Below are 72,089 nucleotides of genomic sequence, written 5' to 3'. Positions count from 1 at the left end.
ACGTCATCCAAGAAATGTGAGCTTAAATAAATTAGTCATTAAGTGTAAGACGAGTAGCCAGTATGAGCAGTGTTTTGCTCTCTACCCAATTATTGGGAGTTGGATGGAGCAAAATTTCATGCACTATAATAGTGTGCGTTGAAATATCACGTGAAGTGAAAAGATTAGCGCTTAGTAGCTGCAAAATCTATTAACACTAAGTGAAAAAATTAGCGCTTAGTAGCTGCAAAATCTATTAACACTAAGTGAAAAGACTAGCGCTTAGTGGCTGCAAAATCTATTAGCATTGCCAACTTGTCTAAGTCTGGACACTTACTGTTTCCACACTTGAGTGTGAGACATGAGGAGGGGCTTCTTTGTATAATTCCTTAGCTAGGCCAACGTTTTTTTTAATAACGTTTACCACTAAGCGCAAACGTTGCAGCATAGTAATGAAAAGGTCAAGGCTGACAAGGTTGTTATGACTCTAAGAATTTGACGCATCACTTGTGAGAGCATTGTGTTGAATTAGACTCTTTAGCCTAATTCGCGCTTAAGTTACTTTGGAGCTGTCATAGTTGATAGCTTATTCTCTCCTTCTTGTGGATAGTAGAATTAATTGCAAGTAACTATGAAGCGAGAAATAGATATGGCAAGATGAGTATCGTCATCTTTCAACTAGATGTATTAAAGTGTATGGAGAATAAAATTGACTTGAAGGTGCAGGGGATTAGCACTTACTAGTTAAATTTGCGACTTAGGCGCAGTTGATATCTCCATGACATCTTTTTATGATCTAATGAAAATGAATTAGTCCTGAGTCATTACCTAGTTGGGCCTAAACCTTTTAAACTTATCTTTGAGAACTCACACATTAAGATGATTGGAATTAGTTTATGACATTGGTCATGAACCAGTGGCTTATTATACTTAATCACATTAATGAGATGATGACACGATGGTTTGAGTAGGCCTTCTCGGGCCCACTCGCTTATGACATCCTGCTCTCATGTGAATGTGTAACTTTGTTCGCAATGGGTGCGCACAAGTAAGTAGGAAAGCCGTAGAAGGTCATTTGTTTTGGCGCATTTAGTCCACTATAATATTTGTGACTAGATATGTGTAAGGGTATGATAGCTAAGCCTCAATCTCGACACATTTATAGATTACGATACGCATCTGAGTCAAGACTATTTGATCTCCCATAAGTCAAAAGTTTTGAGATGATTTTTGACATTGCACATATGAGGTTGAGATCAATTAGATAACAGCTTTCATGCTTTTAGTTTTGACCAAGGTGGCGAGTATCTATTTGAGTTATTTTTTAGAAAACTCTGTGAAGAGAGATGGGTGCTTAGAAAATTGATTATTCCTAGTACTCAACAACACAATTGTGTAGTAGAGATAAGGAATTAAATATTGTTAATGATAGGTGGATAATGGCGCAAAATGTTTCCCAATTGGAAATTGCACTAGTTTGTTGCCTATATCCCTAACTAAGTGCCCTCCATATCATATTTTACACTCCAATTTTGAGTAATAGGTTAGTGGAGAGCCATCTATGGGCGATCTGTAACCGTTAAGCAGCTTATCTTTATGTTACTTCTCATAAGATTGTGAAGTTAAGACCTAGGGTTCTATAGCGCATTATTGTATGCTGTCTTGTAAACACAAAGGGTCGTATGGCGCATTATTGTATGCGGTCATGCAAATCCTCCGGGTCATATGCATATAGGTAAGCAGCTTTGTGGTAGTGTAACTAAGTCACATAAAGTTTTATTAGTAAAGGTGACGTGAATAGAGTTTTCGGAACTCTATAAGATGGAGAATTCCAAGCATAGCGCTCTATGTAGCCTAGTTGAGAATGGAAAGAAATTTCCAATATCCTAGGGACAGTGGGAGCGATGTGCCTACTAATGGATTACTCCATTAGAGAAGAATACTCTACATTCTTAGTTGCGTGGTAGCAAATATGAAAATTTTCCACGTCATCACTGGGTGATTGAGAGGAAAACATTCATGATTGCTCCGCAAGATGATAAAGAGCCTAGGATAATGCCTAAGGCTCTAGTCCCCTTTTTTTAAAAAAGTGAATCAATGTTGCGCAGTTTAAGACAAAGTCTTTGAGGATTAACCATTTTTTATAATTTGGTTAACTTTCCATTATGACGCAAAACTGTTATAAAGGTATGCGTAATTTGGATAGTCATTGTTGAGGCATAAGGCTCGCTAGATACCGAAAAGTCGCACCATTGAGGAAAGTGTAGACCATGAGAAGACTTCCTCCTGGGGAGTGAGGTTATTTTGACTTAGGCTATAATTGACATAAGTCCGGAACATTGATTTGTGGACATTGTGACCTGATTTCTCATTAGAGAATTGGATAAGTAGATCCGTAGGGATTTACCTTCTGCTTTTATGGTGAAAAGTTAGGAGTGCAAAAAGGTTGCTAATTCCAATAAATTTTTTACAGCCTAAAGCAGTTATCCAAACAGTGGTTCTTAGATTTCGTCAAGCCATGATAGGGCAACAATGATTGATGAAGACCACTGAGGCATGATCAATGGTCCAAAAGAAGTTTTTCCTTACTTAGTCATTATGAGCCAGGAATTTATAAGGTTGTCCCCACCTAGGGTGGGCAGTCCTCTATTTTAGATATGATGGACATGGGTGATGTAATTTATATGCTCGGATGTACGATCCTTAGGGATTGTTTTAGGAAAATTCTCGGTTTGTCTTCGATGACTTACATAGAGAATATCCTAGAATGATTTTAGATGCAAAATTGCAAATCCATTGACTGACCTATCAGTAAAAGCCAGAGCCTTAGCTATTGAGTGAATCCTCGGATTGTCTTTGGGAGGACCTATATTCCTTGATTTTCTTTGTTGTGGGAGCCTAAAGAACGCTATGTGGGCGTATTCGGCATGATAAGTGTTATCTTTGGTAAATGGTTAACTGAGTTGTTTAGACATTGACCTTGCTCATTAGACTGTGGATAAAATGCTTTATTAGAAGCATATTAATTTGCTCCTTGTAAAAATTCAATGCGCTAGTTGGGCGCATCTGCGCTAGTTGGGCGCATTAAGAATGAACGCAAATTGGTCACCAAAAAATATCTTTAGAGAGGTTATTGCGCAAGAGGTAGTGATCTTAAATTACTTCATGTGAGGTGCACATGGTGGATTCCATTGTACATACTTATCGCAAGAGGTGCTGATAAGGCTTATGTTTGGAATCTATAATTGCGCAAGCTGTGTTTTTTTTAAATGGATCACTTATTTTGAGATGATGGGATGTTGACACTATTATGGTTTGTGTCGTAATGATTAGCAGATGATGATGTCAGCAGGCAAGATTGGCTCACTTACACGAGCAATCGCCCTTGGCGCTTGGGAGCGAGCAAGGATGAGACTGGTGGTTTATTTTTATTCGGAGCCAAGAGAGGCTTAAATCATCCACTATGTATGTCGCCTTGGTTATAACCAAGATGAGGTCGTGTTAAGGACCAAACATGGATGTTAGTACCCACTTTCCATGTTGTGCCTGTTATGATTAGCCAGATGCGAGATCTCATTTGGCGCCTAGAAGGCGAGCAAATAGAGAATTCGGGTTAGGCGCTAGAAAGCAACTAGACTAATATCTGTACGGTGTATCGAGTATGACGTCACTCTTTATGGAAGAGTTACTCCACCGTAACATGTATTCATACTATATGTGCTTAGCGACCGAGTAATGAGGTGAGAGAATGGATCCCTGCTTCCTCACCGTGTGAGTCTTACGAGTCATTATTGATATGAGTTTCATTTATGTACCCTTTTGTGACTTTTGACTATGTCATAAGGTAAAGGGTTGATGTTCTGCTACTTTGGTATGTTGCTTGCGGTCATGCATGATTCGGCCTTAAGGGACATCACTGGGAAAGCGGTCAATCCTAAACTAAATGGCATGAGTGCAAAGGGAAGATCATCTAGTATTACACCACTGTTGTATATTCACTGCCGGCAACTCACATCGCTCTGTATGAGAGGCGAATTGAGTGTGAATATATTGCAAGAATTGAGAGGGTCAAACATGCTCTTTTTGAGGGATTAGAGATGTTTTTTGGACCGGTGTAATTAGGGTCTGGGGTATATGAGACACTATTTCTTTTCTTTTTGGGTTGATGTCTCTATGCTGGCTCATTTTGAGTTTCTAGTATAGAGCTCCCACATGCAGGTGTTCTCAGCAGTCGCACGGTGCATTGGCTAGTATGAGATTGTTCGTTTTTTGGGGAGATTGAGATAGAGATGTGGCAGTGTCATGCCAACTCATGTGCGAGTGGGAGATGTTAGTAATGGGCGCCCATGTGGCATGACCATTAAATTTGAATTTGAATCCTTATCCAAATAGGTTTTGAATTTGAAATCAAACCTATTTAGGATAACCACTCAAGATACAGATATTATCAGTTTTAACTGATATGGATAGATATAATAATATATTATATATCTGATATATGGTTATGGGTAATCAAGTGAGAAACAACGTATAGTCTGTTTCTACCCATATACTGACTCTTTCCCAAAAACACAACGATCAAGTCTTTGACACTGTGGTTTGTGTGGGTGATATTCAATCTGTGATATCACTCCACTGCTGGGTTGGTTCATCAAGAAGTTTCCTGGAAGCACGTGATTTATCCAAGAAGGTTCTATCATCAAGAAGGTATGATCTGATTATTTTATCCACTGCATATTCTGTGTTTTTAGTTTACAATTAGTAATCATTTCTGCTAGGAATCGATTTATGTCTCTTACTAGTTCTTCAAGAAATTGGTAGTAAACAAAAAACAAAACAAAAAGAAATTGGTTTATGCAGCAAAAAGAAACTACCATAGAGCAACCCATGTTTGAAACAGAATGCAATAAGAATTGATATCTCTTATTGGATTAGATTCTGGCCTCATCCAAACACCACAATGCAAATTACCTCTTTCTTCATTCTCATTGTTTCTTGGTCCATAATTGAAGTGTGGTTGTGACTTGGTGCGACAGCATTGTGGCAAGTACTATCCAGCCCAAGCCTTGTGGCGCTGGTTTGAGTCACGGCCTTGGTGACTTGATGTAAGACTCTGTCTACCTATTACCTCTCTGACACTGCTGCAAGCAGGAGCTTGTGCACTAAATCAGCAGCCCCATCACATGCAGCCTAAAGAAGCTGTTGGTATTGCAAGGATTAACTCTTTTGACACGTACTATCTTCTCATTTTATTTGTAGAAATAGATTACATTATGGAAGTCTAAACTTTCAATTTTGATTAAGTGAAGTCTGAAACTGAAAATAAATGGGGAAACAAAATGAAGCACTAAATTAACAAATTTTCAATGTTAGAAACACATTTTTCTTTAAAATATCTTATTGTGAACTTGAAATCAAGACTCATAGAGAACCTTTTTTTTGGTGGTGGTTTGGTTGTCTTCAATCGATGAAACTTGTCATTGGTAAACAAAAACACCAGTTTGGTGAGTTTTGTTTTATTTTTCTCTGCGGTATATTTGTATTTTACCCTTCTATAGGTTGTATTCCTTTTTTCTTTCCTTTTTGTCTTCTTGAAATTCATTTTATCGGTCAAAGCAATATGCATTACTGCTTATGAGCTACTGATTAATGGCTTGAACATAGTTATCAATTTCGTAACAGTTTTTTTTTAATTATTTTTTTTTAAGTGAGGAGGAACCCCTGATCCCACTTTCGGTGAGAACAGGAATAAATCCTGGGTATGCATGACCATCCGTTAGCTTCACATATACAGCGAAGGAGGGACCCAAACCTAAAACCACTTGGTTTTATATTTGGGGGCTTACCAGTTGAGCTAGTCCTCACGGCTGCTAATTCCATACCAGTTGGTGTATTGTTTTGTCATTGAAATTTATTGTTTTTAGGTATTGATGCATTTTGGCATATCATTTCAGATTTGTCTCTATAAATAAAACATTACTGTCAATAAAATATACTCATAAAAATAATACACTGGAATCAATTTTTTTTTTAATTTTACAAAAACAGATTTGTCTCTATAACTAAGCATTCTCAGAACATGCATGACGTAAAATAGATTTGTGAGCCTTCCAATTCTAGTTGTGTGGATCAGCTGGAAACTGTGAGTGGTGCATCCTCCTGTGCCAAAGGAGCCTCTTTGGCTATCAAATGGGAATGTATTCAACTTTCATAGCATTTTCTAGTTGCCTTTTACATAAAATTTGAAATGGAATTCACTTAGTAGCTAGTTGTAGCCAGATTGATTAGCTATATGTGTGTAAATGCATCACACTCTTATATTACTCTCCACTTTGGAAAAGGCATGTGAGAATTAACTACGGATTATTTTGAGCTTTTTGCATGCATGCTCTTGAAACTTACTTTCGACACTAACTTTAGTATCATTTGCCACAACGTGGGTTTGGCCCCTGGGGAGGCTATTAAATTAGGACATACAATGAGAAAGGCCCATAATTTTTATATCTTTATGTGTTTCACTTTACATGGTTAATAAAAAATATTAGATGTAAATAATATGAGTAGTTGAAAGGCCCATTTAGCAATTCTTTAAACACGAGCATTGATTGCCTTGCATAAAAAATTAAAAGGCATTGCTTACTTCTTTTTTTCAACCAAAAATTTTAATTACTAACCAGTGCAAAGAAACAAACTCATTAAAATCCTTTCCATACTATAAAAAAAAAAAAGTCATTTTTTTTAATTTCTTATTCAAGATGGCCAATAGTTCCAATTTACCATTCTTTCCATCTCTCCTATTTCTTTTCAGTCTCTCTATGTTATGTCATAACCATTATTTGTTCTTTTAATTTTGCTATTTTCTGTAATTTATGTGTAAACAAAAAAATTAAATAAAGTGAAAAATAAAATAATTTTATTTTGTATGAATTTCACAATGGATGAGTAAATTTCACATTATTCTAAGAAAATTTCAAAGTTGAGTAGTGTTATTATTAGACACTGGCTCCACCCGTGATAATAATAAGGGTAAATTACACTCACTTCCCCTAAGGTTTCTGACAATTATAGGGACTTCCCATGTAGTTTCAATTACTTTCAAAACTATTATAAGATTCCCTCAATCTGTTACAATTCGTACAAACGACATTAGTTGAATGTAAAAATGACCATATTATCCTTTGATTTAAATGAGAAAAGATGAAAATATTCATAAACCAACTCATTCATTATCAACAAGGGTAAATTACACTTATCTCCCCTAAGGTTTTGCATATATATTTTCAAAGACCCATATAGTTCTAAATAGGAGTTTTATTTAATATTGCATGAAATTTAAGGATTTTATTAAATAATGCTAAAATCTATATGGATCTTTGATAATATATGTAAAACCTCAGAGGAGGTGAGTGAAATTTATCATTTGAATAAATGAGGTAACTAATGAGCAATTTCGTCATTTTTAATATTATATCCTATGACATCAGTATGATATCAGCAATTTCTGTTAAATAGCCTAATAGTGGAGGAATCTTGATAATAGTTTCAAAGGTAAGAAATGTTATTGTAATTATTGAAACCAAAGTAATTGTCAGAAATTTCAAGAGAGGTAAGTGTAATAATAATAATAATAATAATAATAATAATAAAATATATATAATTTTCTTTATTTATATCACACATTTAGATAAATAAAAAGGGGGAGAGAGAGAGAGAGAAAGAGAGATATTTGTAGCTAAAATTCATCTTTTTGCAATGATTTTTTAAAGTTTCCTCTTTTTGCAATCAATTTTGGATTTATTTTTTAATTGGTGGATTAGAGTACATATACTTTATTCCTTTTTTAAATTAAAAAATAGAGACAAATATGTATATTTATGCACTTTTAAGTTAAAAAAGAGATATTTGACCAAGCTAAAAAAATAAGGACAAATATTTGTGCATTACATGTGCACTATCTGTGTTATTTTGTCAACTTAAAAAAAATACAAATAATAAATGCATTACTTAAATATATTATCTTTAAAATTTCAACACAAAAGTGATGTATTTTATAATTAGATCAATAAATTATTAATTTTGAGCAACACTTGGACTTGCTTAAGGAGAACTAAATAATTTCTCCCAAAATTGATTTTGTCACAACTACATAATAATTAATGCGTTGTGGAAGTATTAATTCTAATTTTAGCAGTATCATTTACCTGATAAATTAATGTTGAGCCTTTTCTTCTTTTTTTTTTTGGTTTTGGAGGGGAGGGGGGGGGGGGCGAGGCGTTAACAAATCTTATTCTTGATAATGGGATTCCATTCCATCTTTTGATCATGTTTTTGATTTTCGAAAGCACAAAACCTCATGATCATACTTGTGTTTCCGAAGTGAAGTTAATTTTTTTCCTTTTATTTGATGGAAAAATTACCAATGTAATAAGAAAATTATTACAGATTCATGATAAAGTTTATGAATTTAATTATTAATGTGTGAGAGGGCAGATTTGCACCGGACAGTACAGCCGAGCTACGGTAGCGCAGGTATGGCAAACCTCTCGGTGCCAAGCTATCTCCTCGATCGGCATGGCCCTTCGGCCTGTCTTACACGGCCGAGGTAGGTTTGCTGACCAGGCATGGTCCAAGGCCTGACCGAGCTATGACTGTTAGGCGTTCGGCGGTAGGCGTGCGTTAGCACGGCGCGACCGAGCAGATGACAGTCTGGAAAGAGTCTAGGCCGGGAAGAGGTCGGCGTGCGCCCGACCGGATAACTCTGAAGCTCGGTCGTGTTCTTTGTGGTTGTGATTTTCTCCTAAGGAATAGGCCAGTCTTGGTATGCCGGTCAGGTGTGCCACTTGAGCCAATGGCGTGAGGGAGAGGATATCTGCTCCAGGCACGCGTCAATACCGTTTGGCAGTTTTGCATGTACTGGATGGGGGATTTGGCCTTTACACGTGTAAGGTGGTGGGAGGCGAGCACGGCCACCTGTCCAGGGAAGGACAGCAAAGGTAGTGCGCGCACAATCCTGAGGTTGCATGGCCAGCCTAGAAAAGGGAGGGGAAGATGAACGTTAGAGGTAAGTAATTGATACCATCTGAAACACACACTCTCTCTCTAACGGCCTTCTTCTTCTTCCTCAAGTGATCTGACTTGATCGTCGGAGGGTCTATCCGGCACACCACCGCCGGGCAGCTCACCGTTCTCTGTGTTGCCAGGTTAGATGCCGTCAAGTGAAGCTTGGACTCCAAGGAGTACGGAAAGCAAAGGATATTTCACCCCCGTACAATTGACGCCGTCTGTGGGAACTTCTTTGATACTCAAACCTTGTTTTTCAAGCTTCTTCAACCATCTCCATGGCCAACAACGACGAAACTCCACTGTCCGTTGTCGATGGCGTCACACCAGAGTCTGTCCGACGAAGAGAAGGCCCCCCGAATGTTCTAGCCATGGCGGTCCTAGAAACTTCTTCGCGAGGTGTGCGAGACAAACGCGGAAGGAGTACTGATCGCTCGAAGAGTCCAGAGGGCCGTCGGCGGCGGGGGGAGTCTCGTGCACGGCACCTGGAGCACAAACTCAAAGACCAAGACGCCCTCATTTGCAGGATGGCAACGGAGATGGAGATGCTGAAACGTCAGATTAAGGGGAAGGGTGTTGCTGGAGAGGGCAACCTCAGTGAGCGCACCCCGTCCCCCCGTTCTAGCAGTCGCCGCCAGGAGAGGACCCACTCTCTCTCCATCACTAGGAACTATGGAGTTGGAGATTCCGACTGAAGGGAGGCAGATCCCTCACTCGAGACAGCACATACCGTCCCTCACGCCATTCTTCGACGTTGCGATACTCTTTCTCCACCCGTTCCAGAGACCTGAGAGATGTATTGAAGGAGAGGGCTTGCCGTCGAGAGGCTCAGAGAGTGCCGGCGTGGCAGAGATTGAGCGCCCCAATTCACTGTAGCGAAGAAGTGGCGATGCCAGCGCCCAGAGTGATGGCCCATGCGCCAGTGGACAAAGAGCTGACGAGACTTACAGCCACGCCGTTGTCTCCGGAGATCGAGAGTACACTACTCCCTGCTGGATTCCACCAGCCTAAGTTCACCTTATACGATGGCAAAACGGATCCGTATATGTACGTGAGTCATTACCGGCATAATGGCTGGCCACCGGCACAATGATGCCTTGATGTGCCTTATATTCCCAGCAAGCTTGGGAGAACTGAGCCTAAAGTGGTTCGAAAGGCTTCCAGAAGGGAGTATAGAGGGATGGCAGCAACTAGCGGAAGCCTTCGTCACCAGATTCAAAACCAACACTCGAACGCCGAAGGAGGTCAATCATCTTCTGGGTGTCAAGATGGAGTCAGGGGGATCATTGAAGGCATACAACGCGAAGTACTAGGAAACTTACAACGAAATCCTCGACTGCCCTACCAATCTGGCGATCACTCAATACAAGCGGGGTCTCCCAGTCAGGCATAGGCTGCGGGATTCGCTCATAATGCACCAACCTACAACCATGGAGTCCTTGATGCAGCGGATCAATGAGCACATTCGTGTGGAGGATGATGTCGCCTTCGCGACCGAGAAGGTTAATCCGATCGCAGCAGATAGAAGGGTAGCAGGGAAAGTTCACTCGGTCGGGCAGGAGGATAACCGCCCAAGCGACCGGCCAAAAGATCAACGACGTGGCCCAAACCGCGATGACAGAAACAAGGGTCGCAGAAATGACCGAGTTGACGCTCCCCGTGATACAACGGAGGATGCTAAGAGAAAATTGAAGGCGCGGACTGGAATCACCACGGTCTTTAAAATCCCTATCTACCGCATCTTGAGTGAGATCAGAGGCGAGCCTTTTGTCCGCTGGCCGGCCAAGTTGGGGAATGCACAGAGAGGCTTCAACTCAAGGTATCGCTGCACCTTCCATAAGGAACGGGGACACCGAATGAAGGACTGCTTACCGCTCAAACAATATTTGGAAGAGCTAGTGGCCGCAGGACATCTTGACCAATACATAGATGGGGGTATGAAAGCTGCGCCATTGGGGCAAACAGAGCCAAACGGCCTAGCTGCCCTAAAGGCAGCACCCTAAGGCGTAATCAACGTCATCCATGGCATCGTTGAACCAGCAAGGGTCTGTGAGCTTAGAGGGATGATTAAGAAAGCCGAGCACATGAGGGAAGTGCTCTCCGTTCGGCCCGCTGTGAAGAAAGGAAAGACCGAGAAGAAGGACATTCTTACCTTTTCGAGTAGGGACTTGGAGCAGATCCAGATGCCTTACAATGACGCCCTAGTGGTAACTCTTCGCATTAAAGACTTTGACATCAAGAGGATCTTGATCGACCAGGGGAGTTCGGTCGAAATTATGTACTATGACGCGTTCAAACAAATGAAGTTGAAGGACAAGGACTTGCGACGTCCTCTTTGGTTGGCTTCAATCCTCAGCGAGAGTGGCCGGTAGGGAAGATCATACTGCCGGTCAAAGCGGGTTCAGTCACAAAGCAAGTAGAGTTCTGGGTGCTCAAAGTCCCATCCACCTACAACTTAATTTTAGGCGAGGGCTGGTTGCACGCCATGCAAGCAGTAGCGTCGACTTACCATCAGGTCTTGCGCTTCCCGGTGCCAAACGGACAAATAGAGGAAGTTTGGGGAGACCAGGTGATGGTGAAACAATGCTTCGTTGCGGTAAATGGCCGTCGAGCAGCTAAAGGATTTGTCCAAATGATTGAGGAACCCGAGGGAAAGGAGGTCCTTGAAGACGTAGGAAGAAAGGCTGAGGAAAAATCGGTCGAGGATTTGGTAGAAGTGCGCATCGACGAGAATGACCCAACTAAGTTCTTTCTCTTGAGATCATCTTTGTCTAGCGCCGAGCGGTTGGATTATGTCAACTTCTTGGTTTCCAACATGGAGGCTTTTGCGTGGACGCCTTACGATATGCCTGGCGTCGACCCTAACTTCATTTGCCATCAGTTGAACGTCTTCCCAAATGTGCGGCCGGTCATTCAGAGGACTCGCCGCTCGGCTCTGCACCATGCCGAGGTAGTGGCAGAGGAGGTCAAAAATCTGTTGGAAGCAGGAGCGATAGAAGAAGTGCAATACCCTCGTTGGACATCCAACACGGTGGTAGTCCCGAAAAAGAATGGCAAGTGGCGAGTCTGCGTTGACTACAAGACAGTTAACCGTGCATGCCCAAAGGATAGCTTCCCCCTCCCTCGAATTGACCAGCTGGTGGACTTGACTGCTAGCCATCAGAGGTTTAGCTTCCTGGATGCATATTGCGGCTACCACTAGATAGCCATGTGTGAATCGGACCGAGAGATCACGTCGTTCACTACTCCTAGAGGCCTGTATTGTTATAAAGTCATGCCGTTCGGACTGAAGAACGCCGGGGCAACTTTTCAGAGGATGGTGACAAAGATGTTCGCTCCTCTTTTGGGCCGAACAATGGAGGCCTACATCGACAATATGGTGGTAAAGAGTAAGGAGAAGTCTCAACACCTCATCGATCTAGCAGAAATGTTTGCCATACTTAAGCGCCACAAACTTCGTTTGAATGCCTCCAAGTGCACCTTTGGAGTCGGCACCGGAAAGTTTCTGGGGTTTTTGGTCACAAACTGAGGGATTGAAGCCGACCCATCACAGATCAAGGCTATACAAGAGAGCTGGAGCGCCCAAACACCACGAAGGACGTGCAACATCTTGCCGGGATGGCAGCCGCGCTGAACAGATTTATCAGCCGGTCTTCAGATCGTTGCAGGCCCTTCTTTAAAACTTTGAAGGCCAAGTTCTTTTGGGATGGTGAATGTGACCGTGCACTGGCAGACTTAAAAATATACCTTTCCTCAGCCCTTATCTTAGTCATACCTCAGCCGGGCGAAGAGTTGTATCTCTACTTGGCAGTCTCTCAACATGCTGTGAGCTCCGTCCTAGTTCACGCTGAAGGCATCCAGCACTTGCCCATCTTTTATGTAAGCAAGACTTTGCTCCTGGCCGAGACGAGATATCTTCCACTGGAAAAATTAGCGCTGGCCCTGATGATGACATCAAGAAAGCTGGCGCACTATTTTTATGCCCATACAATAGTTGTGTTAACTGAGTTCCCACTTAAGGTGCTTTTTGAAAAGGTAGACTTCACCGGAAGAATTTTGAAATGAGCCGTGGAATTGGGGCAGTACGATATCAAGTTCCGCCCGCGCACTGCAATCAAGGCTCAAGCTCTTGCAGACTTTGTGGCGGAATTCGCCCCTGGAACGCATCCAATTTGCCCGGTTGATTTGGCTAGTGCAGATTTGGCGCAGCCCATGGTTCTGGCAATAGAGACGAGTGTTGGCTCAAAAGTGGGAGAAGGCCGAAGAGCGACCAAACTAGAGGAGCCGGGTGACTTCTTGGAAGACGTGCTCAATCAAGATAAGGAAAGAGACTAGAATGAACCGATTAGAGACTTGGAATTGAGAAGCTCCCAGAATCTCTCTGATTGCTGGAAGCTGTTTATTGGCGAGATGTGGAAGCTCTTCGTCGATGGGGCATCCAACAAGCATGGGGTCGGGCTGGGTATCGTACTGACTTCACCGGATGAGCTGATTATCGAGCAGGCAATTACGCTCAGCTTCTCAGCATCCAACAACGAAGCGGAGTATGAAGCCCTCCTTGCCGGACTAAGAAGCGCATTGAGAATGAAGGAGTCAGCCCTGATGGTATTCAGCGATTCCAAGCTAGTGGTCAATCAGGTCTCAGGGGAATATAAGGCAAGGGACGAAAGAATGGCCAAGTATCAGGCGCTGGTACACGCAGAGATCACGAAGTTCGCCGCAATAAGGATGTAACAAATCAACTGCGAGGAAAACAACGCGGCTGAAGAATTGGCCGGACTTGCTTCTACTCAGACAGCTTTTTCTAACCCCTTGATGATAGAATTTTTACCTCGGCCAAGCATTGAGGAACCGGAAGTGACCGAGGTACTCTGCACCGACTTGGGTCCTTCTTGGATGGACCCCATCATCGTCTTCCTGAAAGATAGAATTCTACCAGAAGAGAAGAGGGCGGCCAACAAGATCCGGGCCAAGTCAGAGCGGTTTTGGCTCTCCTCGTCCAGAGCCTTGTATAAGAAGTCTTTTACCAGGCCGTATCTGAAGTGCGTTCACCCCGCTAAGGTGGAAACCTTCCTCTATAAGATCCATGAAGGCATCTGCGGCAGCCATACTGGGGGCAGGTCACTAGCTTACCGAGCAATTTCCCAAGGTTATTGGTGGCCGTGCATGCAGGCAGACGCGCAAAAATATGTTCGCCGATGTGAAAAGTGCCAGAAATTTGCTCACTAGATCCACCAGCCAGCAAGAGAATTGCTTCCCCTTACAAGTCCTTGGCCATTCGCACTCTGGGGATTGGATATAGTGGGGCCACTCCCAGCAGTCCCAGGCAATCGCAAATTCTTCATCGCCGCCACTGACTACTTCACAAAGTGGGTTGAGGCTGAGCCACTGGCAACCATAAAGGAAAAGGATGTGAAGAAGTTTGTCTAGCAAAATGTTATCACTCGCTTTGGTATACCCAAGGCCCTCATCTCGGATAATAGCACTCAATTCGATGGGAAACTCTTTCGCGGATTTTGCGAAGAGTTGAAGATCGAATTCTACAATTCAACGTCGGCCTATCCTCAGTCAAATGGTCAAGCAGAGTCCTCAAACAAGACCATCTTGGACGGGCTGAAGAAACAACTTGAGAAAGCCAAGGGGAAGTGGGCTGAAGAACTCCCTAATGTGCTCTGGGCATACCACACTACGCCAAGGCGGTCAACTGGGGAGACACCATTCATCTTGGCTTACGGCATGGAAGCCGTTATCCCGCTGGAAATCGGTATGCTAACCATCCGGTCTAAGAGCTTCCAGCCAGATTTGAACGAGGAAGCAGTGGCATTGGAGCTTGACTTAGCCGAGGAAAGAAGAGAACGGGCTCTGATCCATATAGCGGCCTATCAGCAAGAACTCTCCAAGAAATACAACAAGGCTGTGCACCCCAGGCTGTTCAAAATTGGGGACTGGGTCTTAAGAAAGGTGATGGGCAATACGGTGGCCCCTAGCGAAGGAAAGCTCGGCGCAAATTGGGAGGGCCCATACAAGGTGACTGGCCTAGCAGGCAAAGGGGCATACCATCTAGAGGACTTAGACGGTAAAGCTATCCCCAGACCATGGAATGCGGCCAACCTTAAGATTTTCCACTTTTAAAATGTAATTGTTTTGTTGCTTAGCTTTCTAGACCTTAAGCCTTTCGGCACTTGATGTAAGAGATAACACTGCTTTTTGTAATGAAAAATAGCCCTATCGTTCTTTTGAATTATATCTTTTTGTATGAATGACATATCAAGGCTACCAGGCCACTATGGATGCCAGGGGCAGGGAGACTAACCTACGCCGGAAGAACTAATTTCCACTCGCCGGTATAGAAACAGACCGCACAAACAGTTGGGTGTGTTTGGTAACGTTTATGTTTTCAGTTTATATTTACAAAAATTTTATAAACTGGTTTTTGTTTATTTTTAGAAAAACATAAACTACAAACGCGTTTGGTAATTGACAAAATATTTTAAAAAATTAAAAAATATAAAAAAGAGTGAGAAATGACAAGTGGTGGCAAGTGGCGGCGGAAGACGGTGGTGGAAAGTGGTGACGGTGGGTAGCTGGTGGTGGCGGGTGGGTGGTGGTGGTGGGTAGTGGCGGGTGATGGTAGCAGGTGGTAGCGAGTGGGTGGTGGTGGTGGTGGTGGTGGGTGGTGGGTGGTGGTGGCAGGTGGGTGAGGGGTGGTTGTGATGGGTGGGTGGGTGGGTGGGTGACGGTGGCGGGTGGTGGGTGGTAGTGAGTGGGTGGTGGTGGCAGGTGGGTGGCAGATAGCGGGTGATGGTGACAGGTAGGTGGCGGGTGGTTGTGGTGGATGGGTGGGTGACGGTGGCGGGTGGTGGGTGGTAGCGAGTGGGTGGTGGTGGTAGTGGTGGTGGTGGCAGGTGGGTAGCGGATGGCGGGTGGTGGTAGGTGGTGGTGGCGGGGTGGTAGCGGGTGGTGGTGTGTGGGTGGGTGGGTGACGGTGGCGGGTGGTGGGTGGTGGTGGTAGTGGCAGATGACGGGTGGTGGTGGGTGGTGGTAACAGGTAGGTGGCGGCGGTGGTGGTGGTGGTGGTGGATGGGTGGGTGACGGTGATGGGTGGTGGGTGGTAGCGAGTGGGTGGTGGTGGTGGCGGTGGTGGTGGCAGGTGGTGGGTGGTGGTGGCAGGTGGGTGGCGAATGGCGGCGGGTAGGTGGTGAGTGGTGATGGTGGGTGGGTGACGGTGGCGAGTAGGTGATGGTGGCGGGTGGTGGGTGGTGGTGGCAGGTGGGTGGTGGGTGGTTGTGATGGGTGGGTGGGTGGGTGACGGTGGCGGGTGGTAGGTGGTTGCGAGTGGGTGATGGTGGTGGTGGGTGGTGGTGGCAGGTGGGTGGTGGGTGATGGTGGTGGTGGTGGCAGCGGCGAGGGGTGGGTGGTGGTGGCGGTGAGTGGGTGGCAGGTGGGTGGTGGCTGGTGGGTGGTGGTGGCGGGTGGTGGCTGGTGGTGGCAGGTGGGTGGTGAGTGGTGGTGGCAGGTAGGTGGTGAGTGGTAGTAGTAGGTGGTGGTGGCGGTGGGGGGTGGGGGTGGGTGGTGGTGGCGGAAGACGGTGGTGGAAAATGGTGGCGGGTGGTAGCTTGTGTTAGGTGGTAAAAAAAAAAAAACTCAAAACTCAAAACGAAACACATTTTTTGTGTTTTCATTTTTTGGCCAAATTTATAAACTGAGACCACTGATTTATAAATAAAAAATTTTACCAAACAAGTTTTTATTTGAGTTTTTAAAATTTTTGTAAATATAAACAGAAAACTGAAAACGTAAGTGTTACCAAACGGCACCGTGTATTGTCCAGTGAAATAATTGGTGTGTTGTCCAATTTGCATAATGCCCGAGCTGATTTTTGCTCGCCTAATTGGGATGTTGGCGTCATGACCAACTTAAATGAAATATTGGTGTTCTGACCAATTCACAGGCCGAGCAGATTTTGCCTGGCCTAATCAAAATGTTGGTGTTTTGTCCAGCCGAAAAGAGCCGAGCTGACTTTGCTCGGCCCAACGAAATGTTGGTGTCTTGTCCAACTTACAAGACCAAAGTTGACTTTGCTCGAAAAAATGAAATGTTGACGTTTTGCTCGGCCACTTGGACATATTGGTGTTCTACCGATCTCCGAAGGCCGAGATGATTTTCGCTCGGAGAAAGGGCCATGATGCCTAGCGTTTTATCAAAATGAAAGGGGCCGAGCAACTCGAGCAAGCCGAGCAGGATTTTTCTCGGCCAAAGTGAAATTTTGGCGATATATCCAACCTCCTGTTGGGCCGAGCTGAATTTTCCTCGGTCACTTCGAAATATTAGTGTTTTATCGCACTTACAAGGCCCGAGCTGACTTTAGCTCGGCCAAGTGAAATGCGACGCTCATCAAAAAATTGAAGAAATACTGATTTTAGCTTGGCATATGGCGCGGCTTAGCCGACCTACCAGTTATGATTCGTGACCATTTGAATGAAGAAATTTTGCATGTTGCAGCCGAGTAGAAATTGATGATCAACGAGCAACAAGTTCAAATTTTCATTGATAAGTTAAATTGCATTACAAGGTGGGGCTGAGCCCGGTTACATTCAAAAAAAAAACAAAAAACAAAAAAAAAAAAGAGCAGAAAGGAAGAGGGGGAAAACATCAATCTAGTTCGATGTCAACGGTTTGCACGGTAGGATCAACTGTCTGCTCGGTCAAGCCCTCCACGGCCTCATCGTCAGCGCTTTCCACCGCAACAACCTCCCGCTCGTCCACTTCATCTTTGGCCCGGTCAGAAGCCTTAGGGGAAGTTTGATCGGCAGGTTGCGCGGCGGCAGCCTCTTCCTCGGCTGCTTTCTTAGCCTCTTCCTCAGCGGCCTTCTTCGCCTCTTCGATGAGCCTCTTTTGTGCGGTGCTGGCGTAGGCTTGCATGTAAGGCGGTATGAAGGCAGCGGGCAGATTTTGAAACATCTCCGCGTCCTGACCAAGGCCAACTTTCTCCACGACAACTTTCCAACCGCATTGGAAAAAGATGTCCTTGGTCGCCTGAACCTGCCGTTCGTAAGTCTTCTTGCCCTGCGCATACCCCCGATCTTCCGCGGCGTCAACCGCCTTATCCTTCTCCTCCTTATGGGCATCGCGGAGTTTGCGTAGCTTGGCGAGGTACCGAGCTTTCATCGACTTCACGGCCCGTTGTATATCTTCTTCAGCCCGGCCCAACTTCTGGCTTAGCGTATCGCGCTCGGCCTCGGTCGCCTCTTGCACGGCCTTCAACTTGGCTATTTCGGCCGTTTTGGCCTTGTTTTCAGCAATGGCATCCCGCAGGCTCTGCCGCACTGCGATCATTCGATCGTGCACTAAATAGTTCTTTTGTGCGGCCTGAAAACAAATGAAAGATTGTGAGCGTTTAGAAAACCAAGCAAAAACCGGTCAACAACTTGCAGAAAAAAGAGTGGAAAACTTACCAAAACGATCAATTTTGCCGCTGAGCGAAGCACCTTCAGGTCAAACAGCTCGTCGTGCTTCTTCATGTCGGCGGGAAGGATTAGCCCCTTGGTCATGTTGAAATCGAGGGAGTAATCCTTGTCCGCGTACACTGAATCGACCCAGAGACAGCCCGGCCTTTGTACTTGATCTCGGGCGTCCAGACCGGGGGGGTCGTTGGGGTTTTGGATGGCCTGCTGAGTAGTTGTTCGGTCTGGTCACCCAACTCAGTGGATGCGTGCTCAGTTGAATCTTCGTCGACCAGTTGTTGCTTAGTTTGGTTTTTTCTCGGTCGCTTCTTTGACCGGCCTGTTGGATGTTCGCTTGCAAGAGCCAGCACAGCCCCCTCCCTTTGCTCAACTGGAGTGGAGGAAGTCCCCCCAGATACCTCTGGTGGCTGGGAGTCGTCCGGTTCTCTGGTGATCATTGATTTGATTGCCCGAATTTTTGCCATTTCTTGTTCGGCGGTGAGGGAAGCAAGTTTGATCGCTGGGAGATTTGGATCTGGTTCTGGAGAGGGCGCACGAAGAAAGTCAGTCACCCTGCTCTTGCGCGGTGCTGTGTAGTGGTAGGTCGGTTCGAAGCCGAGGAGTTTTGGAGACTCCCTTTCCTCGGCTGGATGACGAAGCAGAACTCTAATGGCCTCTTGATTAGCTCGGGAGTAGTCATCGGCCAAGAGCTTGTAATCTGAAAAAGAAGGACAAGTGTTAGATCGGCGAGAACAAAATCAGTGCAAAAAGAAAATAGTGCAGTTTGCCGAGCTACTCACCAGCACTGCCAAAATCTTTCCTAATATACCAGCCCGGTATGGGCACCTCGGTGTCCTCATAACGACCGGACACCCACAAGAAGTCATCGTCGTTTGTCTCCTTATCTGGGTTACCCTCTATGAATTTTGCTCAGCCCTTCTTGACCTTCAGGTACCAGCAAAACCCACCATTATTTTTGCTAAGGCTGTATTGATGTAATATCTCGGCGAGACCGAGATTGAGACCGAGCTTCCTATTCAGCTCGGCCACACCGTTTATTATCTTGTACGTGTCGTTTGAGACTTGGGTCGGACAAAGCCTTGTCTGCCTCAAAAATTCGCAGATCAAGGGTTAGACTGGGAAGCGAAGCCCTCCTTCCACGATGGATACGACCGTGAGGGGGCACCGATCTAGGTCACCCCATGGGGTATCTCCCTTCTTGGCCAGCTCTAAATGGACATCGTTTAGAATGTTGTACTCCCTACGAAACTCGGCTAGTGCACCGGGCGAGCTCACCATGAACCGGTATTTCCCCATCTACCTTGGTTTTACTTATTTGGTGGTTTAATTTGTATCTCGACGGAAAATTCTGGTGTATTTGCTCGGACTTTGAGCTCCACTAGTGGAAATGCTGTAGGGGCCTGGTTGGTCCTAGTTCTACATTGTTAAAAAATAAGCCCAAGGGTTAGCGCGGCATAAATTGCACGGCTCCTATTGGTTCTCCTAGCTTGGTCAAAATCCCCCGTTATATGTGGCCGGTCTACCCCCTATCTCGGCTCGTTTATCCGGCCAATATGGCCCTCCTAGTTCAGTTATGACTCCTTATATCCAGCTCGATCGCGGCCTCAATAGGAAGCCGCAAACTGATCTTTGCTCGGCTGAAGTCTTATTTATGGATCCAAGTTACCTATTTAGCTCGGTCCTTCCCAGATTCAAGTTGTTCATTCTAGATTCAAAGTTGGTATGTTTTACTCGAAGAAACAAGGGGCATGGGAGCCCCATCTTCTTTTCCGATTCCAGTTCCAGTTCTTCCTAGGGTATGAAACTATTGCCCTAAACAAAGTGCATGATGAACAAGAAGAACACAGGCTTGAAAATATGAAGAACACGAAGAACAAGGGGGAAGGAGCTTACCGACGACGGAGTCCAAGAAGGGATCAGTCGATCACGAGCTCGATTGCAACTCTTGAGGGAGCAAAAATGAATGTAGAAGAGGCAAAGGGGCAACAACGGTAGCTATGGAAGAAGTTGGGAGGTCTTGAAAGCTAGGGTTTGGGGGCTCGTGGTTGGAGATGAACTGTGGGGATGTTTAACCCCTCGTTTATGTGTATAAAAGTGGTGAAAAAGCCAATGGGCAGCAGTCATTTGAATTTCGCACACGAAAAGACAGCTGTAGGGCTGCACGTCACCAATGGCGTGAGGCCACGTGGCACCGCGAGGGCGACTCTGTCAGTACGGCTGTACGACCCTTGACAATACTACTGAAGCAATGATCGACCAAATGGGATAGCTCGGTAACGGATTCGAAACCAATCACGCTCGGCTTGGTACTGGCGCAACTCAGGGATCGTTAGCTCGGTCATGGTGGTAACCCCAATCACGATTAGCTCGAATGGGATTAAGGGGCAATTGAGAGGGCAGATTTGCACCGGACAGTACGGCTGAGCTACGGTAGCGCAGGTGTGGCAAACCTCTCGGTCGGCACGGCCCTCCGGCCTATCTTACACGGCCGAGGTAGGTTTGCCGACCAGGCATGGTCCAAGGCCTGGCCGAGCTGTGACTGTTAGGCGTTCGGCGGTAGGCATGCATTAGCACGGCACGACCGAGCAGATGACAGTCCAGAAAGAGTCTAGGTCGGGAAGAGGTCGACGTGCGCCTGACCAGATAGCTTGGAAGCTCGGTCGTGTTCTTTGTGGTTGCGATTTTCTCCCAAGAAATAGGCTGGTCTTGGTATGCCGGTCAGGTGTGCCACTTGAGCCAATGGCTTGAGGGGGAGGATATCTGCTCCAGGCACGCGTCAATATCATTTGGCAGTTTTGCATGTACTGGATGGGGGATTTGGCCTTTACATGTGTAAGGTGGTGGGAGGCGAGCACGGCCACCTGTCCAGGGAAGGACAACAGAGGTAGTGCACACACAATCCTGAAGCTGTATGGCCAGCCTAGAAAAGGGAAGGGAAGAAGAACGTTAGAGGTAAGCAATTGATGCCATCTGAAACACACTCTCTCTCTCTAACGACCTTCTTCTTCTTCCTCAAGTGATCTGACTTGATCGTCAGAGGGTCTATCCAGCACACCACCGCCGGGCAGCTCACCGTTCTCTGTGTTGCCAGGTTAGACGCTGTCACGTGAAGCTTGGACTCCAAGGAGTACGGAAAGCAAAGGATATTTCGCCCCCGTACAATGTGTATAAAATTTACCTCTTATTTATAATTTTTTTTTAATAAAAAACCTATGCTAAAATGAAATTTTCCCTTCTTTGATTGAGTTTAGAAAATGAGAAGATAACAAATAGATCATTGTTATTCATAAATATAAACATGTAAAAATAATTTCATTTCCTTTCATTTTATTTTGTAATCTTCGTTTAAATATTGCCCTAGAGATATAATATTTGTATACTACCGTCAAATTGTAGTCCTCGAAAAATTAAAGTCTGCAACATGTAGAGCTCTATTTTTTATTTATTTATTTTTTCTGATACTCCCCATTTCAGGAGAGAAAAATATTAGACATAATCTTTGGCAGTTTTTATCTTTTATTTTTTAAAAAATGATATAATTGACTACTCGATTGAATAGTCACTACAACATATATGAGTTTTAAAAATTAATTTTCCCCCCTAAAGCTACAAATTTTGTTGGAAAAAATATTTGAAAATCAATTTCTGTTGTCATGAAAATAATCGTTAAAAAGTTGTCCCAAAAAGTTAAAAAAAAAAAAAAAATTAGCACCAAAATTTTTAAAATGTTGCTAATAAAAATGCACTTTTAGGGACAAAATACTTTGATCCAAAAAAGGTTTATGTTTTAGACAATCAATTTTGGTCTCAAAATATAGTAATTCATCACTAAATATCTAATTTTGTCAATAAAAATATAATAATGGCACTTTTGATTACTAAAATATATATTATCCTTAAAAAGTAATTTTATTCCAAAATTTGTATCTCAAAATTCTTAATTTGTTGTATTGAGTATTGTTAAATAGTTTGATATATATTATTGGACACATTTCCTAACAACTTTTGGTTTAGAAAAAATTGGTAATTTAGCATAATATTAGAGCTTTGGTTGAGATAGCTCTTCTGTTCAAGTCTCTTTATCAGCATTTGATATTATGTCTCTATTTGATTTTCTCCTCTTTGTTTGATTATTTGCTTCTTTTTGTGTTTGATTCTCTATTTGTCTCTCCAAACACAAGATGGGATTATGTGAAGAAACTTGTGCATAGTGTAGCTAACCTATTTGACAATATGTTTTGGAACACAATTTAGTTCACAATTCCCATTGGCATCAAACTTTTCATTAGATTATGGTAAGAGACTATATTATTATTGATCATATGTTAATATTTGACATTGCATTTCCAAGTACATGTATAGAATATATTAAATTTATAAGATGGTTCCATTCCATCCAAAGTTGTAGCCCAGAGTGTCATAGAACTTGAGGAAGAATCTTGTAGGAGGAACAGACAACTTGGCTTCAAGTATGGTTGAAATTGCAGCACTAAGCTTCTTGTTTACATCTGGGTTAAGACCTCCAATGGACACCATTTCACCATAGGCTACTGGGTCCTCAATCCCACCCATAGCAATGGGGACTGAACCCTTCAACATAACCATCACATGAGCCTCTGGTTTTTTGATGAGATCGGCGACGGCGGAAGTGGCTTCTTTGAGGTTGGAGGAGATGTCAATGCCCTCCAGGTTCGAGTTCGGATCCTCTCCTTGAGGAGGGTCCTTGAGTTCCTGCGGGCAACGGCTCAGATCAGCCGTTGGTCATCCAACGGCTGAGATTATTAAAAAAAAAAAAAAAAAAATTAAATCCAAAATGCTGTGTTTTCGACTTCCCGCCCAAACAAACAACAACACAGCTCAGATGAGGGATTCGGATCAACTCTCACACACCACTCTCACTCTCACGCAGCAACACAGCCTCTGTCGAACCCATCCTCATCCTCACCGGCGAACCCATCCTCACCGACGGCGAACTCCATCCTCACCGACGTCGAACTCCACCGCTCCAGCCTGTACAGAGTACTCTTCTGCAGCCAAAGCTTTCGACTGAAGCTCTTTACAAATTACAGTGAACAGTAAGGTAAGAAATCGAATGAGAGTTTGCATTAATTGGTGTGTTTTACCTCTCTTTATGATTTCTTTTACTTTTCTGTAAGGTTCTGCTATTTGGTGAACACACTGTAAATTACTCAAGGAAGGTCTGTAAACAATTGGATGACCAATGGCTCATCTGAGCCAGGTCTGTAAACAATTGCTCAACAATAAGATAAACAATTGCTCAACATTAACTTAAGTCTGTAAACTGAGTTCGGAACCTTACATAAACTCGTATTGATAGACCATGAACCTTAAAATTGATAGACTGGTCTATCAATTTCAGAACATGAACCTTAAAATTGATAGGCCAGTTTTTGTTAAAATTGATAGGCCAGAACATGAACCTTAAAACATGAACCTTTAATTTCAGAACATGAACATGTTATATTGAATCTCATGAATAATTTTTGACCCATGAGACTGCTAGTTATGAATAACTGAAATGCTTGTGTTATTAACTGCTATTTATATCTATATTCAGTAATTTTCCTTATATGACATATGGTCCTATCTATAAACCAGATAAACCAGATAAATTTCCTTAATTCGTTATGAATAATTCCTTATGAATAAACCAGATAAGCCAGTTATGAATAATTCAATTTCCTTAATTGGAGTAATTTTCCTTATATGACATATGGTCCTATCTATAAACCAGATAAATGTTAATTATAAACCAATTTCAATTCATTTTCATAGCATTACAACCTAAGCAACCCAAAAATCTTATTAAGAAGCTCAACTATCATTAACTTAAGATTTTATTTATATGGGTTTTCAGTTGCATTTTGATATCGATATGGAACCTGAGAATGACTGTGATTGGAAGCCAAAATTGGGAATGGTATTTGATTCTGAACAATGTGCGTATGAATTTTATAATACATATGGAGGAAGAATGGGGTTTAGCATAAGAAGAGATTATTGTAAGAAGGACAAGTTCAGTGATCAACTTATTCATAGACTTTTGGTTTGCAACAAGGAGGGATTTCGAAAGGTTGACAAGCGAGACCCATTGTCAAAAAACTCTAGAGCTGAAACTAGGACTGGGTGTGAGGCTCGACTTTATATTAAATTACATGAGGGTAATGGAAAATATGTTGTGACTGATTTCAAAGAAAAACACAACCACGATCTTGTATCACCTGAGTGTGCCCACATGTTGCCATCACAAAGAAAGATCTCCACTACCCAAGCAATTCAATTAGATTTAGCGGCACAATCTGGTCTTCGTTTAGGCCAGTCTTTTGAACTCATGGGTAGGGAAGCTGGTGGAAGGCAATGTCTTGGTTTTACGAAGTTAGATTCTAAAAATTATTTGAGAACCAAAAGACAACAAAGTTTAGCATATGGGGAAGTAGGCAATGTGTTGCAATATTTTAAAGAAAAATCTTTGCAGAATCCTTCATTCTTCTATGCTGTTCAATTAGATAATGAGGAGCAAATAACCAATATGTTTTGGGCCGATGCACAAATGATCATGGATTATGCCCAATTTGGTGATGTTGTCACATTTGATACGACTTACAAGTTAAACAAAGAACATAGACCCTTCGCATCTTTTGTGGGATTCAACCATCACAGGGAAACAGTTATATTTGGTGCAGCATTGTTGTATGATGAGACCGCCGAATCGTTTGTATGGTTGTTTGAAAACTTTCTACAGGCTATGTCAAGGAAGGCACCGAAAACTTTGTTCACCGATCAAGATGCTGCAATGGCTAAAGCCATACCCATCGTTATGCCTGACACAAGTCACCGATTGTGTACTTGGCATTTGATGCAAAATGCATTAAAACATGTTAACTGTTTGTTCCAAGATAAGGGGGTCAAGGGTGTACTAAATAAATTCTTCTTTCACATTGAAGATGCAAATCAATGGAAATTAGAGTGGGCGGAAATGCTTGATAAATATGATGCGCATGAAAACCATTGGTTGAAATTGACTTTTGCGGTGAAAGAAAAATGGGGATGGCCTTATGTTAGATCAACATGGGCTGCGGGAATGAGTACCACACAACTTAGTGAATCTTTTAATGCTTTTTTGAAAGATTACATTCGTTCGGATTTCAACTTAAATGAATTCTTCATGCATTTCGAAAGGGTACTTTATGAGAAGCGATACAAGGAGTTAGAAGCGGGATATGCTTTGTGCCAAAGGTTACCAAAGGTGAAAGCAACAATAAAAATGTTAATTCAAATGGGTAACATCTACACAAAAAAGATCTTTGAGGAATTTCAAAATGAGTACTTTCAATCCATTGAATCAGACATAGAAGCAATTGAATATGGCGAAGCTAGTACCATTTACACAGTTGTTGATGTTGGTAACAAACATGCAAGGAAAGTGAAGTTGGAGAGGGATGGCTCTTTGGGTTGTAATTGTACAAAGTTTGAAAGGGAAGGAATCTTGTGTTCTCACTCATTGAAGGTCATTAGAGACATATTGAAGATGAAAGAGGTTCCTCCACAATACATTCTGAAGAGGTGGACCAAACAAGCAAGAGCCGAAACTGTGCAGCATATTAACGAAAATGACATTCAAGTAGATGTGAAATTCCAACAAGCTTCGCGGTATAAGACATTGATGACTGCATTTAGAGCAGTAGCAAGTAGAGCTGCTGAAACTGAAGAAACATATGCTTTTTGTATTGCACAGCTTGCTACATTAGGTGGAGATGTTGAAGGCAAGTTAAGTGCTCATTTTGGTGTTGGAAATGAAGCACGTAATGATGATGATACCCAAAGCTTTGAAGTGGAATGCGAAGATGTGAATCATGTTGTGCAACCAAAAGGATTGAAGAAAAAGGTGGCAACTAGTAAGGGCAAAAGGAGGGTCAAAGGTGGATTCGAAGCGGCGTTGGTAGCGAACTCCAAAAAAAAATCCCGTGCTAATAGCTTCGCTTCGTCACAATCTATTGCTAGTTCAACGGTTGCACCTTCTCCATTATCTATTGGAGGAGATATATATGTTCGTGAACATGTTCCTCCGCTTCAACCTCTTCCTCCCCTTCATCCTCTTCCTCGATCTGTGCCCATGGGTAGTAATTACATTCCTCCGCCATTGATGTATCCCACATATCATGTAAGATTTACTTTAACATTGTATTTTTTGTGTGGATATAATATGTGACTAAAACCATAACTGAAAGCATATATGACATTCTTGTAGGCGAACAATTTGCGGGAGATGTATGTCGTGCCAAATTATTTGCCAACTCAACCAACATTCCAGTCACTACTACAAGGTTCATGTGGATATGACATTGGGTTTCGATATTCTCAAAAATCAACTACTCCAATGTGTAGTCAGGTTCGTTGTTGATGTATTTTTAGTTTATAGTTGCTGAAAATTCTGTGATATCACGTATTTATAGTTGCTTAAAAATTCTGTCTTCTTTTTTGTAGGCTATGGACAACCATGAACAGAACCAAACTGATGCTGAAATTGGGCTGCAACGTGAAGTCATGGCCTCTGAAACTGTCAAGCAAACTGTTGCTGGAAAGTGATGTTAAAGTACTAATGTGTCAATTTTTAAGGACCAATGAATTAATTTAGATGTTAAAGTTGTACTGGTTGATGTTCATTTACAGTTGATTTTAATTTATATGTTAAACCCAAGTGAAATGGTTATTGTTAATGTTCATTTACCTTGGTTGATGTTGGTTGATGTTGGTTGATGTTGGTTATTGTTAAAGTTGTACTGATTCTGTTATTCAGCATTTTTTTTTAATTTATGTGTTGGTTGCTTCATGTTCATGTTCAGATTCAGGAAACTGGTATTGAACATGCTGTATGGAACATGTTAATTTAACTTGGTTGATGTTGGTTGATGTTCATTTAGGACCCTTGAACACTGTTATACAGATTCTGAAATGGGCACAAATACTCTTCTGGTCTTCTACTCTCATGCTTACCCTTGAACACTTGAACACTGTTACCCCTTCAATCTGATAACCCTTGAACACTGTTACCCCTTCAATCTGATAAATCTTCATGCTTTTTGCATACTTCATTGCTGTTCCTACCTTATTTTTTTAGTACATGACCACCAGTTCACTAACAAAAATTGCTGGGCACAAAATGCTTTTTGCATACTTCATTGCTGCCCTGGATTTTGCCAATGGACTGCACTAACTTCACAGTTTTAACAAGCCAGGTTACATGAACAAACAGTACCAGTAAAGTTTACTAATTAGATCCAACAAAAGAACAAGCCAGATTTCATAGGCAAGTGAACATGGTTCTGATTTCATAGGCAGATTTCATAGGCAAGTGAACAAACAGTTTTAACAAGCCAGACTTCATAGGCAAGTGAACATGGTTCATAGGCAAAAGAACATGGTTCTGCATTCTGTTGGTTCATATGCAAAAGAACATGTCAATTGTGCCTATGCAAAATAAACAGTAGCAGATTTCACAACCAACATACATGCATTTTAAGCCTACAAAAAACCATGTCACAGATTGTCCTGTAAATGAAAACATTCCCAAGTTCATAAAATCCAACTCATTCCCAAGTTCATTAAATCCACTAGGACAATAAACCATATAAAAACCATCTCAAATCATTCCCAACTTCCCAAATTCCATTCATAAAAACATCATAAAGTACAAACATCATAAATCCATAATAACATTAGTCAAATTTTTCGGATACTAACATTACATCATAAAGTAGATTACATCCATAAATCCATAATAACTTTAAATCCATAAATCCATAATAACATTACATCATAAAGTACAAAAGTAAACCAAATACAATCAAATACACCATCGCCTTCAAAATATTTTCCACCCGTCGAAGCCTTCGACCATAGTCGCCATGTTCATTTTCCACGTCATACAGCCTCCTCCTCAGCTCGTTAAAGTCTTCTACTGTAACACCATCAGAAGCTCTAGTGTTGGAACGGATTGTGGACGTCACATCTTCATCATCTTCAGCCACAAACTTGAAGTAATTGCAATTGGGATTTTCAGTCTACAATGCAACCAACAATTAGTTAGTCTATTAAAACAAATTAAATTGTGACTACTTACATATTTAATATTTCCAATGCAATACTTACATATTTTGATGGGCAAACAAAGAACAAACGCCCTTTATTTCCATTCTCATTTGTTTTTACGATATGTATGGCAGCTGTTCTTCCACAATTGCACATTCTCGGTTTTAATCTTATGTTGCTGTTGTCATTAGAAGAAGAAGCCATTTGTAAATCTACATAGACAATACAACACAAACAGTCAGCCCTCGAGAAACCAATTTAGTTTTGAAACCAACATTGTAGTGGGCTCATAAAAACCTATTCTATCTGTTATTCAGCATTGTAGTTCTACATACAAATTGATTAGGTGTCAAAGTGTTTTAAAAATGGTAAAATAAAACGATGGTAAAATAAACCTGGAAAAAACAGATATCAAGAACCTAAATCTTGGAAAAAACAGCCAAGTCGAATATATTTAGCCCAACCATAGAATAAGACAATAGCAACTACTTGACAATAGAAACATAATGACAACTCTTGGCTTACTGTCACGTATGTAAAGTCCACCTAGTTCATGCTTACTGACAGTGAAGAAATCCAGAGTTTTCATCAATGCTTTTCTTCCAAGCGTACGCACATAATGAGTGGTGTAGTATCACTTGCTCTAGAACAATCTAAAGCAGTAAAAATTCTCTAACTCCAAATGTAAAGCTCTGATGGATACTAAATTTCTTTAACAACTTTACATTTTTTTCAAAAGCTAATAACAAACAGAATCATGCCCGCAACAGTTTCTTATTTCTTTCATTCTTTTCTTTTTGGCTGAAAGGAAATAATCAAACTCCATCAGATCCATGTTAATGAATTGCCCATAATGCATAACCAACCTAGCAGATGAACATATGTCTGAAATGAAGGAGATATCATGGAATTAGCAGTTATCACCAATAAAAGGGACACCTAAAACGAGAAGCATACAAGTACAGAGCACATCATTAATCCTTTCATCTGTTTTAAAAATGTAATGAGATTGGATTATAGGTTATCCTAGGTAGCCAAGTTCATTTTGTACATTTATCTTCTGGGTTGGCAACATTAATATTGTTTTCCCATTCCAATCCAAGCCATAATTTTAATTGAACATGTTATCATGTCTTTCCTTACTATCCCAGGCCAAGTTAACATTGTTCTTCCTTTTCGCCTACATTACTCAAAATGTGGCAACATCACTCTTCCCTATTGGTGCAAAACAAACCTCTATAAATTCATTTATTTTAAGTTTAGAAATCCATCCTATGTTACACCTAGTCTTATCTTTCACATAAAAGGCTGAAAGCCCAAAAAGAAATAAGGCCATGTAGGTGGACAAAAAAATAACTTAGTCGCATCAGATCACCAAACCCAAGAAGTTGGAAGTAAGGCTTGTTTACCTGAATGAAATCCATTATCTATTTTAAAATCCATTATCTATTTTAAGTAAAACACTTGAGCGTCAACACTTGTGTTTCAATATAGTCCAACCCCATTATGCAGTTACATATGTTTAGTGATTTAGCAATCAATAACTATACTTCAATAGCTTGTAAACAGGTTTTGATGTTAAAAACTTCATGCAATATTCCATACAAGCATACAATGCCAGGTGAATACAAAGTACACTAAACTCAGAACTTCTGTAATTAAATTAAAAAGTACCTATCTCTTGATAAGTAAATTTCCCTTCAGTACATGCGTACATATTGATAAGTAAATTCCCCTCGAGTATATTTCCAGAAATATACACTCAATTCAGTATCCTAATTGCAAAAATACAATAAGATTCACTATTTTCACATAATTACACTAACCTCAATTTTAGTAATGATAAACAAATTGAAACAAGTGCAGTGAAAATACAAAAATAAACAATGTAAAATATGCATTTACATATAAAACATATAATGATATCATTTTTCTATCTATATAACTAATAAATTATTGATAAAAATGAGACTAAATATTAAATGAACTAAAATCAATGTGTTAGCCAACATTTGGTTTCAAGCCATTAAACCTGTTAAAATTGATTTATTAGCAGAAGCCATTACAATTTATTTATCCTACAGCTACAGGTACTGATATTCTCAAGCCATTAAACCTGTTAAAATTGATTTATTAGCAGAAGCCATTACAATTTATTTATCCTACAGCTACAGGTACTGATATTCATGTTAATGCCTTCTTAATGGCTTGTATTTAGGCAATTTAAGGCAGTAAATTACAGAAGTACTAACATATGGACAGAGATGGAAAAAAAAAGAAGAAGAAGAAGAAGAAGAAGAGGAAACCCAAATCAAAGCCCTAAATTTGTAGCCGTTGGAATCCCAAATGAAAGCCCTAATTTTGAAATTCCAAATCTAAAACCCCTAAATTTTTTCAGACGTTTCAAACTCCAAAATCAAAGCCCTAATTTTGAAATTCCAAATCTGAAAAGCCCTAAATTTTTTCAGAAATCCCAAATCTGAAAAGCCCCATATTTTTCAGAAATTACAAACTTCTTAATTTCAGATGTTTGAAGACCAACCTGGTTCGTGATCTATGCTCAACTGATGGTGGTCGTCGCGGTGGAGTTCACGAAGCGTAGAGGCTGAAGCGGTGGAGCTGTGGTCGCCGTTGGGACTGGTCGCCGGTTCGCCGGTGAGGATAGGTTCGGTGGACGACCACGATCGACTGTGAGAGAGTGAGAGAGTGAGAGTGAATATGCCTCTGAGCTGTGTTGTTGTTTGTTTGGGCGGGAAGTCGAAAACACAGCATTTTGGATTTAATTTTTTTTTTTTTTTTTTTAATAATCTCAGCCGTTGGATGACCAACGGCTGATCTGAGCCGTTGCCCGCAGGAACTCAAGGACCCTCCTCAAGGACCCGCAGGAGGGTCCTTGAGTTCCTGCGGGCAACGGCTCAGATCAGCCGTTGGTCATCCAACGGCTGAGATTATTAAAAAAAAAAAAAAAAAATTAAATCCAAAATGCTGTGTTTTCGACTTCCCGCCCAAACAAACAACAACACAGCTCAGAGGCATATTCACTCTCACTCTCTCACTCTCTCACAGTCGATCGTGGTCGTCCACCGAACCTATCCTCACCGGCGAACCGGCGACCAGTCCCAACGGCGACCACAGCTCAACCGCTTCAGCCTCTACGCTTCGTGAACTCCACCGCGACGACCACCATCAGTTGAGCATAGATCACGAACCAGGTTGGTCTTCAAACATCTGAAATTAAGAAGTTTGTAATTTCTGAAAAAATATGGGGCTTTTCAGATTTGGGATTTCTGAAAAAATTTAGGGCTTTTCAGATTTGGAATTTCAAAATTAGGGCTTTGATTTTGGAGTTTGAAACGTCTGAAAAAATTTAGGGGTTTTAGATTTGGAATTTCAAAATTAGGGCTTTCATTTGGGATTCCAACGGCTACAAATTTAGGGCTTTGATTTGGGTTTCCTCTTCTTCTTCTTCTTCTTCTTCTTTTTTTTTCCATCTCTGTCCATATGTTAGTACTTCTGTAATTTACTGCCTTAAATTGCCTAAATACAAGCCATTAAGAAGGCATTAACATGAATATCAGTACCTGTAGCTGTAGGATAAATAAATTGTAATGGCTTCTGCTAATAAATCAATTTTAACAGGTTTAATGGCTTGAGAATATCAGTACCTGTAGCTGTAGGATAAATAAATTGTAATGGCTTCTGCTAATAAATCAATTTTAACAGGTTTAATGGCTTGAAACCAAATGTTGGCTAACACATTGATTTTAGTTCATTTAATATTTAGTCTCATTTTTATCAATAATTTATTAGTTATATAGATAGAAAAATGATATCATTATATGTTTTATATGTAAATGCATATTTTACATTGTTTATTTTTGTATTTTCACTGCACTTGTTTCAATTTGTTTATCATTACTAAAATTGAGGTTAGTGTAATTATGTGAAAATAGTGAATCTTATTGTATTTTTGCAATTAGGATACTGAATTGAGTGTATATTTCTGGAAATATACTCGAGGGGAATTTACTTATCAATATGTACGCATGTACTGAAGGGAAATTTACTTATCAAGAGATAGGTACTTTTTAATTTAATTACAGAAGTTCTGAGTTTAGTGTACTTTGTATTCACCTGGCATTGTATGCTTGTATGGAATATTGCATGAAGTTTTTAACATCAAAACCTGTTTACAAGCTATTGAAGTATAGTTATTGATTGCTAAATCACTAAACATATGTAACTGCATAATGGGGTTGGACTATATTGAAACACAAGTGTTGACGCTCAAGTGTTTTACTTAAAATAGATAATGGATTTTAAAATAGATAATGGATTTCATTCAGGTAAACAAGCCTTACTTCCAACTTCTTGGGTTTGGTGATCTGATGCGACTAAGTTATTTTTTTGTCCACCTACATGGCCTTATTTCTTTTTGGGCTTTCAGCCTTTTATGTGAAAGATAAGACTAGGTGTAACATAGGATGGATTTCTAAACTTAAAATAAATGAATTTATAGAGGTTTGTTTTGCACCAATAGGGAAGAGTGATGTTGCCACATTTTGAGTAATGTAGGCGAAAAGGAAGAACAATGTTAACTTGGCCTGGGATAGTAAGGAAAGACATGATAACATGTTCAATTAAAATTATGGCTTGGATTGGAATGGGAAAACAATATTAATGTTGCCAACCCAGAAGATAAATGTACAAAATGAACTTGGCTACCTAGGATAACCTATAATCCAATCTCATTACATTTTTAAAACAGATGAAAGGATTAATGATGTGCTCTGTACTTGTATGCTTCTCGTTTTAGGTGTCCCTTTTATTGGTGATAACTGCTAATTCCATGATATCTCCTTCATTTCAGACATATGTTCATCTGCTAGGTTGGTTATGCATTATGGGCAATTCATTAACATGGATCTGATGGAGTTTGATTATTTCCTTTCAGCCAAAAAGAAAAGAATGAAAGAAATAAGAAACTGTTGCGGGCATGATTCTGTTTGTTATTAGCTTTTGAAAAAAATGTAAAGTTGTTAAAGAAATTTAGTATCCATCAGAGCTTTACATTTGGAGTTAGAGAATTTTTACTGCTTTAGATTGTTCTAGAGCAAGTGATACTACACCACTCATTATGTGCGTACGCTTGGAAGAAAAGCATTGATGAAAACTCTGGATTTCTTCACTGTCAGTAAGCATGAACTAGGTGGACTTTACATACGTGACAGTAAGCCAAGAGTTGTCATTATGTTTCTATTGTCAAGTAGTTGCTATTGTCTTATTCTATGGTTGGGCTAAATATATTCGACTTGGCTGTTTTTTCCAGGATTTAGGTTCTTGATATCTGTTTTTTCCAGGTTTATTTTACCATCATTTTATTTTACCATTTTTAAAACACTTTGACACCTAATCAATTTGTATGTAGAACTACAATGCTGAATAACAGATAGAATAGGTTTTTATGAGCCCACTACAATGTTGGTTTCAAAACTAAATTGGTTTCTCGAGGGCTGACTGTTTGTGTTGTATTGTCTATGTAGATTTACAAATGGCTTCTTCTTCTAATGACAACAGCAACATAAGATTAAAACCGAGAATGTGCAATTGTGGAAGAACAGCTGCCATACATATCGTAAAAACAAATGAGAATGGAAATAAAGGGCGTTTGTTCTTTGTTTGCCCATCAAAATATGTAAGTATTGCATTGGAAATATTAAATATGTAAGTAGTCACAATTTAATTTGTTTTAATAGACTAACTAATTGTTGGTTGCATTGTAGACTGAAAATCCCAATTGCAATTACTTCAAGTTTGTGGCTGAAGATGATGAAGATGTGACGTCCACAATCCGTTCCAACACTAGAGCTTCTGATGGTGTTACAGTAGAAGACTTTAACGAGCTGAGGAGGAGGCTGTATGACGTGGAAAATGAACATGGCGACTATGGTCGAAGGCTTCGACGGGTGGAAAATATTTTGAAGGCGATGGTGTATTTGATTGTATTTGGTTTACTTTTGTACTTTATGATGTAATGTTATTATGGATTTATGGATTTAAAGTTATTATGGATTTATGGATGTAATCTACTTTATGATGTAATGTTAGTATCCGAAAAATTTGACTAATGTTATTATGGATTTATGATGTTTGTACTTTATGATGTTTTTATGAATGGAATTTGGGAAGTTGGGAATGATTTGAGATGGTTTTTATATGGTTTATTGTCCTAGTGGATTTAATGAACTTGGGAATGAGTTGGATTTTATGAACTTGGGAATGTTTTCATTTACAGGACAATCTGTGACATGGTTTTTTGTAGGCTTAAAATGCATGTATGTTGGTTGTGAAATCTGCTACTGTTTATTTTGCATAGGCGCAATTGACATGTTCTTTTGCATATGAACCAACAGAATGCAGAACCATGTTCTTTTGCCTATGAACCATGTTCACTTGCCTATGAAGTCTGGCTTGTTAAAACTGTTTGTTCACTTGCCTATGAAATCTGCCTATGAAATCAGAACCATGTTCACTTGCCTATGAAATCTGGCTTGTTCTTTTGTTGGATCTAATTAGTAAACTTTACTGGTACTGTTTGTTCATGTAACCTGGCTTGTTAAAACTGTGAAGTTAGTGCAGTCCATTGGCAAAATCCAGGGCAGCAATGAAGTATGCAAAAAGCATTTTGTGCCCAGCAATTTTTGTTAGTGAACTGGTGGTCATGTACTAAAAAAATAAGGTAGGAACAGCAATGAAGTATGCAAAAAGCATGAAGATTTATCAGATTGAAGGGGTAACAGTGTTCAAGGGTTATCAGATTGAAGGGGTAACAGTGTTCAAGTGTTCAAGGGTAAGCATGAGAGTAGAAGACCAGAAGAGTATTTGTGCCCATTTCAGAATCTGTATAACAGTGTTCAAGGGTCCTAAATGAACATCAACCAACATCAACCAAGTTAAATTAACATGTTCCATACAGCATGTTCAATACCAGTTTCCTGAATCTGAACATGAACATGAAGCAACCAACACATAAATTAAAAAAAAATGCTGAATAACAGAATCAGTACAACTTTAACAATAACCAACATCAACCAACATCAACCAACATCAACCAAGGTAAATGAACATTAACAATAACCATTTCACTTGGGTTTAACATATAAATTAAAATCAACTGTAAATGAACATCAACCAGTACAACTTTAACATCTAAATTAATTCATTGGTCCTTAAAAATTGACACATTAGTACTTTAACATCACTTTCCAGCAACAGTTTGCTTGACAGTTTCAGAGGCCATGACTTCACGTTGCAGCCCAATTTCAGCATCAGTTTGGTTCTGTTCATGGTTGTCCATAGCCTACAAAAAAGAAGACAGAATTTTTAAGCAACTATAAATACGTGATATCACAGAATTTTCAGCAACTATAAACTAAAAATACATCAACAACGAACCTGACTACACATTGGAGTAGTTGATTCTTGAGAATATCGAAACCCAATGTCATATCCACATGAACCTTGTAGTAGTGACTGGAATGTTGGTTGAGTTGGCAAATAATTTGGCACGACATACATCTCCCGCAAATTGTTCGCCTACAAGAATGTCATATATGCTTTCAGTTATGGTTTTAGTCACATATTATATCCACACAAAAAATACAATGTTAAAGTAAATCTTACATGATATGTGGGATACATCAATGGCGGAGGAATGTAATTACTACCCATGGGCACAGATCGAGGAAGAGGATGAAGGGGAGGAAGAGGTTGAAGCGGAGGAACATGTTCACGAACATATATATCTCCTCCAATAGATAATGGAGAAGGTGCAACCGTTGAACTAGCAATAGATTGTGACGAAGCGAAGCTATTAGCACGGGATTTTTTTTTGGAGTTCGCTACCAACGCCGCTTCGAATCCACCTTTGACCCTCCTTTTGCCCTTACTAGTTGCCACCTTTTTCTTCAATCCTTTTGGTTGCACAACATGATTCACATCTTCGCATTCCACTTCAAAGCTTTGGGTATCATCATCATTACGTGCTTCATTTCCAACACCAAAATGAGCACTTAACTTGCCTTCAACATCTGCACCTAATGTAGCAAGCTGTGCAATACAAAAAGCATATGTTTCTTCAGTTTCAGCAGCTCTACTTGCTACTGCTCTAAATGCAGTCATCAATGTCTTATACCGCGAAGCTTGTTGGAATTTCACATCTACTTGAATGTCATTTTCGTTAATATGCTGCACAGTTTCGGCTCTTGCTTGTTTGGTCCACCTCTTCAGAATGTATTGTGGAGGAACCTCTTTCATCTTCAATATGTCTCTAATGACCTTCAATGAGTGAGAACACAAGATTCCTTCCCTTTCAAACTTTGTACAATTACAACCCAAAGAGCCATCCCTCTCCAACTTCACTTTCCTTGCATGTTTGTTACCAACATCAACAACTGTGTAAATGGTACTAGCTTCGCCATATTCAATTGCTTCTATGTCTGATTCAATGGATTGAAAGTACTCATTTTGAAATTCCTCAAAGATCTTTTTTGTGTAGATGTTACCCATTTGAATTAACATTTTTATTGTTGCTTTCACCTTTGGTAACCTTTGGCACAAAGCATATCCCGCTTCTAACTCCTTGTATCGCTTCTCATAAAGTACCCTTTCGAAATGCATGAAGAATTCATTTAAGTTGAAATCCGAACGAATGTAATCTTTCAAAAAAGCATTAAAAGATTCACTAAGTTGTGTGGTACTCATTCCCGCAGCCCATGTTGATCTAACATAAGGCCATCCCCATTTTTCTTTCACCGCAAAAGTCAATTTCAACCAATGGTTTTCATGCGCATCATATTTATCAAGCATTTCCGCCCACTCTAATTTCCATTGATTTGCATCTTCAATGTGAAAGAAGAATTTATTTAGTACACCCTTGACCCCCTTATCTTGGAACAAACAGTTAACATGTTTTAATGCATTTTGCATCAAATGCCAAGTACACAATCGGTGACTTGTGTCAGGCATAACGATGGGTATGGCTTTAGCCATTGCAGCATCTTGATCGGTGAACAAAGTTTTCGGTGCCTTCCTTGACATAGCCTGTAGAAAGTTTTCAAACAACCATACAAACGATTCGGCGGTCTCATCATACAACAATGCTGCACCAAATATAACTGTTTCCCTGTGATGGTTGAATCCCACAAAAGATGCGAAGGGTCTATGTTCTTTGTTTAACTTGTAAGTCGTATCAAATGTGACAACATCACCAAATTGGGCATAATCCATGATCATTTGTGCATCGGCCCAAAACATATTGGTTATTTGCTCCTCATTATCTAATTGAACAGCATAGAAGAATGAAGGATTCTGCAAAGATTTTTCTTTAAAATATTGCAACACATTGCCTACTTCCCCATATGCTAAACTTTGTTGTCTTTTGGTTCTCAAATAATTTTTAGAATCTAACTTCGTAAAACCAAGACATTGCCTTCCACCAGCTTCCCTACCCATGAGTTCAAAAGACTGGCCTAAACGAAGACCAGATTGTGCCGCTAAATCTAATTGAATTGCTTGGGTAGTGGAGATCTTTCTTTGTGATGGCAACATGTGGGCACACTCAGGTGATACAAGATCGTGGTTGTGTTTTTCTTTGAAATCAGTCACAACATATTTTCCATTACCCTCATGTAATTTAATATAAAGTCGAGCCTCACACCCAGTCCTAGTTTCAGCTCTAGAGTTTTTTGACAATGGGTCTCGCTTGTCAACCTTTCGAAATCCCTCCTTGTTGCAAACCAAAAGTCTATGAATAAGTTGATCACTGAACTTGTCCTTCTTACAATAATCTCTTCTTATGCTAAACCCCATTCTTCCTCCATATGTATTATAAAATTCATACGCACATTGTTCAGAATCAAATACCATTCCCAATTTTGGCTTCCAATCACAGTCATTCTCAGGTTCCATATCGATATCAAAATGCAACTGAAAACCCATATAAATAAAATCTTAAGTTAATGATAGTTGAGCTTCTTAATAAGATTTTTGGGTTGCTTAGGTTGTAATGCTATGAAAATGAATTGAAATTGGTTTATAATTAACATTTATCTGGTTTATAGATAGGACCATATGTCATATAAGGAAAATTACTCCAATTAAGGAAATTGAATTATTCATAACTGGCTTATCTGGTTTATTCATAAGGAATTATTCATAACGAATTAAGGAAATTTATCTGGTTTATCTGGTTTATAGATAGGACCATATGTCATATAAGGAAAATTACTGAATATAGATATAAATAGCAGTTAATAACACAAGCATTTCAGTTATTCATAACTAGCAGTCTCATGGGTCAAAAATTATTCATGAGATTCAATATAACATGTTCATGTTCTGAAATTAAAGGTTCATGTTTTAAGGTTCATGTTCTGGCCTATCAATTTTAACAAAAACTGGCCTATCAATTTTAAGGTTCATGTTCTGAAATTGATAGACCAGTCTATCAATTTTAAGGTTCATGGTCTATCAATACGAGTTTATGTAAGGTTCCGAACTCAGTTTACAGACTTAAGTTAATGTTGAGCAATTGTTTATCTTATTGTTGAGCAATTGTTTACAGACCTGGCTCAGATGAGCCATTGGTCATCCAATTGTTTACAGACCTTCCTTGAGTAATTTACAGTGTGTTCACCAAATAGCAGAACCTTACAGAAAAGTAAAAGAAATCATAAAGAGAGGTAAAACACACCAATTAATGCAAACTCTCATTCGATTTCTTACCTTACTGTTCACTGTAATTTGTAAAGAGCTTCAGTCGAAAGCTTTGGCTGCAGAAGAGTACTCTGTACAGGCTGGAGCGGTGGAGTTCGACGTCGGTGAGGATGGAGTTCGCCGTCGGTGAGGATGGGTTCGCCGGTGAGGATGAGGATGGGTTCGACAGAGGCTGTGTTGCTGCGTGAGAGTGAGAGTGGTGTGTGAGAGTTGATCCGAATCCCTCATCTGAGCTGTGTTGTTGTTTGTTTGGGCGGGAAGTCGAAAACACAGCATTTTGGATTTAATTTTTTTTTTTTTTTTTAATAATCTCAGCCGTTGGATGACCAACGGCTGATCTGAGCCGTTGCCCGCAGGAACTCAAGGACCCTCCTCAAGGAGAGGATCCGAACTCCTTAGGGAAAAGTGTTCTTGAAACACAAGAAAAAAAAAAATACACAAAATACCTTTCAAGAAATGCAATTTTTATTTTGATTGATTTTCTAAAAATTGATCTTTTATTTTTCTATTTTTTATTTTTGTTTTAGTGAATTTTTAAAAATATTTTAGGTAAATTTTTTACTTTATAAACACACATAACTTAAATGTACTTAAAAACTAAAATATTTGTAAAAAATATTTATAAAATTTAATAAATACACAAGAATACGAAAATACATTGAATTTATATATATATATATATATATATTTGTAATTTTTGTATTTGATGAATTTAAAAAAAAATCCATAAATATTATATGTTTTAAATGTATCTAGGTTAGGTGCATCTAAAAAATAAAAATAAAAAATATCTTAAAATATTAATTTTTTGACTAAAAATAAAATAAAATAAAAAAACACGATAAATAAAAAAACTCAATTTTCTAAAAACTTGGCTCAATTTTTTGAAACCAAACCAGGTGCTGTTAGGCTTAGTGATTAGTTTGATGTAAGGATTGAGTTCATTGTCTGAGCTCGTGAGGTCTATCATGGATATCATTTTAATAATTCAAATTGTTAATTTTATAGAAATTTTTGTGTATATTATCTGAAAAAAGTTTAGTTTCTTTCAAGTTGTCATCTCAAATAGGGAGAACATTTAAGTCTAATAAGTCCATTTTTTGAAGCCCAACCCTCTGAAACAACGTTATCTGTTAACCATAGATTTGACGTACATTTAGGATTGTTTTAAAAAGACGGTTAAAAGTTCACTTTTTAACTTTTTTTTGACTTTTTTTGAAAAAATATGTAAAAAATATGAGAGATGGTGTGACTTAAAATGGATTAAAAGCTGGAAGATGACTTTTAACCATCTTTCCAAAATAGCCATTGTGGGAGCCAGAAAAATATAGGTACTAGCTTAATGGGCCTAACCCAAACAAAGTCTACAATGGGTCCAGCCCAAACAAATATCATACCCCCCATCTATATAAAGAGGGGGCATCCCAAGTGAAAAGGATGTCTGATCTCTCTATACAGAACACACACCCCTTCAAATATATATACTATTTACTTCTTGATTCAAGGACTAACTTCATCATCGGAGTACTCCCGGCCGGCAACCCCGATTGGTTGACACTGACTATGTTTATCCTTGCAGATCTACAGGGGTGAAGCTCTTCTCTTCGTTGGATCTCTACAACATCCATGTGAGAGGATATTTCATGGTCTCACAATTGGCGCCGTTTGTGGGAACGACTGAATGAGATCAACGAAGAACACAACAAATATATTGCTGTAAGTAAACATATATCGGTTGTTTTGAGGTTAGTGCACTTTCTACAAAAGCAAAATCAATCCCAAGTAATACGGCCCACAGCTGGGTTTTTGGCTTTTTTCATTCTGATTATGTTTTTTTTGCTAAAGTTCAGGTATATATATATATACACATCTATGTATGTATCTATTTATGCTCACAGATTTGATCAAAGCATTGTTGAATATTAATATTGCTTAGAAAGGTTGTCAAAACAAGATGAAGTTAGTAGCTGTTTTCTCTCTCTAAAAATGGGTTTCACACATTTCTTGGTGCAAAACATCTTTTTGGCAATTCAATAAAGTTATTCGGCTAAATTCATACGTGGGTCTGTCCATTTATTTATTTATTCTTTGTTTCTCAAAACTTAACTTAAAGTTGATTCTTAACATGTATGCACGTGTACCTATGCTAAAGCTTTCTGTAGAATCCAAGGCTGGGCCTTCAATTTTCCTCTCTCTAGAATGGACCATGAGTTATGAGAATAAACAAATTATTATTCTTATTTAATTAATTGTGATAGTTGGCTGGCCATAGATATATCTATATATATATATATATATATAAATTCAAACAGTCAGATCTGGAGGCAAGTTCAATTGTCACGAATGGCTCATGTTGATGCTGATCAAAATCTAGACAAAACCGTTTAGCACCCATAACAAGCTAGGCTCTTCTCGGCGACGATCACAAATGCACCCATAACAAGCTAGCTGTCGCGAAGCACATCGAGTCACTGTCGATTTTCCAAACTCACCAAGTAGACTTGTGACATTCTCTCGGCAAAAGGTGCAAGCCATTTGGTGTCAATGAAAGGCTGAGAATAAGTTTCATTGAGCATGACCATGTCACTCGGCCATGTCAGCTTTTTCCAAGAGCGGTTGTCTAGAAATGGCTTTGGCCACCGTATAGTCAAGCTTGGCAACGGACCATCGGACCGCAACACTTCTGATTTCAGCAATCACAACCCGTTTACAAATATCTTTAGCCATATCAAGTTTGTCGAGTTACTTACACTACGCAACCATGCTCTACTACTCTTATTCCGCAACATTGAAGAGCCGAACAAAAAAAGAGTAGACCAATCTTATTTTTGGTCAACTTTCAGAGGTCCAGCGACATCCAATTCAAGGCGGACTTACGCATCTGAATAGTGGAATGAACACTCGGTCGAGTGGCGAATCCAACGCTGCAAAATTGAGGCCAATCGGACTTCAAACGAGTGAGATACAAGGGCTCAAAGTTGGGAGTTTGAATCGAAGATTCTGCATTTCATGACCTGTAGCACGAAGAATTCGGCCTTGCACCATTTGGGACACTATTAATTCATATTATTTGCCAATATCACCCATAATTCGGCAACAAAATTCATCGGCCTTATGAACGCTGCATGCATATGATCAACTCGACTTATTCAGCTTCAACGACTTATTCGGCAAAATTACACCGTAACTTTTCTTATTCAGCACTACAGTTTACAATATTATTCCGCATCAATATTTAGCAACGTTGTAACTTATTTGGGTTAGGCGACTTATTCGGAAAAATCACACCGTACCATTTATTATTTGGCACATTCTTTAACTACAGTTTACAATTATTACGCACCAATATTCGGCAAGGTTGTAACTTATTTGGCACTAATATCTCGGCATAGAACTAGCATCTCGGCCTGCCGAAGTCCACATCTGAACACACCACAGGATTCGTCTCGGCCCAAAGAGTCCAAACCCACCAACCCGAGGAGCCAAGAAGCAACCCAAGTCCGCCGAAAGTCGTGAAATGGATCACACGTGCCGAACACTGAAATTTCAAAGCTGTCAAACTCAAGTTTTGACCATACCAATGTGAAGTACTCATTGAGACGAGTCCAACGCAACAAACTGCGTTGAAATCGGAGTTAAAACGACGCCGTACGAGCCAATCAAAGTTTGCCCAGAATCAACGAATTTACTGAGGACGACGAACTAGCAAACCATGCAAGAGAAGTTATCCGGTGCTTTGCGGTGCACAATTCTCAACCGATCTGAGCCATCAACTCTATTTTGGCTACAATTACGCCATCAGGAGTCTGATCACAGCGATCCAATAGTCCTTTTCAGCTATTTGACGCATTCTAGGTCCATTCGTACGGTCAGAATATGCAATTTCAGCTCGCAAAAAAAAATGTATATATATATATTAAATAAATAAATAAATAAAAATACAAATAAATTGCATATTTGATTCCGATATCACCAAGCACCCTACTTTGTCTCGGCTTCATTCTGATTTCGCCACGGCACCGAACAGGGGCACGTTTCAAATCATTATCGGCCTACTCGGCAATTTTGGCCCAAGTCAACTTTATTCCTTCCGAAGAACAAATCTTATTCAAAGTTGGACAAGAAACTCAACTTCACTAAATTAGTAACCATTCCCAACCAAGTTCTTAGCAAATCTAATTCCGAAGGAATGCCGACACACCGCGAAGCTAAGAAAAATTGCCGACACACTGCGAAGCTAAGAAAAAATCGCCCACCAAACTATCGGCACAATCACCGACCAAGTGTAAACGGACATCGATGTTTTGACACTAGTTACTTGGCAATGCATCAATTTTACTCGGCAATATTATTCGGCACAATTATTAATTCAACATTGTGTATGATCATTATTCAGCCGTGCATCAACCTTTTTCGGCTAAACAACATTATTGGTCAACTTTATGCATTGTCAAACTTTATGCTGCAACATTGGCCACAGTATTCGGCAACTTTATTCACCTAACAAAATTATTTGGCAAAACAATTGCCCACTGGGACATCAGTCAATTTTTCGCTTTCCAATTGGGGCACATCAGTCGATCATCATCTCGGCACCTTTGATATGCATGCATACTCGGCCAACTTGGTACAAACATTACAACGACGTTTACTTGAGTTACAAACTCCCGCTTCTTTTCACACAGCTTGAAGCAAGTGCCCATTTTGGGGCAATACATTACACACTTGGCAGTCGACAGTTTGCATATTTTTGCACGCCATCATTTTACCAAAGCCGAATCTTCCCTGCAACATAGGGCAATGGGAATCTACATTCCTTCCGACTACCACCTGTAATTCGAAAGCAATGGGGCAAGTCTACATTGGACTAAACGCAAACTGAGCAACTCGGCGATTAAATAGTTGGCCCAATATCTACTTGGCAATTCCATAAAAGCGGAGCAATATTATTGGTGATTAACACGTCCACCTTATTCGGTACAGGATACATTATTCAAAGTCCTTGCCATATTGGCACTTGGTTGCCACTTAAAATCAGCAAAAGTCTCCGAGTACAGCACAATCTTCGCACTCGGCACAGAGCGCCGTTAACAAAGGCCTACACCCATGCCCGGGGGTTAGAATACTGCGGCTTACACCCATGCCTGGGGGTTAGAATACCGCGGCCGACACCCATGCTGGGGGTTAGAATACCACGGCCGATATCCATTCCCAGGGGTTATAATACCGTGGCCTACACCCATGCCCGGGGGTTAGAATACCGCGGCCTATCGTTATGATTTATTTGTATTCCTTTATAGGTTTTAGCTCACCCCCCTTCATCCTATGATCGACTTATATACATTTATACATACATTCAAGCATACATGCAGTCATTCATTCATTCATACATTTTATTTATTTATCAAATGTATTCTTTGTCAAATGACCTAACATCTATTTGAACAGTATAACTCGGCAATAAAAACTCTCATTCCTTCTACCGAAGACAATGAAAGTTTTGGAAAAATTGTGGGAGCCAGAAAAATATAGGTACTAGCTTATTGGGCCTAACCCAAACAAAGTCTACAATGGGTCCAGCCCAAACAAATATCACACCCCCCATCTATATAAAGAGGGGGGGGGAGGGGGCATCCCAAGTGAAAAGGAGGTTTGATCTCTCTCTACAGAACACACACCCCTTCAAATATATATACTATTTACTTCTTGATTCAAGGACTAACTTCATCATCGGAGTACTCCCGGCCGGTAACCCCGGTTGGTTGGCACCGACTATGTTCATCCTTGCAGATCTACAGGGGTGAAGCTCTTCTCTTCGTTGGATCTCTAAAACATCCATGTGAGAGGATATTTCATGGTCTCACAGCCATAAAAAAGGTAATCTACAAAATCAAGGTATAATAAAGGGGAATTACTTAAAGAGTGGAGTAGAGAAAAAAAAAATTACAAATGCATGAGAAGTGTAAATAATTCTGTGGTAGGGTGCAAGTGAAAAAGTTGTGAGGGTACAAATTACACCCCACCATATTTGTATAAATTTTTTTTCTTCGTATTACATTGTTAAGTAATTTTAAGAGCATTAGTGGTAGTGTCTGGTTTCAGCAGCTGGAAGCAGAGTTTTCCGAAGATGAGTTATGGGCAGCAGTCAAATAGTGCAATGGAAATAAAGCACCAGGTCCCGATGGCTTTAATTTAATGTGTATACAAAAGAATTGGAAGGTGTTTAAAGAAGATGTGGGGTTGTTCATGAAAGAATTCCACAGTTTGGGTAAATTGGCTTATGGTTTGAACAACTCATTCATCACTTTAATTCCAAAAAAGGTCAAAGGTAGTCAATCTTAAGGACTATAGACCGATAAGCTTGATTGGTTCGATGTACAAGATTTTGTCTAAGGTTTTGACCAATAGACTCAAGCTAGTTATGCCAGAAGCTATAAGTGAAACCCAATCAGCTTTTTTGAGTAGAAGAAATATCTTGGATGGGGTTTTGATCGCAAATGAATTTGTGGATGGGTGGAAGAAAGCTGAGAAGAATGGGATGTTGCTCAAACTCGATTTTGAAAAAGCTTATGATTCCATCAACTGGGGTTATTTGTTTTCCATGCTGTCTAATTTTGGCTTTGGATCTAAATTGATTAATTGGATGAAGGAGTGTATTTCAACTGCTAGAATCTCTGTTCTTGTAAATAGGTCACCAACCAAAGAGTTTAGCCCTCAAAAAGGGCTAAGACAGGGTGATCCATTATCACCCTTTCTGTTCAATTTGGCTATAGAAGGGCTTAGTGTTCTACTGCTCAGAGCAAGGGAATTGGGTCTGATTAAAGGGGTGTAGATTGGAGTTAATGGGGTGGTTGTTTCACACCTTCAATTTACTGATGATTCTTTACTTTTTTGTGAAGTTGATATAGAGGAGGTAATGAATCTTAAAAGAATTTTAAGGTGCTTTGAAATGATTTCAGGTCTTAAGATCAATTTCCACAAGAGTGTGGTTTGTGGGGTTGGAACTTCAGTCAATACTCTTAAGGATTTCGCTTCTGTACTTAATTGTAAACCTCCGAACCTGCCACTGAAATTTCTAGGTTTACCTCTGGGTTCTTCTCCAAGTAGGAAGAAATTTTGGCAACCTGTTTTAGACAAGATAAAAGGCAGACTTGCTGGGTGGAAAAGGAGACTCTCATCATTTGCTGGAAGGTTGACCCTCATCAAATCAGTGCTATTCAGTTTGCCAGTGTATTACCTTTCTCTCTTCAGGTTGCCAGAAGGAGTGGCCAAGGAAATAGATAGAATTCAAGCAGCTTTCTTATGGGGAGGCACAAAATTGAAAAGAAAAATTCACCTAGTGTAGTAGAAGGAGGTAACCAAGAGCATTAATCAAGGTGGGTTAGGTATTAGGAGAATTAGAGAGGTAAGTTTTTGCTTATTATTGAAGTGGTGGTAGAGATTTGCTAATGAAGATCAAGCATTATGGAAAAAGGTGATTTGTCGTAAGTATAAAATTAAAGTTGGAGCTTGGCTCCCAAATCAAATTGGTGGCATTAGATGGTCAAAGTTATAGGGTGATATCATTGTAGTGGCAGAGCATAGTATCACTCTATTTCAATTTTTTGCCAACAATTTTCAAATTAAAGTGGGTAATGGGAATAGAGTGAGATTTTGGCATTGATTTGTGGTGTGGTGGTATTTGTTTTAAAGAGGTTTTCCCTAGACTGTTTTCACTCTCTACAGAGAAGAATGGTTCTTTAAAGTTTTTTGTTGACAAAAAAGGAATCTCTAGGGCTTGGGATCTTTGTCTAAGAAGGCCTTTGAGGCAGTGGGAGGTTAAGGAGGTATCCAGGCTCACTGAAATGTTAAGAGCAGCTCCTATGTTAAGTTTAGGGGTTAAATATAATCCAAGTTGGTTGGCTTGTAAACCAGGTCAATTCTTTGTTGCTTCTCTTTACAGGAATTGTGAAATGGGTTTTGGTGAAGCTGTAAGTACTTGTAGACTGGTGTGGATTAATTATATCCCACCCAAAGTTCAATTTTTTAGTTAGTTAGCTTGGAAACACAAGATCAAAACTTTTGCTTTTCTTCAAAGGGTTGGAGTGCTGGGTGAGGAAGCCTCAACTGAGTGTATTTTTTGCAAATCAGAGGTAGAGTCTACTTCACATGTCCTCATTTCTTGTCCTCTGATCTGGAATGTGTGGTCTGGTTTAGTGCAGTGGTGGGGTTTGGTTTGGGTTGTGCCTGGCTCTGTTAAATGCTTGTTGCATTGGTGGAATGACACCTGTCTCATGAAAGCTGAAATGAGAATATAAATTGCTATCCCTCTGGTTGCCATGTGGTCTATTTGGAAACATCGGAATGATTGCTTGTTCAATAGTGTGCAACCGGATATGGAGGAGCTTAAGGAGTCTATCATTATCAGGTTAGCTATTTGGCTGAAGGCTTCTTCTAAGGATTTTGCAATTCTCCATTAATGATTTTCTTTATAATATCAACCAGATTCGAGTTTGTTTAGGTGGGTCGGGGTTGAGTATATCTGCAGCAGCAGCAGTGCTTTGGCTTTTATTCTACTATCTTCTGGTGTGCAGTAGCAGCATATGTGGGTTGGTCTCTATGTTGGGGAATCTGTGTAGGGGTACTGAGTTGTTGAATTATATGTGGGTTGGTTTCTGGTGCTGTGTGGTGCTTCAACTCTATTTCAGACCTGGAGGTGTCTCTGTTCCTCATCTCTGCTGCAGTTTGGTCGCTCTGTTACATTGCTGCAGTTTGATCATCTTTCCTGCTGTCTGTTGGTTCTTTTGTTGGTTGTTTTGATTGGTTTCTCACCAATCTTGTTTAGCTTTGTTGCTATTGTTTCTCCCGCTTTGTTGATGTATTTTGCAAGTCCTTGTTTTTTTCATCAATAAAGCTCTTTTTTGCCGTTAAAAAAAAAAGGTAATTCCCCCTATAATAAATTGTGAGCATTATAGATTTGAAGTATCTATCATTATAATGAAGTAATTTACAAATTCGAAGTATAACAAATTGGGAGCTAATTGAGATTTGATATTGCATTTAATATCATAAAAAGGCAATCTACAAAATCTAGTATAATAAATGAAGGGTGACGTATCAATAAATCTCAAAATGTGATCTTGTGAATTGTTTAATTCTTTTTTATTTTATTTTTTTTCTTATGAACTCAAAGGGCCTATTAAAGAGGAAATTACACAAAAAGTAGTCACTTACATATTTGGGTTTAATTTTTTAAGGATAAAAGTGGGTTTCTCCAAACGTAAAATTATACATTTGGGCAATCCACATTATAGAGGTTTTGGATTTTCCCTTTTCATGCAACAAATCCCACATTACGAATAAAAACGTAACACTCCAAGCCTCGGTTGGGTTGTTTGGTTAACAATGAACTTGACCTATGAAACTGAGGTGAAATGAATTGTCATGAAAAGAATTAAGATAAAAGGGATTGAGATATGAAACTTGGCATACTATGATCTTGTAGAAGTACGAATGATTTTTATTAGGGGCATTGTATATGTATATCATACTTATATCTTTCTTAAGATTCATATATACTATGCTAAATTGTTTCTACTGGGCTTTGGCTCACCTACTTGGGAAAAACTATTTTTAGGTGCTGGTGATATGCTTCTGCCAAGGACTTGACTTGGGAAGATTGTGAAGCTAAAGGCTCAATTTCTGTTTATTTTGAATTTAATTTTGAGCCTAGGGCTTTATTTACATTGGGCTTATGACTCATTTTGTTGTAACCAAGCACGGTCTTGGAAAGGTATAAGCCTTTAAGGCATATGAATATCTGTATAGCTTTCATTCTTTATTATGTATTGTAACACATGTTGTAGATTCAAGATGAGCGATTTATGAAAGTATATCGTGTCACATTTTTTATATTAATTTTGATTAATGAAATCTTCTTATTGTATCTATATCACTTTGCATTGGTGTTTGGAGTTGGATTATTGTGATTATTTTGGGGGGCATTATAGAAGATAAGGATAGATATTTATGCATTATATGTGCACTATCTATGTATTTTTGTCATCCTAATAATTTTAAGAATAAGAAAAACTCAAGGGGATCCAGTTGTGAAGAATATAAGGATATGAGCACCATTTCTTGGATATAACCTTGAATCCGAAGAGAGGCTTTGGAGGTAGTCGTTTTAGTATCTGTTTGAGAAGATCGTCATCGCCGTTGACCTTTTCGGCAGCACCAATAGTGATGTTGTTCTTTGTAGAGAGCCGACCGACCAAAGAAAAGAGTTCTGGAGGAGGAAATCCCGGCCCCAGTTATGGTGGTGGAGGTCGATCAGGAGCTGCGACTGGGGATAGAGTTAGGGTTGGTGGTGAAGATATGTGAAGAGTGGAGAATGGCTCCATATTGAAGGACATGTGGTAAAGAAGAAGAGTGCTATGTGATGATTTTTCTATCTGGCAAATGGCAATTCAAATGCTCACTCAGCTCAACTTTGATATATAAATTTTTGCTTCATTGCTAAGAAACGTTATTCCTTTTCGTCTCCGTTTGAATTGAGCGATTTGGGTAAGAAAAAAATATATAAAAGTATTTTTCTTTATTTATATCACTTGTTTAGATAAGTAAAGATGAAAATGATATAAAAACAAAAACAAACAAACAAACAAACAAAAAAAGGAATTTTTTTTTTTTTTTCTTTGTAGCAAAAAATTTTATCATTTTGCAATTATTTTTGGAAAGTTTCATCTTTTTGCAATCAATTTTGGATTGATTTCTTAATTTGTGGATTAGAGTATGTGTACTCTATTCCTTTTTAAATTAAAAAATGAAAACATAATTCCTTTGTGGATTGACTTCTTAATTTGTGGATTAGGTCTGTTTATGCACTTTTAAGTTAAATGAGATATTTGACCAAATTTAAAAATAGGGACAGATATTTGTCCATTATACGTGCACCATCTATGCAATATGTGCACTATGAAGTTTCTATCATACCCATTGCTAAGCCTAGGAATGGTGGAAAATTTATTGGTGGTAGGGTTGAGAACATATTTACCAGTGTACTTAGAATCCAAACTGGACCAAGAGGAATAGTAAAGCAACAAGCCCTTATAAGACTGGGAAATTTTGACACTATTAGTGTCATCGGAAAAATTAAGAGATAGAGGAGCAATTGAACGATTGTGCTTTACAAAATCGTTGATAGATATGTGATTGAATTTGATATAGCGAGAATATCTTCAGACGAAGATGAAGGAGAATTTTGGAGGGAGGGATCCAATCATGAAGAACATAAAGATTCGAAATGATAGAGCACCATCTCTTGGATACGACTTTGAGGCTGAAGAGGCTTCGGGGGTAGTTGTATGAGGATTTGTTTTAGAAGATTGTTGTCTCCGATGACCTTTTCAATAGCCCTAAGAGTGAGGTTGCTGTTTATAGGATGACAATAGTGTTAATAACGGTTAAGAGAAGGTGTTTTTGAGTATAAAGACATGGCGGTGGCTGTGGTGGTGGTGGAGGTTGATCGGGAGCTGTGACTAGGGTTAGGGGTGGTCATGGTGAAGATATAGAAAAAGTAAAGAAAGGTTTCATAACGAAGGGCAAGTGGTAGGAGAGGAGAAGAGAAATTCGTGAGAATTCTCCAATCTAGCACATGGCAAGGCAAATGCTCACTCAGCTCTACTCTAATACATATATGTTTTTGCTTCATCGCTAAAATAACATTGCTATCTCTTTCTCTCTCCATTTGAATTGGGTGATTTGGGAAGAAAAATAAAAATAAATGCATTTTTCTTTATTTATATCACTCATTTAGATAGTACAAAGGAGAGACACCAAGATAATAATAAATAAATAAATAATTGTAGCTAAAAAATTCATCTTTTTGCAAATATTTTTGTATTGATTTCTTAATTAATGGATTAGAGTATGTATACTTTGTTCCTTTTCAAATTAAATGTTGGAAAATTTAGAAGTGAATAGAATTGGAGTTCATTTGAGTGAAAGGGTGCAACCTTTCAAGGTGTCTATTCATATGAAAGGGTGTGGACCCAAGAGACATGGCCAATCTAAAGGCCACAAGTATTTCTATAAATACCATCACATTTCATCCCATCCCATGGCATTCATGCATAAGTTAATGTTTGTTTTAGGATTCATAAATTATGTCTAGTCGAGTATATAAGAGAGAGTACACAGCACAAATTAGTTAGCTGTACACGCAGAAAGTTGTGCAATTTCTGTGTGGGGTGATCGTTGTATCTTGGAGGCAGGATGTTCATTAATCGCAAGCACTAGAGGTGAGGGCGAATTATGTCTTAAATACACTGTGTTCGAACATTGGCCTCGATTACAATCTGTATTCAACTTACAGAATTTTTGTAAGAAATTTCTTGTGTTTTATTTTATCATTTATTTGAATTAAATTGATTTTTCTGAAAATATTTTCCTACAATTTTGAGATACAAATAAATCTATTTACAGTTTCTATGTGCACATATTCTGTGATACAAATTTAGTATTTTTCGGTTGAAAAATTAATTTTTTGCATATCGTTTTCATGCCTAATGTGTTTTTTGTTTGCGGTAAAACTTGCTGCATTTTTAACTATTTTATTCACTAGTTGAGAGGGAGATTTTGTGAGCCGGAGCCAAACTGGGTCCAAGAATAATGATGGACCGAGCTATGGGCCGAGCAAGGTCCAAGTATAAGAATTAGCCGGCTGTGGGCCGATGTGCTTGGGTTTTGTGACTTGGACCCCACTTCTGTTATCCCGGTCAGAGGCAGTTGTAGATTAGCTCAGTCTCGATGGTAACCAACCGAGGTATAGGTGGATGGAGACCGAGCTAAGCGTTGCACATAGAAGTGCCGAGCTATGTATGCCGAAGTTCATGGGTTAGCTCGATCGTACTGAGGTTTTACCGCGGTATAACCATCTCCCTTGAGTAAGCAGTGGGAAGGGTGTAGAAAGATGAGCATTACCTATCTAATTCCTAGGAGGACTCTGTTAAGGAGAGTAGAGTCCCACTAGGATTATGCAAACCATCTCACTTGGTTAGTAGTGAGTAGGGTGAGTGGTTCCTAGGAGGATTCTTATGAGAAAAAGTTGGAATCCTACTAGGAGTGTGCCAAGCGGAATCTATAAAAGCTCATAGCAGGACCTCTGTGCAGGTATCACAACTTTGATTCTCGAATATACAGAGCTTTTGTCTATTTGTCTATTTTGCTGACTTAGGCATTAGAGAGGTATCCGACACACACCTGCCAGCTAGCTCACGTTTGTGTTTTCAGGGAGTAAAGCGACGACGTTTGGAGGAGCGCAGACTTGATCAACAGGATTATACGAGAAGATTATTTCATGCTCGCACAATTGGCACCGTCTGTGGGAAGTCCATAAAGAACAAAACCTCTTGATCAAACTTTCCTCTCTAATTGGAAGCAATGGCGCACAATGAAGACTTGCCGCAATCGGCTATTGATGGGCAAATCCTGAAGGGGGTGAGAGGCACGAAGGTTTGCATTCTATCCCTCCCATGGCGAATTTAGAACCCCAGCGACGGAACTCCCGGAGGGACGCAAGGGAGAGACAGGGCACTAGCCCCCGTCGCCCTTAAAGTCCTGATAAATAGAGGCGGAGGCTGGATCCTCAAGTTCTAGAGGATCGCGTGAGGGAGCAAGACGAGTTAATTAGGAAGATGGCAGCAGACATGGAGACAATGAAACGCTAGATAAAAGGAAAAGGGGTGGCGACAGGAGAGGGGCGCAAAGGCAACACGCCCCCTTGCCACTCGGAGGATCGTGATAGGCATACCACACCATCACAAGCACAAAGCAGGAGCCTTAGAACAAGCGACACTCAATCAAGGACTTCCAGGACTCGTCACTCAAAGTCTGAGAGAACAAGGACTGAAAGGTCTTATACAGAGGGAAACAACTATTACCCCTCGCACACGCACTAGACGACATCCAAGCACACGGAGTTGCCTAGGTCAACGGACTTACGGTCGGTACTCGAGGAGAGGGCCCGATGGAAGGAGGACTCCAGGGCCCGCGACCCCCACAGGATTTCAGCTCTATATTGATTGGTCCCTAAGACACATGGAAGTGTCGAAGTAGGGATGCCAATGCCACGCCTTGCTTACGAACCAGCGGATAAGGTATTAGCAAGGTTGCAGAGCTCACCATTCGTTCCGACAATAGAGAACGCACCACTACCTTTGGGCTTCCACCAGTCTAAATTCACCACTTATGAAGGGAAGACAGACCCTTACATGCACTTTCGCCAGGTTATGGTAGTGTACCGGCAGAATAAGGCCCTGATGTGTATCCTGTTGCCATCCAGCCTTGGCGACCTAGGTCTAACCTGGTTCAAAAGGCTACCAGAAGGCAGCATTGTCTCCTGGGCACAATTGGCAAAGGCGTTCGTGACTAGGTTCAGAACGAACACCAAGACACCAGTGGAGATCGATCAGCTACTCTCCATTGACATGGGCGACAAGGAGACGTTGAGATCCTATAACGATCGATATTGGGAGACTTTCAACCAGATAGGAGATTGCCCCACAAATCTCGCCATTGCGTAATACAAAAGGTTGACACCAGTTAGAAACAAGTTGAGGGACTCAATTACTATGATGCCACCCCTCACGATGGAGGCCCTAATGGAGAGGGTGCACTAACATATCCACGTGGAGGAAGATAGTGCCCGGGCTAAAACAAAATCTGGCCTAACAGTAATGCCAGACAAAAAGACTACAACAAAAGTGAACACGATAAAACAACCAAATAGGAATGCCCGAGGCAGGCGAGCCAACAGGGAGGAACCAGAAAAAAGGAGGTTAAGAGTTCGCACTGCCATCACTACCATGTTCAATAAACCCATCTACCGAATTCTTAGCGAGATAAAGAAAGAACCCTTCGTTCGGCGGCCAGCCAAGTTGGGAGTAGCACAAAGGGGCTACGACGAGAGGTCCCACTGTACCTTCCATGATGAGAAGGGGCACCTAACTGAAAATTGCACACCCCTGAGGAAACATCTGGAAAAATTAGTAACTGCTGGTCACCTAGACCAGTATATTGAAAGGGGAACACAACCAGCCCCCCAGGACCTCAATGGGCCAAATGGGATGCCAGTGGACGGACCACCCCAAGGTATAATCAATGTTATTTATGGGATCATTGAACCTGAGCGGGTATGTGAACTCAGGGGGATGATAAAGAAGGCAGAGCACCTGAAGGAGGTACTAAGTGCACAATCCGCCATCAAAAAGGGTAAAACAGAGGCTACGAATGTCATATTTTTCTCAGACAAGGACCTAGCAAGGCTACATTGCCCTCACAATGACGCACTGGTGGTAACTTTGCGCATCAAGAACTTCGACATCAAGCGAATCCTGATTGACCAAGGAAGTTCATGTGAGATAATGTATTATGAAACCTTCAAACAGCTGAAACTAGAGGACAAAGACTTGGCCCCTACAACATGCCCCCTAGTTGGCTTTGACTCAATGCTAGAATGGCTAGTAGGCAAGATAATCCTTCCAGTCAAAGCTGGGACCATGACTAAACAAGTGGAATTCTGGGTATTGAAGGTCCCTTCCACTTACAACATAATCTTGGGAAGAACATGGCTGCACGCCATGCAATCGGTAGCGTCAACCTACCATCAAGCACTGTAGTTCCCTAACGAAGCCGAAGTAATTGAAGAGGTCTTGGAAGACCAAATCATGTCAAAATAGTGCTTCATCACAACAAATGGCAGCCGGGCTGCAAAAAGAATATGTACAGATGGTAGAAAAGCTAGAGAGCAATGAACTATTTGCGGATGTTGGCAAGGCAGCAGAACAGAAGGCAGTGGAAGACTTGGTAGAGGTAAGGATAGATGAAAAGAACCCAGAAAAGTTCTTTTTGCTCGGCTCGTCTTTGTCCAGGACTGAGAGAATAGAGATCATAGAATTCTTAACCTCTAACATCGAAGTGTTTGCATGGACACCATACGACATGCCTGGTATTGACCCAAACTTCATCTGTCACCAACTGAATGTCCACCTGACTGCTAGACCAATTATACAGCATACTCGTAGATCAGCACTCCACCACGCGGAGATAGTGGTGGAGCAAGTGGGAAACTTGCTGGAGGCAGGAGCCATCAGAGAAATACACTATCCCAGGTGGATATCCAATATTGTAGTAGTGCCAAAGAAGAATGGAAAATGTTGTGTTTGCGTGGACTACAAAACAGTCAACAAGGCATGCCCAAAGGATAGCTTTCCCTTACCTAGGATAGACCAATTGGGAGACTTGACGGCAGGGCACAATCGACTTAGCTTCCTTGATGCATATAGAAGTTACCATCAGATCGCTGTGTATGAACCAGACCAGGAGGTCACATCTTTTACAACGCCCAGAGGATTGTATTGTTACAAGGTCATGCCCTTTGGCCTAAAAAATGCAAGGGCCACATTTCAACGGATGGTCACCAAAATGTTTGAACCATTGTTAGGAAAAACAATGGAGGCTTACATAGATGACATGGTGGTCAAAAGCAAGGATGAGAAAGACCATCTCAGGGACCTAGACAAAATGTTCCAAATCCTAAAGAAGAACAAGTTGCGTCTAAATGCATCTAAGTGTGCGTTCGGCGTAGGATCAGGCAAATTCCTTGGCTTCCTAGTGACCAACCGAGGTATAGAAGCAGACCTCTCTCAGATCAAAGCAATCCAGGATCTAGAGAGACCCAGCACAGTAAAAGAGGTGCAGCATCTCACTGGTCTAGCGCCGCACTCAACCGGTTCATAAGTCAGTCATCAGACAAATGTCGACCATTCTTCCAAGCATTGAAGGCCAAATTTAAGTGGGATGAAGAATGTGATCACGCCCTAGAGAGCCTGAAAGACTACATGACTTCTCCTCCATTGCTAGTAACCCCAGTACCTGGAGAAGAACTCTTTTTATACTTAACAGTTTCACAGCATGCAGTCAGCGCAGTGTTGGTCAGAGCAGAAGGAATCCAACACTTGCCTATCTTTTATGTTAGCAAGACCTTGCTAGGGGTAGAAACTAGGTACCTACCACTGGAAAAGCTGGCCTTAGCTTTGGTGATGGCCTCAAGGAAGTTATCACATTACTTCCACGCCCACACCATAATCATCCTGACAGCTTTTCCCTTAAAAGCTTTGTTTGAGAGGGCGGACTTTTCTGGATGAATCTTGAAATGGGCGGTGGAATTGGGACAGTTCGACATCAAGTTTTAACCCAAAACCGCAATAAAAGCCCAAGCTCTGGTAGAATTTGTGGCTGAGTTCACACCAGGAAGCCATCATATCTGCTTAGTTGACTTAACTGATACAACCGAAAAAGGGATGGAAAGTGCCGCAGGAATTGCGCAACCCCCAAAACAAGATGCCCGGCCACATCCCAAGGCATACCGGATTGAAGAAAGGAAGGAAGAGGCAGACCGTGCTATACCCGGCAAAGACCCATCAACAAGTGAAAACTTGGTACAATCAAATAGTGAAGAGCAAACCCCAACAGTAGGCATGAACTTGGAAGAAAATATCAGCAACACTCATGACCCCAAGACATCATCCGACCCCTCCACTTGCTGGAAGCTATTCGTTGGAGAGATGTGGAAGCTCTTCGTGGATAGAGCATCCAATAGGCACGGTGCAGGACTTGGCATAGTCCTCATCTCACCAGATGGTTTGGTAGTGGAACAAGCAGTCAACCTTGGCTTCCCAGCATCAAACAATGAGGCAGAGTACGAAGCACATCTAGCAGGCCTAAAATCAACACTCTTCATGAAAGCCACCGAGCTAATGGTTTTCAGTGACTCCCAGCTGGTAGTAAATTAGATTTCAGGCGACTACGAGGCAAAAGATGAGAGGATGGCTAAGTACCAAGAGTTAGTCAGAAAGGAGATCATGAAGTTCGAAGTAGTGCGAATAGAGCAGATCGGCCGAGACGAAAACAACATGGCAGACGAACTGGCAGGTTTTGCCTCCATGGCAGACACATCTATCCCACATCCATTACTGATCGACTTCTTACCCAGACCAAGTATTGAAGAACCCGAAGTAACAAAGGTATGTTGTGCCGAATTAGGCCCTTCATGGATGGATCCCGTTATTGTATTCTTAAAAGACGACATCTTACTTGAAGAGAAGAAAGAGGCCAACAAGATCAGAGCAAAGTCACATCAATTTTAGCTATCTCCGTCATTGGCGTTATACAAAAATCCTTCACAGGACCTTACTTGAAATGTGTCCATCCTAGCAAGGTCGAGGCATTCTTGTTCGAGATACATGAAGGCGTATGCGGAAGCCACCAAGGGGGAAGATCATTGGCCTACAGAGCAATTTCACAAGGATATTGGTGGCCTTACATGCAAGCAGATTCAGAGAAGTATGTCAAGAAGTGCGAGAAATGTCAAAAGTTAGCACACCAAATACATCAACTAGCCAGAGAGCTTCTACCATTAACTAGCCCATGGCCCTTTGCGATGTAGGGTTTGGACATAGTAGGGCCACTTCCAACAGCACCCGACAACAGAAAGTTCTTTCTCGCAGCAATGGATTACTTCACGAAGTGGGTAGAAGCTGAAGCACTCGCATCAATAAAGGAGAAAGATGTTAAGAAGTTCATCTGGCAGAATATCATAACCCAATTCGGCATACCAAAGGCTCTAATATCCGACAATGGCACTCAGTTCAACGGCAAAATCTTTAGAGGCTTTTGTGAGGAATACAAGATAAAATTTTACAACTCTACACCAGCATACCCCCAAGCAAATGGCCAAGCGGAAGCATCTGTAGACCGCTCGGAACTCCACTCCGCGCGCGAGGGCGCGAATTGTTGTTATTAGCTACTACTACAGTTTGGACTCAATGTCACGGTTCTGAATCTGGTCTCGCAAAGTGCAATGCAAGACCGATAAATCACCAAAGAGTCCAAATCCGGCAAATCATTTTGGAAAACTGATTTTTGTAAAGAAGTGCCAAGCATGGACTGCTTTGCCAGATACAGAGTCGCCCCCTAAATATTTTATTTTGGAAAAATTTAGGAAACCCTGACTCGTGTCTAAGGCCACGTGTCCGTCATCACCAAAGTTGCCTTAGCTCGGGAACTTGGGTACGAGAGGGGAAGGTCATGCAATGAGCACCCCCACTCGCCCGATCAAAGATCGGCCTTTACTAACATGATATCTTGTTTTTGAAAACACATGTGTTCTTATTCCGGTGTAACATAGAATTACTATGTGATGCGCACAGCATACAAGTATAGACTAGATCGCCTACGTTGGAACAAAACATTGCATATTTGTTTGTTTAAAAACAGTTTGAAGTTTGCTACTCGCAGGTAGGCTAAATCGAGGATTTCAATGAATTGTTCCAATTCAAGCAATCCAACCTTCACTCACAGGCATTCAGGCAGTTAATCAAATAAGCAATTATTCTCATGGTACGCATGCTTTCATGGCAACATTAACACACATGCAGTATGCTAAACCATAAACACTTACAGTGTACTCCGAGCCAAAACAATAACTAGTTAGTAATCAATGTATGATCCTAGTTCATGTTAAGATGGCTAATGCAATGCATGCAAAATGCAACTAGAAATAGGCTCGGCTATTCTAAGATGGCATATGAAATGCAACTTTATAACATGTATTCAAATCGGTATTGAAATACGATGAAGTTAGTATGATGTGCCGAGCCCGGTGCATGCAAGACAGATGAATGGATGCATGCATGCAGGCATAAGGATGCTAATTGAAACATGCCCTAAAACTAACCATCAAAAGCAGATAAGTAAAAGGGAGAAAGACGTGGGGTTGAAAGGCATGCATCGCACACACGCACACTTATTACAAAATTCGCCCTCTCGAAGGAGGGTCTAAATGAATACGCTAAGTTAGCCATGTGTAGACGTCCCCGAACGTCTCGGGAGGGAATCCCGTTTTCTTCATTGGGCTTACTACAGTTCAGGACACAAATGTCACGGTCCTGTATCTAATCTCGCAGAGTGCAATGCAAGACCGATGAATCATCAAAGAGTCCAAATCCAGCAAATCGTTTTGAAAAACTGATTTCTAGAAAGAAGTGCCAAACATGGGCTGCTTTGCCAGATACAGAGTCGCCACCTAAATATTTTATTTTGGGAGAATTTAGGAAACCCTGACTCATGCCTAAGGCCACATGTCCGTCATCACCAAAGTTACCTCGGCTCGGGAACTTGGGTACGATTGGGGATGGTCACTTCGTGAGCACCCCCGCTCGCCCGATCAAAGATTGCCCTCTACTAACCATGATATCGAGTTTTGAAAACATTATGTGCTCTTATTCCGATTATTAGCCTAGAATTACTATGAGATGCGCACAATATACAAGTATAGACTAGACCGCCTGAGTTGGAACAAAGCATTTCATGTTCGTTTTTTTTTAAAGTGGTTTGCTACTCGCAAGTAGGCTAAAATGCGGATTTTGCCACCCTCGGGTGGGCTTAGAAAACATGATTTTGCCACTCTCGAGTGGGCTTAAAACTCTCATTCAATGCATCGTTCCAATTCAAATAACCCAACCTCCACCCACAGACATTTAGGCAGGTATATCACATAAGCACATAGTCTCATGATAAGCATGCTATCATGGCAGTCACTCACACACATACAAGGATGCTAAAGCATAAATACTTACCAAGTACTCCAAGCCAAAACAGAAACTAGTTAGTAATCAATGCATGATACTAGTTCATGTTAAGATGGCTAATGCAACACATGCAAAAATGCAACTAGGATAGGCTTGGCTATTCTAAACATTGCATATGAAATGCAACATATAACATGTATTCAACTTGGAATTCAAATACAACGCAGTTAGCATGATGCGCCGAGCCCGGTGCATGCAATACAGATGAATGATGCAAACAAGCGAGCATAAGTATGCTAATTGAAACATGCCCTAAACTAACCATCAAAAGCTAATAAATAAAAGGGAGAAAGGCGTGGGGTTGGAAGGCATTCACACACGCACGCACACTTATTACAACATTGCCCTCTCTCGGAGGGTCCGAATAAATAATACACAACAAAATGAATAACTAACTACAGCTAATTATTACATAATACTGACTACTTAACTAAGTAAGCAATAAAACTATCATGCAAGCTACATGAAATGGACTGCCTCAACTCTGCCTTGGATGGCAATGAATGCATGCATGCTTGAATTGCTTTGGCGGGAAATCCATCGCAATGCTCCGACTTGCCTTTGTTTGTAATTGACCTCAGAACACTACACAAGGCTCCAGAAGGCTGAAACTCCATCCTGGGAAGCTGTGGGAAGGCTGCCGACCAGCCCTTGGCCTTGGAGACCACCTACTGACCACCTTTTGTGGTGGAGACCAAAAGAGGTGGTTGGCCTGCTAGAAAAGCTGGTCGGTCGACCAGTTTCTGCCTCCTGTTCCTGGTTTCCCGCAACACAAAGCAAGAGAGGGGCATAGCAAGGTATTTTCAACAAATGTGTGCACGGCCACTCTCCCATCATAGCATAGGCTCTAGGGAGTGTAACCCTTGATCCTTGGACCACCAATCACACATCTCGATGCATGATGGCCAAGGAGTCAGATTACACGACTTAGTGTGACATAAATGCACAAATAAACATCTAAGGCCAACAATTCTATCATGGATAGTCAAGAGTGTCGGCGATCGGGAATCGAGGCACGTTTCATCACTTGGAGTATGAAACACTCCTTGTTTCCCATGTTTGGGCTAACTCCTATCCCAAACATGATGAAACAAGAATGGCATGCTCAATGCAATTTCTAGCATGCAATCCTAATGTAATGCGACTAAATGATACAAAGATGCAAGGAATGACATGCAAGCGTGTAAATGGCATGCAAGGAATGACATGCAAGCGTGTAAATGGCATACATAATGCTATGAACTACACATGGCATACTCAATGCACATGGATTAAACTATGGCATATGCAATGCACATGTGGAGACTAATAATGAAATAATCAAGGCATACACAATGCAATGGTTAATCATGTAACAACATGGACTAATATGGCATATGCAATGCAAGATGGACTTAAACCAAGATGGATGGGCCTCAGCCACATCCAAATCAGTGGCCATACACAATGAAATTAGGCAAGAACACTCATGCAAACATGCCCAACGCAAGGAACCGAACCTAAGGCACAAAGCGCAACTCTAATAAGGCATGGCAAGGGATGGAATATGGCATAGAATGGCACATGATCCGGCTCTGAAATGGCATAAAAGATGGTCCCGAAACATGCAAACACCTCACACAATGCATGCTAGATGGCCCGGATATCGAAACTAGTGAAATGGATTACACTATAGGTATGCAAAACAATGCTCAAATGATGGAACCAACCCCAAATAGTCCCTATGTAGACCAAAATCAGTGGCAAAATGTGTTGGGATGGTGGCTCGGAATGCATTCAAATGAAGCTCATACAATGATCGGTAAATGAGGCATACAAGCACAACTCTCAAATGCACTTAAATAGTGGAAAACATGGGAACATGGCACAAGTATAAGGTCTGAAATATCACTCTCGATGATGCCAAAACATGCCTAGGGCCCAAACAACGCATGGTAGTGGACCCGATATGCAAAGCTAGTAAGCTTGATTGAACTATGACCATATACAACAATGCATGCATGACCCAAAACACTTCAAACAGAGCTAAGGCAGCCTAAAATATGAATAAAATTAGTTTGGATCATGGCCAAAATATGCTAGGAAAGGGGGGCAAAACATCATGCAATACAAGCTAGTGAACCATGATTTACACTATGACCATATGAAGCATATAAGAGGCCACCAAACCAGCCAAAAAAAGAAACATGGGAGGCCAAAATATGACCAAAAACCCACTGAAACTTAGTCAACACATGCTAGAATGAGGTGCTCCTTTGAAAGGCCATGAAAAAGGTTGCTCTACATATGCAAGAAGGACATCTAATATGGCAAAAATAGCTTTGGACAGAGCTCATGCAGGTCCTAAACTCACTGAAAAAGGCCTGAAATGAGGCTAGGAAGCATGCAAGTAAGGGCTCCTTTGTTAGGCCAAATACGCTAGAAATCAAAACAAGGAGAGAGAGGGTCACCCCTCTCTGATTTTGGCACTCAAAATAGCGTGCTAGCCACTAAAAATCCATTGGATTTCAGTGGCAAGAAGGCCAAACAAAGGTCAATGCAAAGGCTCTAAGGCATGGCTCAAAACAAGGTGAAATGAAGCATGCAAGGGGGTAGATGACCCCCAACAGAAAAATGACCTTAAACAAACATGTTAAGAAGCTCAAAATAAGACTTTTTTCAGTTTATGACAAAGCTCAAATATGCTTGCAAGTATGGCTAAAACAAGGATCAAAATGATGCTCAAAAAGGGAGAAAATGGTTACCCTTGTAGCTCAGCAAAGACCAGCAGCTTCTGGACCAAAACTCAACCCTTAGCCTCTGAAACCAAGCAATGGTGGAAATGTGTGGTTGTGAGGTGGTGTGCAAAGGGTCCAAGAATCTCACTCTTTCAAGGCTCAAATGAAGAGATACAAAGAGAGATATAGTGTTTAGCCCTAACCAAAATCTGAACCCTTGCAATAGAGGGGGAGGGCTTCCTTTATAGAGAAGAGAGGCCAAAGCTTCTCTTGGAAGCTTAAAACCAAGATTAAACATCCTCCTTACACGTGTATGGAGGATGCAGCAAATGCCTCCCAGCTGGCACAGCTGGAACACACTCACTGAGACAAATCTGCAGAGAGCTGGCCGACCAGTTCAAGTGGTCGGCCGACCACTTGTCCTGATTGGCCGACCAGGTCAAAAGGTCCGAGGTGGTCGGCCACCCCCTATGATGAATCCCCAGAAGTTATCTTTCCAATGGTGCCATCCTTGCATTAAAATTCCAACTGTGCAAAAAGTTATGCCTATTTTGGTGAAGCCGCGCAGATTCGGTCCAACTGGATTGATGCCCTACTTCAACCAACCATATCTCCCCCATCTGGAGTTGGTTTTAGGAGATTCTTGAGTGCAAAATGAATCCCCAAAAGTCTTCTTTTCAACGGTGGTGGCCTCATAGCTTAAATCCAAGTGTATAGACAAATAAGCCTGATTTAGCGAGGACCGCTCGACTTTCTCTTAGCGATTCATGTCCACCTTCTTCTTCAACTTGGTTTCTTCCCTCTTCTCCAATTTTCCTCAACTCCAAAACCCATAAACAAGGTGTTTTGAAACATTTTTCAAAGATTTCATCTCTCTTTCATTCATTTCCACTTTGTCCTCGCTCGATTTACCGAAAAGCACAACATTTAACGAAATGCGAGCGTCGGAACATCATAGGAACTTTATTTTCAAAATATTTTAAAAGAAAGGGTTTTAAGGTCTAAACACCATTCAAAATAGCTTTGGTCCAAAATGGGGTGTGAGGTTGGGATTTGATTCTCCTCTTGCCGAAGAAATTTGAACCTTTGCCCGGCACAACTTTCTCCACCAAGTAAACCATCAGTAGTGCCCAAGTCTTAAAGGCGATAAAAAATGAGGTGTCTACAGTTGCTCTTCTTAGATAGAACTTGGAAGTCAAGAAGTGATGGGAGTGAATGTCAAAGCCCAGAGACGACCCATTTTTGACAAGGCTAAAGACTTGGACAAACAAACAAAATACAGATGAATAAATGGTTGCGCCCACAGGCTGCCTACGTATCCCATTGCAAGGAATCAAACCAGCGTAGTTCAGGGGCAGGATGCAAAATGTTATGCAGGAAGATTTGACAATTAGACTTATACGCTACGCGAAGTCGATTTGATAATTGGACTTATACGCTACGCGAAGCCGGTTTGAAAATTTAGGATTTATGCAATGCAATGCAATGTAAAAATGCAATGTAATAGCTAGGAAGTGAAAGTACCTTACAGGGGCAATTGGCAATGACCTACCTCATGCTGCTGGGGACCATCCCCTCATTCTCACTTGAACCGCAGGTACTACTTTTCTCTCTGACTATGGTCACAGCTTTTTCTATTCTCTAACAGGGTGACAGACTAGGTTGGTTCAGTATCTAGAATTGAGGCGCATACACATGCTATCTCAATCTATGGGGCTGCCATACAGATTTCAAGCCGAGGACATACCCCTAGGTATTTAAACCAGACTTTAGTCTCGGAAATCCTAAACCTTTGCGTTCTAGGCATAAGCCATTCGAACTCTAGTTTCTACCGTCTCAGTTGATCTCCCAGGAACTCACCGCTAACACAGGTAGGTGGCTATACCAGACCACCAGAAGTCGTTCGGGCACGACAAACACCAAAGGAATTGCACCTTTAGACGATTTAAGGTCTTCTAGACCGGAAAGTGCACAAGGCAGTGCGAATAAAGATGCAGGATTTAAGGTCTCCTAGACCAGAGGATTTAAGGTCTCCTAGACTAGCATATAACAGATATGATGCAATGGATGTAGCGGATAGAGCAATAGATGCAAAAGGGGTAATACACTCCAACCACGCTAGAATCGTGAGAGGAGGCAGAACAAAGAAAACCAATCAGGAGCACGTTCTACGCAACCGGAGATAAATTCCAAACACGCTGAAATCGTGTGAGGAAGGGGACACTCTAACCACACTGAAATCGTGAGAAGATGCCTGAAAACAAACGCCTAGGTGCATACACAACGCAACCTAAGATGAATTCCAAACACGCTGAAATCGTGTGAGGAAAAGAACACTCCAACCACACTGAAATTGTGAGAAGAGGCTCGAAAACAACCGCCTAGGTGCGTACACAACGCAACCTGAGATGAATTCCAAATACGCTGAAATCGTGTGAGGAAAGGGACACTCAAACCACGCTGAAATCATGAGAAGAGGTCCGAAAACAAACCGCCTAGGTGCGGACACAACACAACCTGAGATAAATTCCAAACATGCTGAAATCGTATGAGGAAAGGGACACTCAAACCACGCTGAAATCGTGAGAGGAGGTCCGAAAACAACTGCCCAGGTGTGTACACAATGCAACCCGAGATGAATTCCAAACACGCTGAAATTGTGTGAGGAAAGGGACACTCAAACTACACTGAAATCATGAGAGGAGGTCCGAAAACAAACAGTCTAGGTGTGTACACAACACAACTTGAGATAAATTCCAAACACGCTGAAATCGTGTGAGGAAATCGTGTGAGGAAAGGGACACTCAAACCACGCTGAAATCGTGAGAGGAGGTCCGAAAACAACCCCTAGGTATGTACACAACGCAACTTGAGATAAAACCCGCCCAGGCCCGCACATCAGGCATCCTGAGATAAATTCCAAACACACTGAAATCGTGTGAGGAACGGGACACTCAAACCACGCTGAAATCGTGAGAGGAGGTCCAACACAACCACCCAGGTGCATACACAACACAACCTGAGATGAATTACAAACACGCTGAAATCGTGTGAGGAACGGGACACTCAAACCACACTGAAATCGTGAGAGGAGGTCCGAAAAACTATCAGCTGTGTGCTCGGCACAACCTGAGAAAGTCTTGGAGGACAACGATCCTAAACGCAACTTGACGCAAAAGGATAAATGATACAAGATGACACAAGATGCAAATAAACGCAATAAGTGCGATGATGCAGTACATGTTACAAGCAATGTAGAGCATGATGTTTAGGGAATGCAATAAACAGACAAAGCAGCACTTTAGAAAGCACCTCATGGAGTGAGTGGCGGTAAACCGCTTTACTCTGATGGGGATCTCTTCTTGTATTCTTCGAATACTTACCTTCAACTCACAATATAAAGGTTCTGAAATGCTGACAAGGGGTAACTTCTGCATGCAAAAACCACAAATGCCGTTTTCCTTCCTGATCATATTCACAACTTTCCCTCATTGCAAACATAGCCAAGATAACTTTGACTGGGAATGGTACTCAGGGAGAGCACTTCTGATCGCCATTTTGGCCTGAAACAGTGAAACTGTCAACACAGTATTCTGTTCACTTTGAACACACAGCTCGGATCAGCACACTGCTCATTCTGAACACGCAGCTCATAGCACAGTATTTGGTTTATTCGGCACACAGCTCACAACACAACACTTTGTTTGTTTGGCAAGCAGCTTACAACATAATATTCAATTCATTCGACACGCAGCTCGAAACACAGCACTCTATTTATCTGGGCACTCTGTTTATCTGGGCACACAGTTCCTTTGGGCACACAACTCATTTTGGGCACGCAGCTCATTTTACACAACACATTTTGGGGCACACAGCACATTTTGGGCACGCAGCATATCTCGGGCACACAGCTTATTTTTCGAGCACACAGCTCTTTTTTTGGGAACACGGCTCATTTTTCGGGCACACAACACATTTTGGGCACACAGCTCATTTTCCGAGCACACAGTCCATTTTGGGCATACAACATATTTTGAGAGCACACAGCTCATTTTTCGGGCACACGGCTCATTTCAGGGCACACAGCATATTTTTTGAGCACCCAACTCATTTTGGGCACACGGCTCATTTTTCGAGCACACAGCTCATTTCGGGCATACAGCTCATCTTGGGGGCACATAGCTCATTTTTCGGGCACACGGCTCATTTTAGGGCACACAGCACATCTTGGGGACACACAGCTCATTTTGGGTACACGGCTCATTTTTCGAGCACACAGCTCATCTTGGGGGCATACAGCTCATTTTTCGAGCACACAGCTCATTTTAGGGCACACAGCACATCTTGGGGGCACACAGCACAATTCGGGCACGCAGCTCATTTCAAGCACACGACTCATTTTTCGAGCACACAGCTCATTTCGGGCCCACGGCTCATTTGGGGCACACGGCTTATTCTGAACACACAGTTCATTTCGGGCACATAACACATTTTGGGGCACACAGCACATTTGGGGGCACACGGCTTATTCTGAACACACAGTTCATTTCGGGCACACAACATATTTTCGGGCACACAGCATATTTTGGGGCACACGGCTCGTTTGGGGCGCACGGCTTATTCTGAACACACAATTCATTTCGATTCTGAACCCACAGCTCATACACTTCATGTTGAACACGCAGCTCACACATTTCAATTCTGAACACACGGCTCATACACTTCATGTTGAACACGCAGCTCGCATATTTCAATTCTGAACACACAGCTCATATGTTTGAACACGCAGCTCACACTTTTTATTCTGAACACACAGCTCATATGTTGAACACGCAGCTCACACGTTTCAATTCTGAACACATAGCTCATATACTTCATGTTGAACACGCAGCTCATACATTTTCATTTGCACGCAGCTCATTCTTAATTCTGAACACACAGCTCATAAATTTTTATTTCTGAACACACAGCTCATTCACTTCATTTTGAACACGCAGCTCACACATTTCAATTTTGAACACGCAGCTCATACGTTTTTATTTGTATGCAGCTCATTCTAAATTCTGAACACGTAGCTCATAAATTTTCATTTATGAACACGTAGCTCATTCACTTCATTTTGAACACGCAGCTCACACATTTCAATTCTGAACATGCAGATCACACATTTCAATTTTGAACACGCAGCTCATAACACAACACTGCTCGATCTGAACATACGGCTCATAACACAGTATTCTTTTAATTTTGAACACACAGCTCATTCTGAACATACAGGATGCGATGACGGAACTTGCAAAAGTTGAAACAAACTCAGATGCCCGACATTTTCCTTTTTTTCTTTTGCTTTGAAGTCTGGAACCTATATAGCTTCAGATAGGTCCTGGTTTTACTGTTCCCACATGACCCGGGTTGAAGCCTATGGTTTTTGCAAGAACAAAATCTTGTTTTGCACAAATGTGGAAAACAGCACGGCACTCAGAGTACCAAACGATTTTTTGAAATTGAGAGTGAGAATAAGTTCTCAACTGGGTATTGAGCCTATGATGAACACAGCACATCACAACTCAACAACAAAGAGAAAGACAAGGTAAGACAACCTAAACACATCTATAGACACCCAAAATGACTCAAAACAAGGATCGAGACAAACAAAACGACTAACACGACACACAGACGTGTTCTTATGGCAAGAGACCTCTCTGTGCACGAGGAGCTAGTTTTTTCGGGTATTATTCCCCACCCTTTCTTATTTGTGATTCTCACATCACTCGGCCCTCAAGCTTGGTTTTTCTCTCAAAACCCTTTCCTTGCTTTTCCTCTCAGCGCACATCTCTCTATTCTTTAATCTCTCATTTTTCATCCCTTCCCAAGGTGGTTGATGAATAAGCAGGAAGTTGTGGGTTCTTGCCCCTGGTATTCTACCAGCTTCTCATTTTTGTTCATAACAGTGAGTTTCTCCTACCGAGGGGTTGCAATGCGACCAGACGCGCAACAGATCTGCAACTGACATCGGTTGATGATGCTTTGCTGGGAAGTTTGGATGTGATCAGATCTGTCTAGATGAGGGAGTGACATACCTTGCTCCATTCCAGTTCGTGCTTCGCACTTGGCTTGATACCTCGCTGCTCGGAGGATATGAGAGCTTTCAGCCTTTTTCTGCTAGCTTCTGTTGTGCCCTTCTTGGTGAATAGGATCCCCTTTCCGGCAAATATGGTGCCCTTTTCTGGCAAGTATGTTGACAACGGGGAAAAGACAGAATACTTGACTCAACTATGCCCCTAGTTCATTATTTTGACCATTTTTTGTTTTGGTTTTCTACTAAAATAATTTTGACCGACATGAGAGTTAGACTAACATGCTTGTTCAATTTTCTGATTTAAAATCATGCAAGTTAGGTTATGAGCACCAAAAAATTTTCCTTTTTTTGGGCCCAAGAAGTGGTCTAGCTTTTAGAAAAATGGAATAATTTTCGAAAGAATTAGTCAACCTCAGTAACAATTCTCAAAAACTATTTTTGCAAACGGCCACTGCTCAACGAGCACGGAACCTACTCTTGAGATGCACGACCTTGGACCCATAAACAATGGAAAATTACCCCTTGTTTGAACGGCACTGCATGGCAACTGAAAGTTGCCCCTAGTCTGAATAGCACTGCAACACATTGTATGGCAACGGAAAGTTGCCCCTTGTTTGAATGGCACCGCAGCGCATTGTAATCAGTCTTCAGAGTGACGATCACAATCGAACTCTCGGGTACAGAGAAGACAAAGATGACCAAAACCATCACATGGACACAATCGAATTTAAAGTGTTTTACGGCTGGACTTCAGAATGAAGTTGCCTACGTATCCCAAAGATGGGAATCAAGCCTTACGTAGTTCGGGGTAAGGGACACTCGGGTATTAACCTCTCCTTTTGCGCTCTAACTTTTGCCAAGGCCGCCCTTCCGGGTTTTCAACCTTCTGAGCTATGTTCTTTTTTTCTTTTCAATTTTTTTCATTTCTTTTATTCTTTTTTCTTTTTCATCTTTTCTTTTCATTTTCTTCATTTTTCTTTTTTTTTCATTCTTTGCATTTTGTTTTTGTTCTTTTTGTTCTTTTTCTTGCTCTAACTTTTGCCTGGGTCGCCCTTCCGGGTTTTCGGCCCAGTGAGCCTCTCAAGGGTAAAAGTGTAGCTTTGTCCATGTTGAATGGTTTGAGATCTCGGATCCATCTGAATCTAGGAGAATGGCTGCTGTTCGCTGATGATGTAGAAGTCCATCCAATGGAAAGTGAATTTGTCCCTAGTGTTGTGGATAGGAACTTGGTTGTCCTTCAACAATACTTTATTCTTTCCCCCTTCTGGGATTTGGCATTCTTGCCAGTCTTCCCTGGTTTTCCGAAAAGACTCATCTTTGACTCTTCGAGCACATATGACATTTTTGCCCCTAGTTCAAGGGTTGCTTTTGATCTGGCTTTGCAAGCTTCCTTTGATCACATCTAATATTCTTACCCCTAGTTCCTGGGCTGCTTTTGATCCGGCCAGACGGGCCTTACATTGTGGTTGACCGTTGAACATTCTGAATTAAGGTTCAAGGTTTGGAAGCAAAGGGTCGAGTCTCGCGGCTGAGAGCGATCCTAAGCTGCACAATCTTAAGAGCGATTCCACATAGGTCTTCGTAGGACTGCGCAAAATATTTTTTGAAATCTTTTAAGAAAGCGACTAGTCGTCGTGCCGAAGACAATGTAGAACTAATCCGGATTAAGCCAGGATCTTTCTCAGTACTCACATTAACAAACATGATTTCATTCATTAAAGGCTTAGCACGCCTCTCTTTCTCTCAGTTGATCAAATTTTTGCAAAACTTGAGGAATTCCTTCCTCTTCGTTTTCACCACAGTGTTCAAAAAAGTTTTGAAAAACATTTAGGTCAACGCAATGACTTAAAAGCACAGAAGAAGTAGGTGAAATGCGCTGTCGTCTCATTCGAAATTCTGGCACAACTGGTTTGAAGCAGAAATAAGCACAAAACATGAAAACTACTGTTGTTTCATTCAGATCTTCTGGTGTAACTGGCCCCACGACAGAAACAGACGTAAAAGAAAGCGAAAAGACAAACACAAAACAAAATAGTGATGTCCGAGGTAACACTCCCGGAATCACCCGACTCCTATACAGCAGGACTGACTCGATACAATAAGACAGACCCGACTGACATAATACAAAAAGACTGACTATATACAAGACAACAAAACTGACTGAATACCCAAGTCAGAAAGTACAAAAGCTAGCATTCGTAAATGCTCAAAATAGTGCATGCTATACACCACATCTAGAGTAAACTGAGTGCCGCCCGCAGGTGGTTCATTCCCTGATCACATACTTGTATTATCCTCGAAGTTCACTGACCCAGTGATGATGGACTTTGCTGAGATAGGTGGGAGGACAACCCCGTTATCAAACAAATCCTGTACTTCGTGGCGAAGTTGGAAGCAGTTGTCGGTGGTGTGACCGGTCTGTTGATGGTACGCACAGTACTGGGTAGTATCATGCTTAGCTGGAAAGGGATTCGGGAGGGGGCGAGGCTTAAGAGGTTTGAGGTGGCCTTTCTCAACAAGGATTTGAAGAGCTTTAGACAAAGGCATATAGAGGGCATGGAAGACCCTGCGACCTTGGGGTAGATACTTTGAGGTTTGTGGATTTTTGCTGGACGCACTAGCAAAAGGGTCGGCAAGTGCTAACTTGGTTTTCTGATCTTTTTCAGGCGCAAGGTTAGGGTTGGAAGGAACGGTTCTGGTACGATGGTCCTTATCCCGATTTTTCCTTTGGCTTGAACTGCTCTTACTCTGAGTGGGGAAAGTGTCATCCACACTTTTTACAGCAACAGCGAGCATCTGCTGTTTATTCAGTCCTCTGGCTTTCAAAGCCTCAACAGCCTGCTGGAGTTGTTCATAGGGATCAGTGTCCACCTTCACCTTGTTCTTTCCACTAGCCTCAGCTTGGTGGACGGTTTGGATTGCTACTTCAGTGCGAAGCCCCGTTGTCGTCGACATGTCATTGCCGGAGCTTGAGACAACTTCAGGTTGGCTGAGCTCAATTACAATTCGCCCCAGTAGCGGGGGCTCCTGCGACATGAAATTTTTGGCATATGATGCAGTTGGTGGCAGGGCTGACATTCCATAGGCTAGATCAGCCACAGATCTTTGAAGGTCACCAATCATTCCCATCAGCTCAAAGGTGGTGGGCTCACGGGTTTGAAATAACTGGGGTTCCCAGATCGGATGTGCGACAGGTGACCTGGGTAGGTGTGGC

At 41.1% G+C, this 72,089-nt stretch overlaps 4 protein-coding genes and 1 long non-coding RNA gene across 6 annotated transcripts; 2 read left to right on the top strand and 3 right to left on the bottom strand.

Annotated features, from left to right (window-relative positions):
- Positions 1-22,877: 22,877 nt before the first annotated feature.
- On the bottom strand, positions 22,878-23,482 carry LOC114308088 (uncharacterized). Its single transcript, XM_082923080.1, has 2 exons — positions 23,417-23,482; positions 22,878-23,234 (listed from the first exon to the last, which is right to left on the bottom strand). Exons 1-2 carry the CDS (start codon positions 23,480-23,482, stop codon positions 22,878-22,880), a joined length of 423 nt encoding a protein of 140 aa, XP_082779206.1.
- Positions 23,483-23,724: 242 nt separating this feature from the next.
- Positions 23,725-27,110, top strand: LOC114290456 (protein FAR1-RELATED SEQUENCE 5-like). The gene is made up of 4 exons (XM_028234373.2): positions 23,725-23,742; positions 24,382-26,685; positions 26,773-26,913; positions 27,009-27,110. Exons 1-4 carry the CDS (start codon positions 23,725-23,727, stop codon positions 27,108-27,110), a joined length of 2,565 nt encoding a protein of 854 aa, XP_028090174.2.
- A 1,059-nt stretch (positions 27,111-28,169) lies between these two features.
- LOC145824498 (uncharacterized) lies at positions 28,170-31,471 on the bottom strand. 2 transcript variants are annotated; one of them, XR_014366058.1, is made up of 3 exons: positions 31,156-31,471; positions 28,674-28,825; positions 28,170-28,585 (listed from the first exon to the last, which is right to left on the bottom strand). XR_014366058.1 is itself a non-coding variant. In XM_082924289.1 (3 exons), exons 1-3 carry the CDS (start codon positions 30,328-30,330, stop codon positions 28,334-28,336), a joined length of 447 nt encoding a protein of 148 aa, XP_082780415.1. In that variant the 5' UTR covers positions 30,331-31,101; the 3' UTR covers positions 28,170-28,333. The 2 variants fall into 2 exon arrangements, 1 of the variants encoding a protein (XP_082780415.1); XM_082924289.1 differs by lacking the exon at positions 31,156-31,471 and adding an exon at positions 30,288-31,101.
- A 93-nt stretch (positions 31,472-31,564) lies between these two features.
- Positions 31,565-34,812, top strand: LOC145823262 (uncharacterized). Its single transcript, XR_014365538.1, has 3 exons — positions 31,565-31,825; positions 34,157-34,308; positions 34,397-34,812. It is a non-coding gene; the product is annotated as an uncharacterized LOC145823262 (long non-coding RNA).
- Positions 34,813-36,248: 1,436 nt separating this feature from the next.
- Positions 36,249-38,582, bottom strand: LOC114323016 (protein FAR1-RELATED SEQUENCE 5-like). Its single transcript, XM_028270473.2, has one exon. The coding sequence runs from the start codon at positions 38,580-38,582 to the stop codon at positions 36,249-36,251; it is 2,334 nt and encodes a 777-aa protein (XP_028126274.2).
- Between the last annotated feature and the right edge of the window lie 33,507 nt (positions 38,583-72,089).

This window comes from Camellia sinensis, chromosome 4 (assembly GCF_055761805.1).
Source record: "Camellia sinensis isolate YWXY chromosome 4, ASM5576180v1, whole genome shotgun sequence".
Lineage (NCBI taxonomy): Eukaryota > Viridiplantae > Streptophyta > Magnoliopsida > Ericales > Theaceae > Camellia > Camellia sinensis.
The sequence above is the reverse complement of the archived record's forward strand: the minus strand, read 5'-3'. Positions and strand labels throughout refer to the sequence as shown.

Excerpts from the sequence above, each read along its gene's own strand:
- LOC114308088 (XM_082923080.1), bottom strand. The coding sequence starts at position 23,482 with ATGGAGTTCGCCGTCGGTGAGGATGGGTTCGCCGGTGAGGATGAGGAT. Across the intron at positions 23,235-23,416 it reads ATGGGTTCGACAGAGGCTGT|GAACTCAAGGACCCTCCTCA; the intron begins GTTGCTGCGTGA and ends CGTTGCCCGCAG.
- LOC114290456 (XM_028234373.2), top strand. Across the intron at positions 26,686-26,772 it reads TGATGTATCCCACATATCAT|GCGAACAATTTGCGGGAGAT; the intron begins GTAAGATTTACT and ends ACATTCTTGTAG. Across the intron at positions 26,914-27,008 it reads CTACTCCAATGTGTAGTCAG|GCTATGGACAACCATGAACA; the intron begins GTTCGTTGTTGA and ends TCTTTTTTGTAG.
- LOC145824498 (XM_082924289.1), bottom strand. The coding sequence starts at position 30,330 with ATGTACGCATGTACTGAAGGGAAATTTACTTATCAAGAGATAG. Across the intron at positions 28,826-30,287 it reads ATTTACTTATCAAGAGATAG|ATTTACAAATGGCTTCTTCT; the intron begins GTACTTTTTAAT and ends TTGTCTATGTAG. Across the intron at positions 28,586-28,673 it reads TTGTTTGCCCATCAAAATAT|ACTGAAAATCCCAATTGCAA; the intron begins GTAAGTATTGCA and ends GTTGCATTGTAG.
- LOC114323016 (XM_028270473.2), bottom strand. The coding sequence starts at position 38,582 with ATGGAACCTGAGAATGACTGTGATTGGAAGCCAAAATTGGGAATGGTA.